At 54.0% G+C, this 69,415-nt stretch overlaps 2 protein-coding genes across 9 annotated transcripts in view; one reads left to right on the top strand and one right to left on the bottom strand.

The window, feature by feature from the left end:
* The window catches only part of LOC103289825 (carbonyl reductase [NADPH] 1), a 3,294-nt gene extending 2,603 nt beyond the window's left edge, over nucleotides 1-691 (bottom strand). The window contains exon 1 of the mRNA XM_008145721.3: nucleotides 307-691. Coding sequence (XP_008143943.2) covers nucleotides 307-595 — 289 coding nt within the window. The 5' untranslated portion in view covers nucleotides 596-691. The remainder of the gene's footprint in view (nucleotides 1-306) is intronic.
* Nucleotides 692-9,135: 8,444 nt separating this feature from the next.
* Nucleotides 9,136-36,007, top strand: SETD4 (SET domain containing 4). Of its 8 annotated transcripts, XM_054713525.1 has the most exons (13): nucleotides 9,136-9,368; nucleotides 10,754-10,921; nucleotides 11,725-11,834; nucleotides 12,027-12,122; nucleotides 17,055-17,092; nucleotides 20,147-20,235; nucleotides 22,129-22,558; nucleotides 24,493-24,667; nucleotides 26,504-26,585; nucleotides 27,378-27,458; nucleotides 28,493-28,616; nucleotides 30,641-30,891; nucleotides 35,306-36,007. In XM_054713525.1, the coding sequence occupies exons 5-12, from the start codon at nucleotides 17,072-17,074 to the stop codon at nucleotides 30,824-30,826; spliced, it is 1,188 nt and encodes a 395-aa protein (XP_054569500.1). In that variant the 5' UTR covers nucleotides 9,136-9,368; nucleotides 10,754-10,921; nucleotides 11,725-11,834; nucleotides 12,027-12,122; nucleotides 17,055-17,071; the 3' UTR covers nucleotides 30,827-30,891; nucleotides 35,306-36,007. The 8 variants fall into 8 exon arrangements, with proteins under 8 accessions (XP_054569500.1, XP_054569495.1, XP_054569494.1 ...); XM_054713520.1 differs by lacking the exon at nucleotides 11,725-11,834 and having other exon boundaries at nucleotides 30,641-30,842; XM_054713519.1 differs by lacking the exon at nucleotides 11,725-11,834.
* Nucleotides 36,008-69,415: the final 33,408 nt, after the last annotated feature.

The following is a 69,415-nucleotide window of genomic DNA, read 5'->3' as shown; positions in this document are numbered from 1 at the left end:
CCATTCCACATTCACCCCCTTGCCCTCAAGGCTAAGCCGGGAGAAACTGACAGCCTAGAAAAGACTCCCAGGCACCTGAGCCCAGAACACAAAGGTCCTTGGGCCACAAAGCGCTCCAGCTTCTCTTGCACTTTGATCTAGTGGCCCCCTGCCCCCTGCCCCCTGCCCCCTGCCTCCTACTTCCCTCTGGAGCCATCCTGCACCCCCTACACGCGAGGAGCCCCACTGTACAGATACCCCGACATACCAGCCACCCTGGCTGGAGGTGCTGGGCTGACCCCCCTCTGCGACCACCCAGCCGTTTACCCTTGAAGCCGATGGCCGCGTTGTTGACCAGCACGTCCAGGCCCCCGTACTCCTGGCGCAGGAAGTCGCGCAGGGCGCGGATGCTCTGCAGGTCCTGGATGTCCAGCTGGTGGAAGCGCGGGCTCAGGCCCTCGGCCTGCAGCTGCTGCACGGCCGCCCGGCCCCGCGCCGGGTCCCGCGCCGCGAGCACCACGTCCCCCGAGAACTGGCGGCACAGGGCGCGCGCGATGGCGAAGCCGATGCCCTTGTTGGCCCCGGTCACGAGCGCCACGCGGCTGCAGGACGACATGGCCGGGCAGGCGGCTCGTGAAGCACTTGCGTGGAGCGCGGAGCGGGCTGTGGGTGCCCAGCGGTGGCGACCGGGGCTCCCGCGAGGCTCCCAGCATCAGAGCACGTGCTGGACTGCGCGCCAAGGCGCCGGGTGCCCAGTGCGCAGGCGCAGGCGCAGTCCCCGCCCCTTTGGGCGTGGCCCCGGGTCCCTGTGCTTGTGACGTCACAACGGCCGCCTGCAGGTTGACAGGTGGGCGGGCCCCCGTCTGAGGCCACTGTCCGCTTGTCAGCAGAGACTCAGTTTGCTTGGTTGTGTGTCCGCTTTAAGCTGCACCCTTAGCCTTGGTTCTCCAAGGGTTTTTCCTGCGATTCCCCTAACCAAGCTTTCTCAGATGCGATTGAAGAAATGGAACATTTGTGCAGACTGCCCTCCATCCTGGCCCCCTAGGCTCTCCCCCTCCCCCCACTCCCCCCGTATTTTTTAAAATATATTTTTATTGCAATCAGAGAAGAAGGGAGAGCGAGGGATAGAAACATCCATGATGACTGGTTGCCTCATGCACGCTCCCCGCTAGGGATGGAGCCCACAACCCGGGCATGGTCCTTGACTGGGATCGAACCTGGGACCCTTCAGTTCGCAGGCTCTGCCCGCTGAGCCAAATCAGCTAGGGCTCCCCTCGCCGCCATATTTTAGAAAATATAACTTGAAAACCGAAGTCTTTGGAGCTGGAACTGTGGAATAAGCTGTGTGAACATGACAAGCGCTCGCGTGTGTGTTGATTTGTCCCCTAAGTGTGTGAAAGCACAGCTCCCGGCTTTTCCCTGGCTGGTTCTCATATGACAGTGGGCAACTAGTCATGTGACTCCTCCCAGGGTCACCACCCCCCTAGACCAGCGATTTTCAACCCGTGCGCCACGGTGCAAGACATTTTAAAGCACGCAATGCCTGTTTATTCCGGGGCACTGACCTCTTTTCCCTTAGGCTGTCAAGTTAAAAAAGACAACAGCCTACATACAAGCATGTCAAACTCAAAGGCTAACACGGGCCAAATAAAAGAGGTTTAAGTTTATGAGGGCCGCAAAAAAAAAAAAAGAAAAGCTTCAATTTTCATAGAAATGTAGGTTTATTTCAATAGAGACATACTGAACACAAAGGGCTGAAATAAATGAGTAATTGTTAATGAGTATTTGTTGTGTGCCGCATGTGGTAACATTCCATTGAATGACATAAAATGTGTCATGACATGCTTAGCCTACACAACAGGAGCTGACCCGTGTTGGTGAATCAAAATTATGCTATTTTTTTTGTCAGATCGGCAAAAAATACATATATTTTTGGTGTATCGCAGAATTTTAGTAAATTAGTTTGTGTCCATGAAATGAAAAACGTTGAAAATCGGTGCCCTAGCCCCAGCCAGTGTGGCGCAGTGGCTAGAGCATCAGACTGCAGACTGAAGGGTCCCGGGTTCTGTTCTGGTCAAAGGCACATGCCAGGGTTGTGGGCTCAGTCCCCGGTGGGGGGTGTGCAGGGTGCAGCCAATGGATTCTCTCTCATCATTGATGTTTCTATCCCTCTCTCCCTCTCCCTTCCTCTCTGAAATCAATAAAAATATATATTTACAAAAACGGTGCCTTAGTCACTTGCAAGGTCCTTTAGTTACCTGTATCCGGATGCTCCAGGGCAGAGGTACCAGGTAGCTTTGTAGCCCTTTCTCATACTCAATAACTCGTCAAGATGCATCCTCAGAAGGTGGATCCTCAGAAAGTTCATAAATCAGTTGTGATGGGAAATGAATTTTCTTCCTATTTAGTACTTACGCCAGAGGAACTAGGGGAGTATAAAGCTAAGGTTCATCTCTGTCCCTTATGGACGCTACGAAGCCACAGGTGGCCGTTTAAGTGTTATTTTAATCACAAGGATACGATTTAAATTCAGTCCTTCAGTTGCACTAGCCACAGTTGCAGTGCTCAGTAGGCACACGTGTTAGTGGCCGCTGGATGGGACAGTGCAGACATGATGGTACCAACACAGCAGCAAGTTCCGCGGGAAAGCAAGCTTTAGGCAGAATCCAATTATGCTGCAGTTTCAGAGTAGGTTTGGCAAAAACCAAAACTAATGATCAGGGAAAGACCTTTACTTTTTCTGAGTGAAACTTTCATGGTGATAATTGTAGGTTCACGTGCAGCCGTAACAAATAATACAGACATTCCTTACACTTCCCCCCGTTTTCCTCAGTCGTAACATTTAGGAAAACTGTAGTACAGCCTGGCCAGGTAGCTCAGTTGGTCAGAGCACCCTCCCCATACACCAAGTTGTGGGTTCGATCCTCCCTTAGGGCACATACAAGACTCAACCAGTAAGTGGAACAACAAATGGATCTCTTTCTCTCTCTCTCTCAAGTCAATAAATAAAAAAAAATTAAACAAACTTGCAGTACAATGTCACAATCAGAATATTGACACTCACGCAATCCACCCACCAATCATATTCAAAGGTCCTCAGTTTTACTTGCACTTGTGTTTGTGAATGTGTTTGGAGCTATACAACTTTATCACTTCTGTAGGTTTGTATATCCACTACTCTTGTTAAGAAAAAAACATTCCCATCAGCACAAACATCTCTCCTATTGCTCTTCTTTAACCAAACATACTATCTCTTGTCCATGACCTCCAACCCTATCTCTTGGGAACCACTAATCTCATCTCCATTTCCAAAATTTTGCTGTTTCAAAATGTTACATAGATGGAGTCATATGGTGTGTATTTAGGATTTTTATTTTCATTGAGGATAACTTAAGAGCTTTGTTTTGGATTTTCTCCCTTAACCAAATACTAGTGGCCTGGTGCATGGATTTGTGCACATTGAAAGGAAATTAATTAGAAGAAATATTTTAATATGAATGTCAATAAAAACAACCAAATTCAGGATTGACAATGACAGATCAAAACACACACGTGCGATTGGCACCAGTGAGAGCTTTATATGTATCGTGCATGTGCCAGTCAATGTCTATTTTTAAATTGCCAGTGTGCACCAGAGGTACCAGCTGATGGGTCGGTCGGATAGTTGTATGGACGTATGGTCAGTCACTTAGCCTTTTATATGTATATAGACTAGAGGCCCAGTGCATGCATTTGTGCACCAGTGGGGTCTGGCTGGCCCAGCCCCAATCATCGGATTGGGCCCCGGCCTGTTGGGAGGAGATGATGGGAGGTTGGCTGGCTGGCCCTCCCCAATTGGGGCTCGATCAGGGCCAGGCCAGCTGTGGGGAGGGGCTGTGAGTGATTGGCCAGCGAGTCCCGCCCCCAAATGGGGTAGGGGAGCCAATCAGGGGTAACTGGCTGGGGGAGGGGCTGTGGGAGGTTGGCCGGCCAGACCCATCCCCAATTGGTGTGTGGGGGGCTGATTGGGGGAGGAGCTGGCTGGGGGAGGGGTGTGGGCTGATAGGGGTGGTGGAGGACCATCAGGGGCGGGGCCGGCCAGGGGGGGAGGGGCCCCTGATCAGGGTGGGAGGGCTGATCTGGGGTGGAGCCAGACAGGGCGAGGGGTTGCAGAAGGTTGTCCAGCTGGCCCCACCCCCTATTGGGATGGGTGGTTGGCTGGCCACCCTCCCTTCATTAGGGTGGGAGAAGCTGATCAGGGGCAGGCCGGTCCACCCCACATTGGGCCAGTTTGCTGGCTGCAGTGGGCATCATAGCAACTGGTCATTCTGGTCATTATGGCGTTCTGGTTGCTGGCTTTTTATATAGATAGAGAGGCTTGGTCTGTCACTTGCTGGACTCTTTCTACACCACCCTTTACTTTCTTCTATGCTGGGGTCAGCCAGGGTTAGAAGGAAGGGGATGCGTTAAATTTACCCAGAGGGCCACTCAGTGATAGCACATGGTGTGTAGGGAACTTTGGTGAGGGGCCTGCTATTTCAAAAGGCATATTCTAAGAGGGCATGAATCATCATTTTCAGCCTGATTTGTTTATCATTTTGGTACTGGTAGCAACACAAGAACTGACAGGTCAGTAGGGCAGGATCCTCCAGAAAATACAATATATAAAACATCATGTAGTAACGAGAATTTAGCATATGATGTAAGTGGCATTAACAATTAATGGGGGAAAGGAAGAATTATTCCAAAAATGGTACTGGGGAAAGGGAATAATGATTGGTAAGAAAAAAAAAAAGAAGACATATAAACACCAATTAATTTTTTAAAGAGAAAGTGTTTTCTCACTTTTTAGATCATTGTTTTATTTATAACACCATAAAACAAGTATGAGAAAACTCAAGTAAAATGTATATTTTTCCATATGGGAAAAGAACTTTGTAAGCCTGGAGCAGGAAGAATCACAAAGGGGAGTACTGACCAATTGGACTATGGGAACCTTTTTGAAAATGTACTTTGAAAAGCATGCTAAGGTAAAGCCAGTGAATTAAGCTCTATTTGGATGATTTTGTATCATTTTTTTTTTCTCTGTCAAATTTGTGTCTTGATCCGGGTGGTGTATTTGAGCTCCTCCCACTCCCCATACATAGCACCTTTTCTGGGTTTGAACATCCTTGATTTCTGTTATTACTGCTGTTGGCCAATTGGTGATGCTTAAGTTGTGAGAGTCAAGTCTGAGATCATCCTGGCTGCTATATGGAAAAAGAATTTCATCACATCACATCTGTTAACTTGTGGAATAAACTCCCATCTTTACTACCCCACCTGTGCACGAATTTGTGCACTGGGCCTGTAGTTGTTATATAAGTTATTACGCTTTCCAGGTCTTCCCTTGCCCAGGCTTACTTACCCTCATAAAACTCAGCTTGACCCTGGCTTTGCTTCTTACCCTGCTTATTTAGGGTGGTCAGTCAGTCTTCCTACAGGGTACAGCATGGACTTTGAGTCGGGGAATCAACTTGTGGCTGAGCTGTTTAGTAGATAAGTAACTACAAACAATTGACTTGATTCTGTCAAAGATAAGGCTGGATGCTAAAGGGGTAAGGCAGATTTGAACCAGGAATAGACTATTGCAATAGGGAAGAGGGTCCAGCGTGAACTGAACTCAACGGGGCATTTTAAAGGGAGAGTGAGGGAGTGGGGTGGGGGACCAGAGGGGCTTGAGTCAGGGAAGTGAAACATTCCTATCAATGTAAACGCTGATTAGGGCAGCTGTGTGGCTACACAGACTGGGAGACAGAGGCTCTATCCTTTCCGATAATTACATTTAAAAGGAATGGCTTTTAGGGCCTTGAGAAAGACACTCCTGAGCTGTAGGAGATACATAATCTGACCCTCGCATTGAAGGAGGATTCTCACAGGGTAAGCCTTTTTAGTCAGTGCTCTGAGGAAGGGTGCTAAAAGGCCAGCCATCAAGTGTTACCCAGAACAAAGAGTAAACTCTCTGGCCGCCTTGAGCCCCTTAGGGGAGCAAGGTCATTCTGGGGAAGCAGCCTGGAGCCATTAGAAACAATGTTAGTGTTTGTTTAAGTCTTTAATGTGCGAGGGGTGGAGTCCATGGAATGACTTGTGCTGAGTCTGCAGATTGTGTACTTGAAGGTTAATGAAGCGTGGAGATGAAGGCTCAGAAGAGCTTGGCTAGAGTTTGGCCAAGGAAAATGGGAGGATACATTATCTTCCTTCCCCATGAAAAACAAAAACAAAAAACAAAAGACAAGCCGGAACCGGTTTGGCTCAGTGGATAGAGCGTCGGCCTGCGGACTGAAGGGTCCCGGGTTCGATTCCGGTCAGGGGCATGTACCTTGGTTTCGGGCACATCCCCAGTGGGGGGTGTGCAGGAGGCAGCTGATCGATGCTTCTCTCTCATCGATGTTTCTGACTCTCTCTCTCTCCCTTCCTCTCTGTAAAAAATAAATAAAATATATTAAAAAATAAAGCATAGCTATCTCAATTTAAAAACAAAACAACAAAACAAAACAAAATGTTTTGTTTGCTCCTTTTCTTCCTGTCTTGAATGTATTGTGTGAGAGTGTGATGACTGGAGCTTCAGCAACTATCTTGAGACCATGAGGAAGCAAACTAGAAGGTCAATAGCCGACTCCCTAAGAAGGGTATTGTGTGGAAAATTAGAAAAAGCGTTGATTTTTGATGACATCACTGACTCTTGGGTCTGAATCTGGGACCATCAATTTCCAGCCCCTCCCTCCTATCCTTTTCAGCAAACTTTAAATTTTAGAATAGATTTATTGAAAAGTTGGAAATGTAGTGTTATATTGTAAATCAGCGAGCTAAAACAGAAGACGCCTTAATAAGCCGTATTAATTCGGAGTCCTTTATTATGCTAGTGGGCTCAGGGGAATATTGCTTCTCAAATTCTGGGCCCCCACACGGAGGAAGTCTCCCCTTTTTAGACTTGTCCCAGTCCTTTGTCTCCCAAGTTTGGAATGAGACTTCCGGACCTTCTGAGAAAGAAGCCCTGTGTGCTGGGAAGGGGCCATGAGACCATATCTCAATGCCTGGCCTGGCGCCAGGACTGACAACTCTGTCTGGGGCATGGTTTATGGCCTCTCTGGAATAGGAGTACTCTTATTTTCCCTATTATTTAAGCAAGCAAGCGTTTACAGAAGCCAAAACAGCAGGGTTAAAATTGCGAACATCAGTTTTTACCAAGATGGAGGTTACTATGCTTTGGTAGTACAGAGAATGCTAATATATCCTTATCAAATTTCCCCAACTATTAACCATCTTACTATGATGACTCACTTGTCACAAGAAACTACCATTGGAAGAGTAGTAATAACTGAACTCCATGCTTTATTTGAATTTTACTAGTTCCCCCTAATGCCCTTTTTCTATTTCCGGATTCCCTACAGAGTATCACATTTTGCCCCCATTTGTTTTTGTCAACCCCAATAGAGTAAATTATCTGTCTTGTCACCTTAGTTTCCTCTGGTTTATGACAGATTCTCAGTTTACTGGTGTTTCGTGACCTTTGACACAGTTTAGGAGTACTGTTCAGGTGTTTTGGGGTTTGTCTGATGTTCTTCTCAAGGAAGAACTCAGTTATAGGATTTGGGGGAGGAAGGCCACAGGGGTGAAGTGCCCGCCCTATACCCTGGCATGCTATCACCATAATTCATCACTGACCATGTTAACCCTCAGCACCTGGCCAGGCACGGCTTGCCAGGTTTCTCCACTGCACACCTACTTTTCCCCACTTTCCATACTGCATTGTACACATAGAAGCAAGTCACTAAGCCTATCTCACAATCCAGGTGGCGATGGGGGGAGGGGGGACAGAAATTGAGCTCCATCTCCGCACAGGGAGGAGCATTTACTTAAAAGATATGGACTTCTGGAGGATCCAGGCGCAGAGATGAGGAAGGCCAGGCCAGTCCGGGAGGCCGTGGCAGCCAAGATGGCCCTGGAGACCACGAGGGCCCCGGGAGATGCGGTAGCCGGGAGGCCGATGCTGTTCCCAGGGAAGGGCCACAGGTCGCCCAGGCACTCGAGTCTCCGGTGAGGGACACAGTTGCCGAGCCAGCGTCCATGGCCAGGATTCCAAGCCCAGCACCGCTCCAGTTGTATCCTATTTGAGCATCCTCCAGGTGCTCTTCGGATCATCGTGGAGGCAGAGATCGCCTGCCATTGCTGACCCCCGGTGCCCAAACTCACCCTGCGGCAGGTCACCAGGGGTCATAGTGTCTGGAAGTCTTCTTGCTATCCGACTGACTGCTGAAGACGTGGACCAACTGCGACGTTCCCTCTCCTCCTGTCTCCAGGAGCTTTTGCTGGTGACTCGAACAATGCGGCACATTTTGCCCCCATTTGTTTTTGTCAACCCCAAGAGTAAATAGGGGCTAAGACTTAGAGTCCGCATCAGTGCATGCTTTCCGGAGGCATGGAACCCCACAGGAGCTGCCACAACAGCATCATGGGGCCCAATTGTTCATTGTGGTAGCCCTTTGGTACCCTCAATTCTATTGTTTCCCCGTAGCTACATGAGGGGGTTCTAAATTGTTTGTAACAGCAGAAAATAAAAGTGAACTGTTAGCCGAAACCGGTTTGGCTCAGTGGACAGAGCGTCGGCCTGCGGACTGAAAGGTCCTGGGTTCGATTCTGGTCAAGGGCATGTACCTTGGTTGCAGGCATATCCCCAGTGGGGGGTGTGTAGGAGGCAGCTGATCAATGTTTCTAACTTTCCCTCTCCCTTCCTCTGTAAAAAATCAATAAACAATATTAAAAAAAAAAAAAAGTGAACTGTTACTCTTAAAAAAAAAAAGATATGGATTTCTCCTAGGAGGCTGATCCTGGGAGAACTAGGCCAGGGAGGGTGAATTGGGGGGGGCACGCGGGGCGGGGCGGGGCTAGCCGAGCAAAGGGGCGGGGCACGCAGGGGCGGAGCGTGTCGGGGGAATCGGGGCCGGCGGGAAGCTCTGGCTGCCTGGGCTCGTTGTTCCGCGGCGGAGGCGGAGGCGGAGGCGGAGGCGGAGGCGGAGGCGGAGGCGGAGGCGGAGGCGGAGGCGGAGGCGGAGGCGGAGGCGGAGGCGGAGGCGGAGGCGGAGGCGGAGGCGGAGGCGGAGGCGGAGGCGGAGGCGGAGGCGGAGGCGGAGGCGGAGGCGGAGGCGGAGGCGGCTGGATGCCGGCCCTGAGGGTCAGGCCTGGGACGCGCGCAGGAAGTTCCTCCCCTCCGCTGGTCGGCACTTCAGAGCGCAGGCTCCGCGCCCGCGGGCCCCTGAGTTTTCTTGTTCGCGACTCCGGGTCGGGGGACGGACCAGGTCGGGTGCGGGCGTCCCCGGCGGAAGCCCGCGGCGGGGAGGGGGCGCCGCCTGGCGGCCCAGGACTTGGCTCCGGTTAGTGAGGACGCGGGGCGCGTCGGCCTCTCCCTCCGCGGAGGCCCGAGTCTGGTCTCACCTCGCGGTCCCGGTGCCGTTGGGGTCTCCCCGCCGCCTGGTGACCCGGAAGCACTTCCGGGCCGGGGCCTTCGGTTGCCCGGGTAACGGGAGCAGCTCGCGCTGGAGCGTGGCTAATATTTGAGTTTTTTGATGTAAAAAGAACTGAGTTCGTGTCGCCGACTCCGCTAGGCCCGGAAGTCGTTCCTCTGGCGAACGGCGGACCGCGAGGCGCTGGGCTGCGGGGCGGGAGCTGCGGGTGGGCCGGGGAGGAAGGTCCGCGCCCCGGGCGGCGGGCACGCGGGCCCCCCGTGCAGAGCTCGCACCCGCCTTTCCCCGCCCCCGGGGCCCGCGCAGCCGGCGGAGTCGGTGCGGGCGGAGCGCGGGGCACCGGCGGGCGGAGCAGTGCCGGAGCTCCTGTTACTCGGCCTCCCGGTGTCGGTGGGAGACGTTGACAGCGTGTGCGGTTCGAGTGCACACACAAGCCCAGCTCTCCGGGTACTGCCACCGGGCAGCGTGCACAGCGAAGTCACGGGAGGGGTGCAGGAAGGTAGCAAGAACGCCCCGCCCCGTGCACAGCTTTGGCTCCTGGTTTTACAAACACACGATGTGTTCCCAATCAGACCTAAAAGGGATCATGGATGTTCCTGCCTCTCTGTCCCTCTCCCTTCCTCTCTGAAATAGATAAAAAATATATTAAAAAAAAGGGGGGATCATTGAGTTTGTAATGTTCTGAAACTTTGTTTTCCCCCTTGGACATTTCTACACCTTAGCATATATTTCCCCCCTGTTGATGGCTACATAATATTCCAGTATCTGAATCTTGCTGTTTTTTTAATTCTCACCTGAGGATATTTTTATTTTATTTTAAATATTAAAAAAAATTGATTTCAGAGGTAGAGAGGAATTGAGAGAAACATTGATGAGAGAGAACACAGATCGGCTGCTTCTTGCACATTCCCTCCTGGGGATCAGCCTGCAATCCGGGTATGTGCCCTGACTGGGAATCAAAGCAACAGTCTCCTGGGTGCATTGGTCCACACTCAACCACTGAGCCACACCAGCTGGGATTTTTTTTTTTTTAAATTTTAGGAAGGGAGAGAGAAACATTGATGTGAAAAAGGAACATCTATCGGTTGCCTCCTGTACACACACACACACACACACACACACACACACATTTATTTTTTTTAAAAAGGAACAGTTTTAGAAGGACCAGTAAAATGTGCATTCCATTATTGCACAAGGGATCATGATTTAGCTCTGTGTAAAAGTTCTGTATATAAAAACACTTTAGAGAAGTGGTTTTCCAAATAATATATGTTTGTCGATTTAAATCTTCATAGGCACCAAGAACAGTGATTATCTTACATTGGGAGAAGGGGAAAAGAAGTGCTTTTTATTTTCGATTGGGCACCTAAACAGAAACTGCAGTTGTAGTATGAAGAAGGGAAGAGGTCGAACAAGCCGGATCAGAAGACGAAAACTCTGCAGAAGTTCTCAGTCAAGAGGAGGTACAGTTTTTATGTTTTTTGGTGCCAGTGATATAAAAAAGGATCTTTTGTTGCTTGATAGTAACAGATACATATAGCTTTTCTCAAAGGCACATGGGCAATGTTCACAGAGAATATTTCTTAAATAATTCTCTTTGTAATTGTGCCATTGTATTCTTTTTAACCCTTGTGGGAATATAAACATATTTCTCCTTCCTGGGCAATGTTCACAGAGAATATGAACATTGGGAATATGCTAATTGACCATCACACCCTCACAAAGATGGTGGTGCCTGCAGCCAATAAGGAGGGAATATGCTAATTAACTGCCACACCCTCAAAGATGGCTGCGCCCACAGTCACAAGATGGCAGCGCTCAGTCCCCTCAGCCCCACCAGCCGCCCAGGGCTGGCCCGAGGTGCAGGCAAGCCTTGGATGTCGGCTGCCCAGCAGCCCAGGGCCGCCCAAGGCTCAGGTAACCAGGGGCGGCCGAGGGTTGCACTGCCGGCAGTGGCAGCAGCAGAGGTGTGATGGGGCATCGCCTTCCCCTGATCACCAGGTTGCCTCCTGTCCCTGAGGGCTCCCGGACTGTGAGAGGGGCAGGCTGGGCTGAGGGACCCCCCCCCAACTCCAGTGCATGAATTTTCATGTACCAGGCCTCTAGTTTCTTAAATAATTCTCTTTGTAATTGTGCCATTCTATTCTTTTTAACTCTTGTGGGAATATAGACATGTTTCTCCTTCCTTCAACTGTGTCTTTTCTGGGGACTCCCAGGTTTCTGTTTCTAATCCTGCCCTCTCTCCTGTCCTCTAATTACCTGCAAGGTATCAATGTTTGGATATAAACTCATCATTTTGAGTTCCCTGTAACCCAGTTTGAAGACATACTGTATGTGAAAGTGCCTGGCCAACTGGGAGGTACTACACTGATAACGGTCAGTTTTACCAGTTGCTTCTGCCTCTTTGAGACGATCACATGTTTTTTCTTTTTAGTTTACATTATTTGTACATTTTCAAATTCATTTCTTTTTATGATAACACTGAGACAATTCATCAGAGATTTTCTTTTTAAATAGTAATCTGATTTTATAGTGATCTTAATCACCATTTTTTCTTCCATTGATTAGTGAATGAGAGCTACAAGCCTGAATTTATAGCGCTTAAGAAGTGGTTGAAAGCTAGGAAGTTTGAAGATACAAATTTAATACCTGCTTCTTTTCCAGGTGAGTCTGGCTGTCAGTTCTCATGACCTTTGTCACAAGAGACGTGGGCACAGGTGACAGGAAAGCAGGAGTGAGCCTTGCAGGTGGCTGTATTATCTTGGGGAGCGTATCTCGTATTGTGTCAGGCTTCCTGCCTTGTAGCTGTAATTTTCTTTTCATATATATATATATATATATATATATATATATCACACACACACACACATATTTATTGATTTTTTACAGAGAGGAGAGGAGAGGGATAGAGAGTCAGAAACATCGATGAGAGAGAAACATCAGTCAGCTGCCTCCTGCACACTCCCTACCGGGGATGTGCCCGCAACCAAGGTACATGCCCTTGACCGGAATCGAACCTGGGACCCTTCAGTCTGCAGGCTGACGCTCTATCCACTGAGCCAAACCAGTTCGGGCTGTAATTTTCTTTTAAAAAATATATTTTTATTTATTTCAGAGAGGAAGGGAGAAGGAGATAGAAACATCAGCGATGAGAGAAAATCATTGATTGGCTGCCTCCTTCACACTCCATAATGGAGTTTGAGCCCACAACCCAGGCATGTGCCCTGACCGGGAATCAAACCCTGATCTCCTGGTGTATAGGTCGACTCCCAACCACTGAGCCATGCTGGCCAGGCTGTAGCTATAATGTTTGAGAAGGTGGATTAACATGCTTTACCTTGTTCTAAAAGTAAATTGAAGTGGCTTGTGGGAAGACATTCCAAAATGGTGAAATAAAATTCAAAATTACAAAAGGGGGATGGGAATAGGAAAATAAGGCAAAGGCAGGAGTAAGGATAATTCATAGAAGTCGTGATTATAAGACCTTGTGCCCTCTCAGAGATGAGCCACCAATTTGATGCTCCTTTCCAGCAGTGTGGACAAGGGATACGGCCAGTGACCCGAGTCTCAGTGCTATTGTCCATCAGCAGAAGCGCAGACATTCCCGGAACTTAGTCTGTAATAAGCTTTACTTTTACAAGGTCCTCGTGCCACTTCCCGCCTCGCCTTAGTAAGTGTGGGTGGCCGTGCTCTGTTTTCTGAACTTTGTCCAGTCTCTCCCTGCACCCCCACAACCCCTTCCCCCGAGAATTGTCAGTCCACTCCCTTTCTATGCCCCTGGTTCTATTATATTCACCAGTTTATTCTGTTCATCAGATTTTTTATTCACTTGATTTTTAGATTCACTTGTTGATAGATACGTATTTGTTGTCACTTTGTTGTTCATAATTTTTATCTTTACCTTTTTCTTCTTCTTCCTCTTCTTAAAGAATACCCTTCAGCGTTTCATATAATACTGGTTTGGCAGTGATGAACTCCTTTAGCTTTTTGTTATCTGTGAAGCTCTTTATCTGACCTTCAATTCTGAATGATAGCTTTGCTGGGTAGGGTAATCTTGGTTGTAGGTTCTTGCTATTCTTCACTTTGTATATTTCTTGCCACTCCCTTCTGGCCTGCATAGTTTCTGTTGAGAAATCAGCTGACAGTCGTATGGGTACTCCCTTGTAGGTAACTAACTGTTTTTCTCTTGCTGCTTTCAAGATTCTCTCTTTGTCTTTTGCCCTTGGCATTTTAATTGTGATGTGTCTTGGTGTGGTCCTCTTTGGATTCCTTTTGTTTGGGGTTCTGTGCGCTTCCTGGACTTGTAAGTCTATTTCTTTCACCAGTTTGGGGAAGTTTTCTGTCATTATTTCTTCAAATAGGTTTTCGATATCTTGCTCTCTCTTTTCTTCTGGTACCCTTATAATTCGTATGTTGGTACGCTTGAAGTTGTCCCAGAGGCTCCTTAATCTATCTTCATATTTTTGGATTCTTTTTTCTTCTTGCTTTTCCGGTTGGGTGTTTTTGCTTCTTCATATTTAAAATCTTTGATTTGATTCTTGGGATCCTCTAGTCTGCTGTTGGATCTCTGTATATTATTCTTTATTTCAGTAGTGTATGCTTAATTTCTAATTGGTTCCTTTTCATATCCTTGAGGGTCTCACTATATTTCTTAGAGGTTTCTAGAAGATTCTTGAGTAACTTTATAACTGTGGTTTTGAACTCTATATCCTGTAGTTTGCTTTCCTCCATTTCTTTCATTTGTGACATGTTTCTTTGTCTCCGCATTTTGGCTGCTTCCCTGAGTTGATAGAGTGGCTTTGTGTGCTAGGTGTCCTATAGGGCCCATTGGCTCAGCCTCCCCAGTCACCTGAGGTGGACGCTCTTGGTGCACCCCTTTGTGGGTTGTGTGCACAGTCTTGTTGTAGTTAAGCCTTGATTGCTGTTGGTATCACTGGGAGGAATTGACCTCCAGACCAATTGGTTGTGAGGACCAGTTGTGTCTACAATGGGAGAACTGCTGTGTTGGAGACACCCTTATGGGGCAGGACTTGCTTCAGTGGGGCTTTGTTGCTCACTGAGTCTGCCCCCTGAGTGTGTCTCTTACGGATCTGAAGAGTTGTAATCTGGTATGGTCTCACTTTGACCACTGGCTCTTGGATCTCCAAGGAGGTGCTAAGTCAACCCCTGCCTGAGGCCACCCAGCCGGAGCTACAGAGAGATCTGAAGATTTCTCCTCTTAGTTTGGGGCTTGGAGATGTCCAGATGAGGCGCAGCTGTGAAGCAATGCAAGCTGCTGATGTGCCTTAGGCCGTCTTTTGGAAGATCTGGGGTTCTTTGACCCAGCAGCAGATTGTAAGGTTAGGTTGCAAAAGGCCAGGCCATTCATATGCAAACGCCTCTGTGCACAGCTTGGGTGGGGTTGCAAATTGGGTTGGGAGTGGTCTCAGGGAATCACTGGGCCAAGCAAACCGCATGGCTGCCAGTGCCAGTCTGCTCTGCCCCAGATAGGTCTCTGTGTCCCGCGACCCCGTGCAGGAACAATGAACGCTGCGACCACGTCTGAGAGAAAGCCGCCCTCGTGTTCTGGCCCGATGCCAGACAGTCCAGTTTCTCCCCGTGTGAGTCTGGGTCCCCAGAGTCTCGCCCAGAACTGGAGTTCAGAGCAGCCGGGGGTTTGTATCTCCCTCCCGATTGAGAAAGACCACAGCGTACCCAGTCGCCAGCCCGTTTCCGCGCGCGCCTCCGTACCTCCTACCAGTCTAGATGCGCTTTTCTCTTTCCTTCTTGTTGTAAAGCTTCCACTCAGCCAGCCTTCCTGTGGTTCTGGGTGATGTCCGTTTTTTCTTTTAGTCGTAGTTTTGATGTGGTTGTGTGAGACAGCAAGTTCAGGTGTTTACCTGTGCCACCATCTTGGTTCCTCTCCTATTTTATTTTTGTCTAAAGTTTTACATATGTCTCCTTTTTGTCCAATTCCCCCCCCTCCCCCAGCCATTCCCACCCCGGGCAAGCCCCCACTGCCCCAGTGTCTGTGTCCATTGGTTATGCTAATACGCATGCATACAAGTCCTTTGGTTGCTCTCTAACCCCCCTCCCCTCCATTTGTCTCTAGATCAATCTATTCTTGTTCATCAAATTATGTTGATCATTATATCCCACATATGAGTGAGATCATGTAATATTTCTCTTTCTCCGACTGGCTTATTTCGCTTAGCATAATGCTCTCCAGTTCCATCTATGTTGTTGCAAATGGTAAAAGTTCCTTTTTTTTAAAAAAATATATTTTATTGATTTTTTACAGAGAGGAAGGGAGAGAGATAGGGAGTTAGAAACATCAATCAGCTGCCTCCTGAACGCCCCCTACTGGGGATGTGCCTGCAACCAAGGTACATGCCCTTGACCAGAATTGAACCTGGGACCTTTCAGTCCGCAGGCCGACGCTCTATTCACTGAGCCAAACCAGCCAGGGCTAAAAGTTCCTTTTTTATAGCAGCATAGCATTCCATTGTGTAGATGTACCACAGTTTTTTAATCCACTCATCTGCTGATGGGCACTTAGGCTGTTTCCAAATCTTAGCTATTGTAAATTGTGCTGCTATGAACATAGGGGTGCATATATCTTTTCTGATTGGTATTTCTGGTTTCTTGGGATATAGTTCTAGGAGTGGGATTAATGGGTCAAATGGGAGTTCCATTTTTAACTTTCTGAGGAAACTCCGTACTGTCTTCCACAGTGGCTGCACCAGTCTGCATTCCCACCAGCAGTGCAGGAGGGTTCCTTTTTCTCCACATCCTCACCAGCACTTGTTGTTTGTTGATGATAGCCATTCTGACAGGTGTGAGATGGTATCTCATTGTTGTTTTGATTTGCATCTCTCGGGTGATTAGTGACTTTGAGCAGGTTTTCATATGTCTCTCGTCCTTCTGTATGTCCTCTTTTGAAAAGTATCTATTTACATCCTTTGACCATTTTTTGATTGGATCGTTTATCTTCCTTTTTTTAAGTTGTAGGAGTTCTCTGTAAATTTTGGAGATTAAGCCCTTATCGGAAATATCATTGGAAAATATGTTCTCCCTTGAACACTATGTTGTAGAAATATTGGTAAAGCATCTTCCAGGTTTATCCCATATGCCAAGTTCTGTTCATATGCAGAGGTGGACGGAAGTCAGTTAACAGTTATGAGTACTCAAAACACACAGTTTATTCTTGTATTATAATGCATTAATCATTGTATTATTTATTTGTATTTCAACTGTAAACCTACTTTTGCCCACCACAATATATGGTTGGAGATAAATTTCCACTTAAATTAGCATACAAGTCTAAAGGAAGACCCCTCGGAGGAGGTCAGCCTAAGGGTCCCTAAGAGACCCAGAAGCCGCTTTGTGGAAGGTGCATGGTCTTTAGGTCTCGATTCTGCAGTCACTTTGCCCTTCGAGGATCGCAAACCCAAGAGGAGGCCAGCACATGTCCGTTTTCCAGAGCAGCGTCTTGACCCTCTGGGACTCAAAGGATACGAGACGCCGGCTGTGACGGTCATGCACATCTGTTCAGAGAGTGCCTCTGAGACCGGAAGCTGCAGTAGCATTCACCCTGTCCTGTCTTTGCCTTTCTAGATACCGGAAGAGGGCTGATGAGCAAAACGTCCCTGCAGGTGAGAATCTCTCTTGTCCTTGAAACCCAGTGTAGATGTTGCTGCTTGGCTTTGTGGGTTAAACCAAGTGGATACAGGCATTTTAACTGACTAGATACGTTTCAGTACCACTCTGCCAGTTAGAGTTGCTTGCCGCAGACTGGAGACAAGCCCAAGTAGCAGGGCTTGCACAGAGCAGTTTATTTTGCCGTCACGTGAACACGCCCGGGTAGGCGACCTGGCTGGTGGCGTCCGTGGCCGTCAGAGGCCCAGGACTTAGCAGCTCTGTCCCACGTCCTTGGAGGGAGCCGCCCCCTCAGGCCCAGCGTGCAGCTCCGGAGCCTGAGCAGCAGGACCAAGCCGGGCAGCTTCCCCCGGCAAGGAAATGGGACCCGCGCACCAGCCTCCTCAGCTGCCAGCGGCTGGAGGGGACACCTGTGGGCAGTGCCCTTCGGGGGGCTGGGTGGTGAGGAGGAGAGAGGCCTGTTGGGTAGGCAGCCAGCAGTCTGCCACAGCAGATTTTATAAACCAGGTCACGTGTTAACCGTGCCAGGGGAGGGAGCCGCTCTCATCTGAGACTGCGTAGCAGAGGAGGCAGAACCGAGCAGGCAGAGGGAGGAGGCTCGGTGCTGCCCCAGGGGCCAGCCTGCTGTGGCCCCGGAGGGACACGGCTCCGGACTGTGGGCTTCCCTGTCCTCACCTGGAAAACGGAGGCGAAGGGCATGGTGATCTGATCTCCGAGGTCCATTTATGCCATTTAAAGCACATCTCATACAGTTTTCTGTAAAGCTACTAATCAATTCCTTAATTTATTTTTATTTAAAGTTATTTTAATTTCTCAATTTAATTTATATAAACCCCAGCCTTGTACATATGTTTAGTGTAAAGAATGGTAACTCTTAGTGTTGTAATTCTATTATGCTATTTTAATTTTTAAATTACTTTATAATTTTTAATTGGGCAAAATACATGCTAGTATAAAATAAAACTTACCATCTTAACCACTTTAAGTGTGCAGCTTACTGGCATTAAGCACATGTACATTGTTGGGTAATATTGTTCTTTTTTGAACAGAGGTGTAATTGACCTCAGATGCAGCAGAGTTTGGAGAGGAGACATATACCTCTCATGTATAGAGCAGTGAGTATAGGTTATTTTTTTAAATATATTTTATTGATTTTTAGACAGAGAGGAAGGGAGAGGGACAGAGAGTTAGAAACATCAATGAAAGAGAAACATTGATCAGCTGCCTCCTGCACACCCCCTACTGGGGATGTGCCTGCAACCAAGGTACACGCCCTTGACCGGAATTGAACCTGGGACCCTTTAGTCCGCAGGCTGATGCTCTATCCACTGAGCCAAACCAGCTAGGGCTAGGTTATTTTTTAAAATAGGTTTTTATTGCCCTAACTGGTTTGGCTCAGTGGGTAGAGGGTCGGCCTGCGGACTCAGGGGTCCCAGGTTCGATTCCGGTCAGGGGCATGTACCTTGGTTGTGGGCACATCCCCAGTGGGGGGTGTGCAGGAGGCAGCTGATCGATGTTTCTCTCCCATTGATGTTTCTAACTCTCTATCCCTCTCCTTCCTCTCTGTAAAAAAATCCAATAAAATATATATTAAAAAAAAAGGTTTTTATTTATTTTAGAGAGGAAGGGAGAGGAGAAAGTTAGAAACATGGATGAGAGAGAAGCATGGATTGGCTGTCTCCTGCACACCCCCTACTGGAGTTTGAACCTGCAACCTGGGCATGTGCCCCGACCAGGAATCAGACGTTGACCTCCTAGTTCATAGGTCGATGCTCAACCATGGAGCCATGCTGGCCGGGCTGCACAGCTTTTAAGTGTTCAGTTTGATGATGAAGAGATTTACATCCCAAGGAACATATAGACCATTTTATCAAGTGGCTTTAAAAAAAATCCTCACCTGAGGATATGTTTTTATTGATTTGAGAGAGAGAGACAGAGAGATCCACATGTGAGAGAAACACTGATAGGTTGTCTCCCTTACCCGCCCTGAGTGGAGATGAAACCTGAAACCTAGGTATGTGCCCTGACCGGGAATCGAGCCGAAACCTTTTGTTGTACAGGACGGTTCTCTAACCATTGGGCCACCGGGTGGATTTTTTTTTACAGAGAGGAAGGGAGAGTGATAGAGTTAGAAACATCGATGGGAGAGAAACATCGATCAGCTGCCTCCTGCACACCCCCTACTGGGGATGTGCCCGCAACCAAGGTACATGACCTTGACTGGAATCGAACCTGGGACCCTTCAGTCCGCAGGCTGACGCTCTATCCACTGAGCCAAACCGGTTAGGGCTCCCGGGGTGGATTTTTAAAAATCATGAAGTCACGGATGTCAGGGCAGGAAGAGGTGGTAGTGATGATCTAGTTTGATCTCGATTTACAGATGAGGCAACTGGAAATGGCACCCAGCTGATTGTCGGCTGAGATTCGTAACTGAGACGCCAGTTACAATGCCAGCAGGACCTTACACCGGCGTCCTGCGCCTTCCTTGTTCCTGGTGTCCGTGACTTGCATCTTAATTCCCGTTCTCTGTTCGCATCTCCGTGGGAAGAGCTGTACTTCGGCAGGTGTTAGACCAGCCCCTTGTGCTGGGTGCGCTGCCCTCGCTTTCGCTAGTGGACACAGGCTGGAGGGAGGGTAGCCATTTCTAGGACAGCCACTGGTACGTGGGGTTGCACCAGATGGACTTGTGTGTGTGTGTGTGTGTGTGTGTGTGTGTGTGTGTGTTCTGTCTGTTTCCTGCAGGTGCACAACTTCCGGCCTAAGAAAGTGAAGGGACAATTTGATTTGAGTTGTCAGTGTTTCCACATTCCTTCCTGGTGGAAGGTTGACAGTGACCTAACTGACCTTTAACTCCTGTGGGGTCGTCGTACCTGCGTTGGAGCGGCCTTGCCTACATCCGCTGACGCAGGGGCTTGGGAGTTAGTCGCTGGTGGTCTCTGTGGCCGGGTTATTCTGGGTTCTTAGCAGATGAAACCGAGGCGTGAAGAGACGCGCACTCACAGGCCCTTCCCAGAGCATGGCGTTCTAAACTTTGTTTCTTTTTCGGGAAGGAGGGACAGGTGATTATTTCGTTGCCTGAGAGTTGCCTGCTCACCACGGACACAGTGATTAGGAGCTACTTAGGGGCGTACATTGCTAAGTAAGTGACCGCTCACATGCTACGTGGGCACAGCTTCTCCTTTATGCCTGTACCATCGCAGATATGTCACCTAAGGCCGAGTTCAGGAGGACCCAGCCCCTTGCATAGCTGATACCTGCAATGGTGCAAAGGGCTACTCTGGGCTGTGAAGTTTGCTTTTAACTCATCGCAAACTGGGAGGTGGGTTTGAGTCCTGATCTGTCCCAGCAACGGAAGATGAGATGGGATAATCAAGGAAATCATGGCTGAGCGCCTTGCTCATAGTAGCTTGTTCTCCATCGTAGTAGAGCTTGACAAATGTTAATTGCTCTCATTGTCCTTGCTTGAATTTTCTTTCAGCTCTGAAGAGCTGTTGACATTATGGAAGAGTTAGTTTTATTTAGCTTAGACGAGAGGGAGCCAGCCTTGGCGCGGAGAACTAATTTCCAGCTCATGTTATCCTGGGCCTCTGTTCGGGGCACTATCTGAGGACAGAGTGCGTGAGATCCTCAGCAGAAGGGTTTCTAAATTAGGAGGTTTGAAAGATTGAATTGTTTCTTAACCCAGGGTAAATTCTGAGTGTGTCCTCCCTCCACCCCCTGCTAGCTTTTTAAAAAGTTAATATATTTTTATTGATTTCAGAGAGGAAGGGAGAGGGAGAGGTAGACACATCAATGATGAGTCATCGATCCACTGCCTCCAGCACGCCCCCTACTGGGGATCGAGCCTGCAACCGGGGTATGTGTCCTGACTGGAATTGAACTATGACCTATGTCTTGGTTCATAGATCGACACTCAACCACTGAGCCACACTGGCTGGGCCCCACTTGCTTTTGTAAGAGGACTGATACATCTTTTAAAAAAAAAAATTTTTTTTTTATTGATTTCACAGAGGAATGGAGAGAGAGAGAGGGATAGAAACATCAGTGATGAGAGAATCATCGATCAGCTGCCTCCTGCACGCCCCCAACTGGGGATCGAGCCCGCAACCCAGGCATGTGCTTTTGACCTGAATCGAACCCGGGACCCTTCAGTCCGCAGGCCGATGCTCTATCAACTGAGCCAAACCGGCCAGGGCAGGACTGGTATATCTATTGGTGTGAGTAGAGGCGAGGATGCTCTTAGTATTAATATTTTCCATGTCATTCTGAAATTTTGAGTAGAATGTATGGTAATACAGGAATCTAGGCGTTGAAGGATTAATGTAAACTTTGTTAAATACATTCATGCAGCGTGAGATTTTTACTGTGAACAGATAAAAACCCTGCAGTGTGTAATTTGCAATAGAGGTGGTAAGCTTAGGATTAAAATAGGAATACCTACATGTACCAGTGGATGTACTGGGTTCTTTCCATCGGTTTCCCCACCCAGTGCTCTGTCGTTATCCCAGTGAAACCAGTGGCCTCCCAGCAAAAGCTGAAAGCTGGAGAACCACGTTGGAAGCAAAGGGGGTTTTGCAGAAAGGAATCTTGCAAACGAAGCTGGGACTCGGGTTAGTGAGTCCGTTCTGGGGTGGACGTGACCTGCTCGGAGCACTTGTTCTGGGTGCTCTCTGGAGAGCAAAGCTTTGAGGAGGGAAGACCCTCCCACAGGCGCATGAAATAAACTGGGCGAGTGCTGACCGGCCCGTCCCTCTGGGAGCAGAACTAACCACTAGAGCAGGGGTCCTCAAACTTTTTAAACAGGGGGCCAGTTCACTGTCCCTCAGACCGTTGGAGGGCCGGACTATAGTTTAAAAAGAAACTATGAACAAATTCCTATGCACACTGCACATATCTTATTTTGAAGTAAAAAAACAAAACTGCAAAAACCCCCGCATGTGGCCCGCGGGCCGTAGTTTGAGGACGCCTGCTCAAGAGTGTCTGTGTCTTCCAGTAACAGTGACTTCTTTACTTTGGCTTTTACTTGGAAAAGGTGGCAGCCTCCCCCGTCTCCTCTGCTGGCTCTGTGCACCTTTCTAGTCGCAGAAAGGCATGCTGGGGATCGGTCTCCCTGGAAGCCCTACCTGGAGGTTTTGCCGAAGGCCTACACCTGCCCTGTTTGTCTGGAGCCGGAAGTGGTGACTCTTCTTCCCAGACCGTTGGCAGCGGAGGCCAGAGAGCAGAGGACGCGCGTGCGCGAGCTGTTCACTTCCGCCCGAGGCTTCTTCTCCTCCCTGCAGCCTCTGCTGTCCGAGGCCGCGGAGAGCGTCTTCAGCTACGGCGCCTTCCTGTGGGCCTGGTGCACGGTCAACACCAGAGCCGTGTACATGACGCCAGGCCGGAGGCAGGGCCTGTCCGCGGAGCCAGACACCTGCGCGCTCGCCCCGTTCCTGGATCTGCTGAACCACAGCCCAGCCGTCCAGGTGAGGGGCTGCCGAGGGCACACGTCCCGTTTCCGCAGGAAGGACACGACCTCAGGACCTGTGACCTAGGGCCGTGCGTGGGCCCACGGGGAGGGTGTAGCTGGCTCTGGTAACTGCCTGCCGCCCGCCAGGCGTGCTCCTGTCTCCTCCCACCCCGCCTCCCTCCGGGCCGCAGAGCCCAGGGTACTATCCCACCCGCCCAGGTCTTCACCCGCAGCCTGCCCTCCCTTGCCCCCCTGTGGTGCAGGTCTTCCTCCTTCCAGAACCGGCCCTGGCTGTCTGCCTTGTGTTCCTGACCCTTTTCTACTTGGGGCCTTGCTTCCGCTTCTCTCTGCTGTGATCTCTGGTTCACGGACTGCCTCCTCTCTGAGCCCTGCAGTCTTAGAGGACCGGCACTTCGCTTTGTTCCTCTGTAGTCCCAGTGCTCAGCGCAGGGCCTGGCACGTAGTAGGCCTTCCATAAACCTTTATTAAAAAAACACAAACCTTTATTGAATGGGGAAAGGAGTCGAAATCATTAGAGAATCCTGCGTTGGGAGAGTCGGATCCCTTGCTCTCTGCCCCCTCCCCTGTGGCACAGGATGAGCCAGCCCTCTCAGGGTCCACGGGGCGGCACTCTGGCTGGGACCCATGCTCACCGCCCTCTTCCCACCGTGCCACCTGGTTAGCCCGCTGCCGTTGGGAGGGAGCGTGGGGAGGCCCTGCCGTGCTGTCCAAGGCCAGGACACTCCTCGCCCGTCTGCTTGTCACTTCCTAGGAAGATGCGTTGCTGACAGCGCTGAGTGCAGGAGGCCGAGCCGGAAGGGTGTGTGGTTGCTGTCGATGAGATGAGCCGGGCGTAGTACATAGGATGCTGGACACGGACTCTGCCCCATTGGCGGACTTGCTTTTTATTGGGCTGTTAATGCACTTACGCCCCCAGGACCAGTGATTTTACAGTTGAGTGTGGGTCCCGCCTCCCGCAGCCGGGGGCACGTGGCTCAGGGCCCTGGAGGGCCTGCCCTCTTCCCTCTTCCCTCTGTGCCCTCTATGGAAGAAGATTGCCGCGAGGGGCGGGTCTAAGGTGCGTGCAGCTGGCTTTTGGCATGAGCCTCCAAACCACGGCCTTAATCTGTTGTTGATGCTGCCAGGTGGGAATGTCAGCCTGCTCCTCCTCCTCCTCCTCCTCCTCGCCTCGTGGGGCTTGCTGGGCTTTGCTGCTAAGGAAGGAGGCCTCGTGCCTGCACCCACGCCTTTCTGTGGGGAGCAGGTAGGTCTGTTCTTTTCCTCTCTACCCATCAGCTCACCAAACAGTCACAAACCCACACGACAGAGCCAGCCAGTGTCGGCTCCAAGGCCTTATTGTCAGACAGATTCCGCGTGTGCCTCGACCCCGCTGGGCTCACGGCCCCAGAGGCCTGGCGGGCAGCTCCTCTTCTCGCCGGGCCGTCCGACCTGGTGCGGAAGGCTTCCCACGCTGGTTGCTCTGTCAGCCAGACTGGCCCCCCACCTGGTCCTCAGCCTAACAGGTTCACCTCCCTGCCAGCCCTGGGAGTTAGCCAGACAAGTAGATCACATCGCCCCGGGGAGCCAGGGACCTCGTTACCACACAGCCTGCTTCCCGTGGCCCCGGCTGGTGATGCCGAGTGCAGCCTGTGGGGCTGGGAGGCCTGTCCGCCCGCCCCTCCCCCCCATCCCCGGGCGTCTGTGTGACAGCCATTGTCAGGTGTTACCCATTGTCAGTGTTCGTCATCCCCAGGACCCAGGGGGGGACTCCCTCACCAGTGGGGCGAATGGGGGCGAACGGGGGCGAACTAGGGGCTGCCGTGGGAACCCCATTGTCCTCACGTGCGGTTACATTCAGCGATGAGTGTTTCAAAGGGTCAAATAAACATGATAACTTAGTCTTTTTAGTTTTGGGTTTTGCTTTAAAAAAGGAACGATTTCCCTCTCCAGGTGGAAGCGGCGTTTAACGAGGAAAGCCGCCGTTACGAAATCAGGACGCGCTCGGGCTGCCGACGGCACGAGGAGGTGCTCATCTGCTACGGCGCCCACGACAGCCGGCGGCTGCTGCTGGAGTACGGCTTTGTGCCCCGCGGGAACCCCCACGCGTGCGTGCCCGTCTCACAAGGTCGGCGTGAACTTCGGTTCCTGTCACTAAGCTGGTGTACACTTCCCCCATCTGGGGGTGAGGTTCTTTTAAGTTTTAGTAAAAATGGCAATCCTTTGTTTTCCTTTTAAATGTTTTTATTGATGTCAGAGAGGAAGGGAGAGGGAGAGAGAGAGAAACATCAGTGATGAGAGAATCACTGATCGGCTGCCTCCTGCACGCCCCCCAGTGGGGATTGAGCCCACAACACAGGCATGTGCCCTGACGGGGAATCGAACTGTGATCTCTTGGTTCATAAGTTGAGACTCAACCACTGAGCCACACCGGCCGGGCAGCAATCCTTAAAATGAATATTGTGTATTTTCTCCGAGGTAGGGCTAGCCTTACTCTGGCTGACCATGTCATTGCAACAATGAAGTAAAAACAACGAAGCTTTGCTCAACATTGAGGATGGGAAGAACATTGTGTCCGGTCGGACAGGATGGCGGCACAGGAAGAGTGCTAAGGAGATGCCTGCGTAACAGATGGAGGAAGGGAATCTCTGGGCGGAGACGTGTCCCCGTCACCGGAGGGAGAGCAGGGCTAGGAAGCAGCACGTGGCCGTGAAGACCTGCCGTGTGGGAAGCGCTGCGCTCCCACAGAGGCGCAGGCCTTGCTCCAGGGCTTTGCTGCCATGGAGGCCTGGGTTCCGCTCTTCTGTGCCCGTGACGTAGCCATCACCTTGGTGTTACTCCTTCTAAGATCAGGGTTTAGCTGCAAAATTTATGCCGTGGCCCAGCTGGCGTGGCTCCGTGTTGAGCGTCGACCGACCTATGAACCAGGAGGTCACAGTTCATTCCTGGTCAGGGCACTGCCTGCCTGCCCACTGCGCCAGAGCCCGGGCTGTGGGCTCCATCCCCGGTAGGGGGCGTGCAGGAGGCAGCCGATCAGTGAGTTCTCTCATCATGGATATTTCTGTCTCTCTCTGTATCTCCCTTCCTCTCCGAAATCAATAAAAACGTATTTTAAAAAACTTACGCTGTGAAAATTCCCCACAAAGTGGGAAACAGCACCTGGGAGCCTGGCCCTTCTCCGGAGGCGGCGAGACGTCTCCAGGCGTGAGGCGCCCACGGTCACCGAGTGTGATCGAGGCGGTTTTAGTACCAGTTCCAGCGGAAACAGGAGCCCGTCGAGGTGATGCTACTCCATCCCACGGGCAGAAGCATGCTGTTCTTTATGAAATAAAATAGACACGCAAAAGCGGGCCTTGCTGGGCGTCTCAGAAAAGGGGCTTTGAGACCAGCCTCGTGTTATCAGAAAAACTAACACTGGTGACCCTGAAATGCTGACTTGTGATCAACATTTATGCGTTAGTAATCATTGCATTTAAAAATAAACACAGACATGAAGAGAAACTTAAAAAGACAGAAGTCCCTCTGACGGCTGCCCGTGGCTCAGCTGCGGTTTGCACCTTCACCTGCAGTTGCTCAGGCTGCAGTCACAGTTGCGCAGACAGTTGTGAACCTGCTTTTAGAAACTCCGAGTTTCGTGTTGGTGCAGAGCCCGCCCTCGGAGGGTGGACGTCCGAGCAGGCGGCGGAGGGCGGTCGTCGGGACCTGGGTCTGTTGGCCGTGTGCCAAGTGGGAGCGTGAGCTGGGCTGTGGGGGTTTGGTCCCTGCCTCGTGGATTCTTGTGGCTTTTCCAGAGCGGATGACGGTCTCATTGCGTGGGCCTAGAATAGACCTCTTTTTTGTATGAATGAGAAAAACTGTTTCCATGTGTCTGGATTGCAATGGGAAGGAAAGGAAGCTGAGACGGGAAGGTTTCTACTGTTGTCTGAATTACACCCTAAATCTCAGTCTGATTTTTTTTATGTAGATATGCTTGTTAAGTATCTTCCATCAACAGATAAGCAGATGAACAAAAAGATTTCCATTTTAAAGGATCATGACTTTATAGAGTAAGTGTTGATCTCTCTCAAAATTGTTCCATCGGGAAATGGTGATGCAACAGTGGAGGGTTAGGGTTCTGTAGGGAGGAGACACTTCTGACTCACCGGCTGGCAGGCAGGTGTGACCGAGCGCTTACTCTGTGCGGTGTCGTGGGCACACAGGAGTGTAAGATTCTCTTCAAGAAAGCTTTTCGGGGCCGTAGAGGCCAGCTTGGACAGGAATCCTGGTGCCAGAGCAGAGCCCGGATGTGTTGGTTGGTGGCCCAGGTTGCGTTGGTCTCTGAATGTGGTACAGGGGGGTGGCATCGGCTGGTGGAGGCCAGGCTGGCCCTCACCTAACACGGCGTGGGCTCTGGGCCTGGGGGTGGCTGGTGACTTCACACCCAGAGGGATAAGGGGGTCAAGGCTCTCCCTTCTGTGGCTGAAGTGCAGTTGTGAGGGAGCCGGCTCCGTCCCAGGCCTGTCGCGCTGGGTGGTGCTGCTGGTTGAATCCCCAGACAACCCAGCGGCGTCGGCCTGTCTCCCTGGGCCTGGCGCGTGCCTGCCGCTGGGACTCGTCCAGCTTCAGCTTCTGACCCAAGGACACTGGGAAATAGCTGCTTGCATCTTTTTTTTTTTTTTTTAACAGAGACTTCCCTGTTACTCAGGCTTTATCGTTAGGTATCTGAAGACTTAGTTTCCTTTTGTCTTTCTGACCAAGACCGCAGGCTCCGTACCGCTTAGTGGCCGCTTTAGAAAAACTGCTTGTGCCCTGGCCCCGAAGTCCTAGTGACGCTTGTCCTGTCCCGTCCTCCCTCGCAGAAACCTGACGTTCGGATGGGACGGGCCGTCCTGGCGGCTGCTCACGGCCCTGCGGCTGCTGTGCCTGGAGGCTGGGGAATTGTGAGTGCACGCGGGTTGGGTCGGGTCGGTCCGGTGTCGCCCTGGGATGCCACTGGGGACGGGGAGGGCGCTCTTCATGCCACTCCCCGTGGGCGGGCGTTCTCTTCTGAGTGTTCCCGTGTCCGGGTTCTGGGGGAGCATCGCGGTCAGAGTGCGTGGTTGGGAGAACTTCGAGTCGCCCTCAGAGCCCCCCTGGGGACCCGCAGCTCCTTGTTCAGCGCGTGGGCACTGGCACTGCCCAGAGGGGAGTCTGAGTGGGTGGGTTTTCCCGGAGCCAACAGAGCTCCTCCCCCCCCCCCGAGGCTAGCACTACCTCGCATTTCTAAGCGCCTCTGTGCTTGCACTCGGACGTTGCCGCAGCCCAGTCACCATGCCTGTCGCCATCGGCCACTTCCTCCGGAGACGCTGTCCGTCCAGCATCTGTTCCTCCACCTCCCTCCCCATGGGTGCTTCTTCCAGCGGATGGAGGCACTGCCACCTTCGGCTCAGCTTCCTGCTGTGGCTCCCTCGTTAAAAAGAAATACGTTCTTACTGATCTCAGAGAGCGGAAGGGAGGGCAGAGAGCAGAAACGGTAACGATGAGAGAGACTCATCGACCTGCTGCCTCCTGGACTCCCGCACGCCCCACACTGGGGACGGAGCCCGTTACTCGGGCATGTGCCCTGGCTGGGAATCGAACCGTGACCTCCGTGGCTCATGGGTCGACGCTCAACCGCTGATCACGCCAGCCGGGCTGCTCTTGCTCCCTCTTGCTTACCCTCAAACATGTGTACCACCCGCCTGCCCGCTGGCCAGACCCAGGGCCGCTTCCTGTTCGCGCTGTGCCTTCCTGTGAACCTTGTCCGTTTCAGCACAGGAAGAGCACGTGGCGGGAGCGTGGGCATCCCTGTGGGCGGGTTTCTGAGGAATCCACTGTGGGGCGGGTTTTAGAAGCTTCTGGAAACGAGGGCTGTGTGTGTTGTGTTCAGGTGTAAAAGTCGTCTTCATTTTTTGAGGTCCTGCTGAAATGGTCTTATTAAACATTTTGGTTCTAGTCTATGCTGGAAAAAAGTTCTTCTCGGGGAGATAATTTCAGATGTAAATGAGAAGAAGAGTTTGGACATCGCCCAGAAAATATGCCATTACTTCACAGAGGAGGCTAGTGCTATGCTTCAAAAGGTATGTTTCTATAATTTTGCATCTTTTTCTTTCTTTTTTAAAAAAAAATATATTTTATTGATTTTTTACAGAGAGAAAGGGAGAGGGATAGAGAGCTAGAAACATCGATGAGAGAGAAACATTGATCAGCTGCCTCCTGCACACCCCCCACCGGGGATGTGCCCGCAACCAAGGTACATGCCCTTGACCGGAATCGAACCTGGGACCTTTCAGTCCGCAGGCCGACGCTCTAGCCACTGAGCCAAACCGGTTTCGGCTCTTTCTTTTTTTAATGTATTTTTTTTTTTTTTATTGATTTCAGAGAGGAAGGGAGAGGAAGAGAGAGGTAGAAACATCAATGATGAGAGGGAATCATTGATCGGCTGCCTCCTGCATGTTGGACTGAGCCCGCAACCCAGGCATGTGCCTTTGACAGGAATCGAACCTGGGACCCTTCTGTCTGCAGGCCAACACTCTTATCTGCTGAGCCAAACCGGCTGGGGCTTGCATCTTTTTAAAAAAAAAATATATTTTATTGTTTTTTTTACAGAGAGGAAGGGAGAGGGATAGAGAGCTAGAAACATCGATGAGAGAGAAACATCGATCAGCTGCCTCCCGCACACCCCCCAATGGGGACGTGCCCTCAACCAAGGTACATGCCCTTGACCGGAATCGAACCTGGGACCTTTCAGTCCGCAGGCTGACGCTCCATCCACCGAGCCAAACCGGTTTCGGCTTCTTAAAGAAGTGTTTTGATTAAGAAGTTACTTGTTTTGGGCATGTTGGCTAGGGATGGTATACCTTCTTTGAGTGTTGTTTAATGCCTTAAATACTTGAACATGGATGTTATCTGTTTTTTGACTATTAACATTGTGCCTGCACCTTTTAATAGGTCAAATTATCGCGTGAATTCTTGATAATAGATTTTTAAGTACTCTTTTCCTTTTGTTTTTATTTAGTAACTATTTTAATTAAATGAGAAAAGAGCTGCCCAAGCCGTTTTTGCTCAGTGGATAGTGTTGGCCTGTGAACTCGAGGGTCCTGGGTTTGATTCCGGTCAAGGGTACATGCCCAGGTGCGGGCTTGACACCCAGTAGGGGGCGTGCAGGAGGCAGTCAATGATTCTCTCTCATCATCGATGTTTCTATCTCTCTCCCCCTCCTCCCTTCCTCTCTGAAATCAATAAAAAAATAAAAATAAATAAAAGAACAGCTCATTTGAATAAAAGCATTACTGGGATTTAAACTATTTTAATGAACTTTGAAGGCAACATTGTGCTAAGTGGAATAAATCAGAATGCAGGAAACAGACTGCTCGGGTCCACTCCTGGGAGGACCTGGGACAGGCAGGTGCTCGGCTCCACCTCTGGGAGGACCTGGGACAGGCAGGTGCTCGGCTCCACCTCTGGGAGGACCTGGGACAGGCAGGTGCTCGGCTCCCCCTCTGGGAGGACCTGGGACAGGCAGGTGCTCGGCTCCACCTCTGGGAGGACCTGGGACAGGCAGGTGCTCGGCTCCCCCTCTGGGAGGACCTGGGACAGGCAGGTGCTCGGCTCCCCCTCTGGGAGGACCTGGGACAGGCAGGTGCTCGGCTCCCCCTCTGGGAGGACCTGGGACAGGCAGGTGCTCGGCTCCCCCTCTGGGAGGACCTGGGACAGGCAGGTGCTCGGCTCCCCCTCTGGGAGGACCTGGGACAGGCAGGTGCTCGGCTCCCCCTCTGGGGGGACCTGGGACAGGCAGGTGCTCGGCTCCCCCTCTGGGAGGACCTGGGACAGGCAGGTGCTCGGCTCCCCCTCTGGGAGGACCTGGGACAGGCAGGTGCTCGGCTCCCCCTCTGGGAGGACCTGGGACAGGCAGGTGCATAGAGCCGGACGGTGGAGGATGCCAGGGCTGGGGAGGGTGTGTTTAACGGGGATAGAGTTTCTGGTGATGATTACATAACATTGTGGACATTCTAAATACCCCTGCACTGTACATTTAAAAGCGCTCAAAATGGTAAACTTTATGTATGTTTGATTACAATAAAAAGTTTAAAAATAATTCCAGGTTTCTCACATGAAAGATAAAGAAATGGCGTTGACACACCAGCTCACTTTGGTTGAAACGTTGTGGACGGAAGAGCTGAAGATCCTCCGGGCGTCTGCCGAGACCCTGAGCCGTTTGCAGACGGCTGTCCGTGACTCCCCCAGGGGCCTCCGACCATGCCGCCCCCGTGCGGGGTGTGACGCCTGAAACCCTGTGCACTGAGGTTCGCTTTACCCAGAGTCTGTGCACTGACGGAGGCTCTCCATTAAATGGTGTGCGTGATCCTGTGCCTGTCCCTTCCCTGGCGGGCGGGGCGGGGGCTGCTCCTAGGACCTTGGAGGACATCCGCGGGGCCGGGTTCTGGGGTGGCGGAGCTGCAGGTGAAGAAAGGCGTGCCATCCTAACGGCCCCTCTAACGCCCACTTAACAGCGCCTGGAGGAAGCTGAGCTGCACCGAGGGGGAGCCCCGAGGGGGCTGCAGTCAGCCCGGCTGCACCTCCACCCCCCACCCCCACCCCCACTGCCACCCCCACCACCACCGCCACCTCCACCCCCCATCCCCACCGCCACCTCCACCCCCACCCCCACCCCCACCCCCACCCCCACCCCCCATTCCCACCCCCACCCCCACCCCCACCCCCACCGCCACCGCCACCCCCACCGCCACCCCCATCCCCACCCCACCCCCACCCCCACCCCGGGTGTGGTCTTTCTTCCCTGGCGTGCTGCTTCGGCTGCTGCTCTGACTGGGCAGGAAGGGCCAGCAGTGGAGCTTCTGTTGCTCAGGGTCAGGGCGCCCTGCGGCGGTCGCTTTGGTGCAGGGAGGGCCGGGCAGTCCCAGCTGGAAGGAGATTGTTGGGCTGGAGTGGCCGTTCCCTGTGCTCCAGGCCCCCCCCCCCCCAGCAGAGGGGCGAGGAGCCGGCACCTGTGGCAGCAGAGGCCCAGGTGATGCCGCCCAACCCCTGCCTCAGAACCAGGCCAGCTGCTCGGAGGGGCATCCCGCGCGGACTGGGTTTGGGAACGGAAAGTTAGTGATGAAACACCGGAGTGCGGGCTGCCTCCACCGTGGGCTGGTTTCCGTGGGTCCTCGTCAGCGCGCCCCTGACCACTCTTCCTGTGGAGGCTGCTTGCCTCCTGTTCTGCGCGTGGCTGTCATTTTCCTGGTGCTGTCGGGGGGGCGGGGGGGTTAGGAGGGACATTCTTGTGCTCAGTGGGCCCTTTAGAGTTATGGGTCTTTGCCTTTCCTCTTATTTATTTATTTAAAAAAGTACATTTTCATTGATTTCGGAGAGGAAGGGAAACATCAATGATGAGAGAACTATTGATCGGCTGCCTCCTGCACGCCGCACACTGGGGATGGAGCCCGCAACCCGGGCCTGGGGAGGGTGTGTTTGTTTGGGGGGCGAACACAGGGGAGCGACCTCCTGGTTCAGAGGTCGACGTTCAGCCCCTGAGCCTGGCTGGCCGGGCTGTTCTTTTTTAAAATTACGGGAGCATTTTAGGTCTTGGCTTCCCTCTGAGTGTGGCTTTGATGTGAAGTTTGCTCTCAATAGTCCTTGTCAGATCCTGGCTCTGGATTTATACTTCCACAGCGTTTCCATGCCTGTTAATACCATTAGTCAGGACGGGGCGGGGTCAGAGCAGGTGTATCATGGCACAGAAGCCAGGAGCTGCTGCTTATGCACACTGGACATCATCGAAGCCCAAGACGAGGCGGTCTCCCTTCCGGAGCCGCTTTCACTGCTCCCAGCCGAACATCCGCTTCTCCAAGGGCCAGAGCGGCAGGCCACACAGGTGCTCAGCGCTCCGTGCTCTTCCGGCCTCCTGTGGGAACAAGCCCACTGCCCGGCCCAAGAGCTGGGCGGGTGTCTGAGAAGCGGAGCGGAGTCGGGCTCGGCGGTGAGCTGGAGACGCTTCCCTCTTCGTCCACTGGGTGGCGCGCGAGGACCGCCGAGCCGAGAAGGCCGTTTGTTCAGGTGGGAGTGGGGTCTGGACAAAACACAACAACTCGGTGCTCCTGGGACAACGCAGACGTCCCCGCTCTCCCGGGGGCCTTGCCTCCTGGGGTGAGAACAGGCAGCTGCACAGCAGTTCAGGGCGAAGGGGCCTGGCCAGGTGTGGGGGCTCAGAGGGGAGGGTGGGGGGCAGGGGATCAGACGCAGGAACTGCCTGCCTGCCTCGGACAGGCCATAAGGAAATGCCAGGATGTGGCACTTCCTGGAACAGAAGGGAATGGCTCATCGCAGGGGCAGGGTTAGCTGCCTGGGCTGTGAGAGCAGGTGGAGGGGTGCTGGCCAGGCAGACAGGAAGGCTCACTTTCAGGGGTGTAGCAGCACCCACACAGAAAGGGGTCTCCTGTGACGCGCTTCTGCCAGGCGTGTCGGGAGCGGGAAGGAGCCTTCCTCTGACGGGCTGCCCGTCCGTCCGTAAAGGCGTGCGTTAGACGTGAGGACAGAGCCTCAAGGTCGAGTGGCGTGTGCCCGGTGTCCTTGTCCTTGGACTCCTGCGTCCACGTTGACTGACAGGTGTGAGGTGGCCCCGCACATCACAGTGACGAGGCGGTGGCCTCGTTTGAAATGATCTCTTGGGTCTGCTGACTGTCCCAGGGCCCCATTGTCTGTCCTGAGGTCAAGGCTCGCGCACCTTGCCGGTCCTCGGACCCTCCGCGCCGCCTCTGCCGTTGGTGCCCATCCCGGCCTCGCCTCGAGCGGTGGCGTGTCCTGCGGAGCCCCTGCAGGCGCCCCTTACCCTGGACGAGCAGAGAGGCCCACGCGTGACCGTCGGTCTGATTGGCGTTGCCTTATGGTGACGGCTGTTTGTCCGGAAACCATCTTGCTGAGGAGGTCGGGGGGATCACGAGCTTTCTGATGTGGTTTAACGTGAGGCTGGGAGCCATGGCTCCCGTGGGCTCCACAGAAATAGTGACCGGAAGTATTCCGTCTCCATTCAGGAGCAGGAGCGGGGTCCTGGCGGCGGGCCACGGGAACCCCATCTTCTTCCCATATTGGTCCGTGTGGCAGGAGCCTGGCAGCTCACCCACAGCCCGCTCCCCACGGTGGTCTGCGGCCCGGAGCCCGCGCTTAGAAAGGAGACTCTCACCCCGGACCTGCCGCGCCCGGGTCTGTGTGCCCGAGTCCGAAAGGCTGCCGCAGGCACGCTCTCGGCCTTCCCCGGGACTGCGCCGTGGGGCCAGCTCGGTGCCAGCCGGTGCCAGGTGCACGGGGTCCCTCCTCGCCGGGCATGTCCTCTCCATAGGTGAGGACAGCCGGCCCGGGGTCCGAGGGCGCAGTCACTGCCGGCAGAGCACGGCCTGGCCGGCACCGGCGGGGCCGGGGCCTTTCGCGGAAGCGTGTGCTCAGACACCGCGGCAGCAGACGTTTCTGCGGCAGACGTTCCGGCCACGTAACCGGTGGGCTGGGCGGCGTGTCTGCGTGACAGAGAAATAGCTGGTTGGCAGGTTTGTGGTTGGGTTTTGTTCTCTGTTGACGAAGCATCAGGTGCCGTAAACAGATAAAAGAACTGGTGGCCATTTGCTTTGTTGGCTTTGCTTCATTTCTGCATGGGTGAGGCTCTCACACGCTCCGGTTTGGTTAGGTCATGTGTCACTCTCGGCCCTTAAACAGTGCCATTCCTCCCCGAGACCAGGACTGGCCCCAGAGGCGGGCTCTCCTTTTGAAAGAGGACGTGGGGAGCAGAAAGCGAGGTCCAGGCCTCCGAGGGCAGAGCCACGCCCGCGGCTCCCACAGAAAGTGCTTAGGCGCCTCCACAGAGCAGAGTCTGCTGTTGTGAGCTGTTGCCATGACTACAGTTTAAATGCAGTCACATAGTCTGCATCCACAGTAAACGTTTGAATTTTGTTTTTCATCTTTTCACGTTTCATTATGGCTTTCAGATGTCCCTCTTTTATACATCGTGACTTTACCTTTTTAATGGCAAAATTGCCTTTCAGCCGACTAGTTACGTGGCGAGGATGTTTGCTGCGAGGACGCTGTGGCCAGGGCAGGGGACCCAGAGCCCGTGGCGGGGACGGACTTCTCCGGCCCATTTCCGGCTGCCTGGGGTTCTGGGACAGGAAGGCCCAGAGGAGGCGGGAACGCGGGGGCTGGGGCGTGGGGAGGCCCGGCAGTGCCTCTGAGCGGGCTGTGCCTGTCCCGTCCTGTGCTTCGGTCCGGCAGCCGGTTCTGACTGCTCCAGGCCGCAGGTGGACGGAGCGGGCGGGGCTGCCCGGTCTGGGGGGCGGGTGAGCTCGGGCGTGGCTGGCGCCTGCAGCTCAGATTTGTGCAGAATGGCGGAGCAGCACGGGTGCCCTTCTTCCCGTTGCTGCGTGTTTTCCTCTGTGAGCGGAGTAAGGAGCCGACTGCCTTTTAAGGGACGTGAGCACCGGGTTTTGTCTTCCCGTCCCATTACTGTCAAACAAACGTCACCTGAGAACTCGGGTCACATGGCCGCTCCCGGAGGATGGCTTACGGCGGTCAGCAGACCGAGAAGAATGCCTTTTATCATGTTCGCTTCTACCTCCCCCTGTTTCACTTCACTCCCAGCCGCACTCAGGCCCAAATGGTATCTGTCAGGAGTAATTGGCGAGCGCCGGAGGCTGTGTTCAGTCTGCGTGAATGGAAAGTCTCAAAGCGGTTGTCCATGTTGAAAGAAAATACTACATTTGATCTTTCTTTATGATTTCTGCAGACATGGGGCGTGTCTGCATCTTTAGCCTCAGCCCCGGGACGTGTGGGGGGACGCCTGCAGGAAGTAGCACTTCGCAGCTCATCACCTTCTGCCGAGTCCCTGAGAAACGGTCATTGATCCCCATGGCGCTCAGAGCGCCGGCCCGCGGGCTGCCGGACACCGAGTCCGGACCGGGGCTTCGCGTTTCGTGTCCGTTCCTGCGAGGCTGTTTATTCTTCTGGATGGAACTGTCCTCTGGCGGGCGGCCATCCTCCGAGCCTGCGATGGCCTCTCGCTGCCCCTTTCCCGGCAGGACATCGGGAGCCGCAGCGGAGGCTCCTGATCAGAGCGGAAGGCGACACCGAGAGCGAGAGCGAGAGCGCGGCCGGGCCTGCAGACGGCCCCTCAGACGGCCCCCAGCACGTGTCCAGGACACAGTTTGGAGGCTTTTCAAGGGCACACGACCCAATCCAGTGCACCTTCCCCCATGCTCCCATGTGTATCCATGGACACCCTGAGGACGTGACCTCGCCGGTGACCCGTCGCAGAGCTCGGGGGACAAACTCACCACCTCTCGCCTAGAGCGCTGGGCTGTTATGTCATAAGTCACGAGTCACTGCTGTGCTGTAGAAAACTCTAGATTGGGCATCAGCAAACTGTAGCCACTTCCTATACTTATAAATAAAGTTTTTAAAAACTGGGTACTTTTTTATTGTGATAAAATATGCATAACATGAAATTTGCCATTTAAGCCATTTTAAATGTACAATTCAGTGGCATTGAGTAGCATGTTGTGTAACCATCACCAGTTCCAAAGCTCTTCCGTGGCCCCAAATGGAAATTCTTTACCCATTAAATGGTAACTGCCCATCCCCCTCGCCCCCAGCACCCGCTAACCTCTAATCTGTTTTGTCTCTGTAATTTGTTCTCAGTATTTCATATAAGTGGAACCATGTAACATTTGCCCTTTTGTGTCTGGTCTGTTTCACTCTGCACAGCTTCTGAGGTCCAGTCACGTAGCAGGTGCCAGGGCTCCCTTTTTGTGGCTGAGTAATGCTCCACTGTACGGAAGGGCCACATTGCTTTTTTCTTCCTTACGTATGTATTGTTATTGATTTCAGAGAGGAAGGGAGAGGGAGAGAGAGAACATCCATGATGAGAGGGAATCATGGACTGGCTGCCTCCTGCACACCCCCTCCTGGGGATTGAGCCCGCAACCTGGGCTTGTGCCCTTGACCGGAATCGAACCTGGGACCCTTCAGTCCACAGGCCGACACTATCCACTGAGCCGAACCAGCTAGGGCCACATTTCTTTTTATATTCCCTGTTAAGGGCTTGGACCTGGGTTGAGGTTCTATCCCCACCCCCAGTTGGGGAGCATGTGGGAGGGGGATATTTTCCTCTAGCCTCTTAGGTTCAGTGGCTGGGGCCTGTGAATTAAACCGACAAAAGATGGATCAACAGGAGTAAAGATTTATTTTGCATGTACATAGGGGCTACACAGAAAAGCAATGAAAACTCCAAGAAGTGGGCTTAAGAGCTTATGTGCCATTTTAGAAAAAGGCAGTAAGTTGTAGAGAAGTGACTGGACAAAGGAAAGGCGATTTGGGCGTCCCGGGGGAAGGTGAGTACCTGGGGAAGCTAATGGAAGATGAGGGCTATTTAGTAAGGTGGTTATGCGGACTCAGTTGGCAGGCCCCGTAACAGAGGAGTCTGGTGACTGAGTTGTCTCTTCCTGGCATGGGGGGGCGGGGGGATCTTCCCAAATGGGAACCTACGCTCGGATTTTTGGCAGAAGGAGGGCGGCGAGGTCCTCCTGCCCCTTCTGTTTCTTAGTCGCCTTCAGCGGAGGAGCCATGTGCCAATGTGGCCCGTTTTGGGGCCGCCTTTTCTGACCCCGTTCACACCCTTCGGGCCCCTGCAGCACATGACGGATGAGCGCACGCCCGAGCTGTAGAGATGTGTATCCGTCCGGCACAGGGACAGCCCGGAGTGGGCTCCGTTTCAGAAAATATAAAGAATGTTGTCGGGAAATAAGGCAGATGACACTGTGCTTCTTCGGGGAGACTTTTGTGAAACAGCCACGTGTTGGGTAAAGCAGCCATGAGCGCTCAGAAACCAGCCACTGTCGGCAAACACATAATGCTGCTGATGTAATGATTGAAGCTTGCTTTTTAAGTGTATTTTAAGGAATAGGTTATATTTAAAAGGGGTGTTGATTTTGTTCTGTATCCCAAGGATAATGAAGCAAGCAGGTATTACAATAAGTACATTTAAATAAGATTTTTGCTAAAAGTCACAACAAAGGGAATTAACTGACTTTCGAATGTTCCGGTGAAAGGTGAGGCCCTGACGCACAGGTGCTGGCTCAGCTGCCGGGGCCACAGCAGATCCAAGCGACCGATTTCCTGGGATGCGTGCCGAGCGCTAACTGGGAAACGGAAGTGAGCGCGCTGACTGCCCGGAGGAGGACGTGGCGGCGTTCTCACCCACGTGAACGCACGCGCAGCTCGCAGCGCCCTTTGCGCATCCTTGGTGACTGTCTGCCTAAAAATGTGTCCCCAGCCCCGGCCGGCGTGGTTCAGTGGTTAGAGTGTCGGCCTGCACAGCGGAGGGTCGCAGGTTAGATTCCCCGTCAAGGGCTCGGACCTGGGTTGCAGGTTCCATCCCCACCCCCATTTGGGGAGCATGTGGGAGGCACTCAGTCATGTGTCTCTCTCGCATCAATGTTTCTCTCTCTGCCCCCTCCCCCCTCCCCCCTCCCTCCCACTCTCTCTCAAAATCAATGGAGAAAATACCCTCACTCTTTGGGTGAGGATTAAAAAAAAAGAGAGAATGTATCCCGAGTGAAATTCAAAGAAAGCCACAGAAACTGCAAAGCGGCGCCCCACAGCAGCACAGTTGCATCCAGGGCTCTGGGTGGTGTGTGGTAGGACCTTCTTCCTCCTAGCCCCAAGTGCATCAGAAATGACATTACTCCAGGGAGGACGTCGGTGGGAGAGGAGCTAAACTCTGTCAGAGCTGTTCCGTTTTTATCAGTAACTGTTTGTGCACCCGGTGCGCCCGGGACAGTGTGAAGGTTGGTCAACGTGACTTCCGCCGGCAGCGCAGGCGGCGGGCGGGGAGGGGGGGGCGGGGGGGGGCACAGCTGCGCTTTCTGGAAAGAGACGCCGAGGGACAGAGGGCGCTTCATGTGCGAGCTCTCGGTCCCCAGGCTGCCCGGACACAACGTCCTCAAGGGGTCACTGTGTTTGCTTCTCGCATGAGACGTGGGTAAAACCAGGGTGCACCTCGCTCACAGGTTGATGTCAGCCCGGCCAGGCTGTCTGGGCTCAGTCTCCCATAGGAAGACCACGGACTGGGCGGCTCCAGCAGCCAGCGGTGATGTCTCGGTGCCCAAGGTCCCGGGAGGCCAGGCTCGGGGTGCTGGCAGGTTCCCTGTCGGTGAGGGTCTCTTCCCCGTGTTCAGGGGGCCACCACCTTGCTGGGCCCTCACGTGGTGGGGACAGAGAGAAAGCTCTCGTTTCTTTTTTTCCAAGGCACTAATCCCATCTGGGGGGCCCACCCTCATGACCTCTAACCCTGATTACTCCCAAAGGTCCCACCTCCCAGAAGACCCATCACGTTGACGATTAGGATTTTGGGGTGACTGACACAAACATTCAGTTCATAGCAGAAACCCCGATCAAGGAACTCGGTTAAAACGCGCAGGACTCCTGGTTCATAGAAACTGTGAAACTGACGTTTGTGCTGCTCAAAACCACTACGTTTGTGGTAATTTATGCAGCAACAGAAAATTAATGGAGGTAACGTTTCAAAGACCACTCCTTTATATTGGGAAAAAGCATGTCAATGACCAACATAGAGTAAATTGTGAAAAGTAATGCCTGACAGCTCAGGACATTGCACAGATTAAATGCCCCCCAGAAATGGCTTTTTCTTTTTCTATTCATTAAACATGGCCACTCCTGATGGGACCCATGGCCACGGGGCTGGGCTGGGGAGAGGGTGCTCCTATGTCTCTCCCGAGAACTAGCCAGGTGCGGGCAGCCCGGGGGGCCGTGCACCTTGTCCTGGCCCCGGGACGACCTCGGCCAGCGGAAGCCACCGTGCGTCCTGGCTGGTACCTGTTCTGGGGTTTCTGCCTTTGAGAGGAAGTCTCCAGGCAAGGGCGTCCGACTGACAGAGAGCGATGGCGTTGGGAAAGTCTGCTTAGAATACATGGACCGAGTCTGGTTGAGTTCCTTTTCTCTATAGCACGGGAGAGAATTATTTTTTTGAAACCTTGATACTTAGTAAAAATGGTTTGGGCGAATCCTGCTCGCCACCTGTCCTCCCCCTTCTCGGGACGCCAGTAGAGATGGGTCCTGTCCCAACTCTATGTTTACAAAGTGATTAAAGATTTCCTTTTTTGTTGATTTCAGAGAGGAAGGGAGAGGGAGAGAGAGGAGAGAGAAACATCAATGATGAGAGAGAATCATTGGTCAGCTGCCTCCTGCGTGCCTCACACTGGGGATGGAGCCTGCAGGCATGTGCCCTGACCGGGAAGCTAACCGTGACCTCTGGGTTCATAGGCCAACACTCACCCACTGAGCCACGCCAGCAAGGCAAAGTGTTTTCTAAAAGAAAAGTGGTGATCAAATCTGGTGACCTTTTATCAGCCTTACTTTGGGAGAGTTCTGGATTTTTAAACTCGTTACAGCATTTTCTTTGGCTTTGATGAGGTCAGCGCTGCATGCTTTTCTAGTTTGTGGGGCGACAGAAAAGCAGGCTGAGAAGTACCTTAATTGTTGTTGTTGTTGGATTCACGATGAAAATGAGAAATCAGGTGGAGGGTTGTGTGTTTTTTTTTCAAATTAAAAAAAATGTCCAGTCATTTGTACAAATGGTTTAAAAGCCTTGCGATTTTAGGAATGTGTATTTGCAATTATTCTCCTTTAATAATTAATTACTAATATGTTTTAATCACTGAGAACATTGTTTTGATCATTAAGAATTTACAATGTAAAGATTATTTCAAGGTCAAATTTCAAATGTTAATCACTGTAATCTAATGCATGTAAATCTCTGCTGAATTCAGTTTAAAAATAAAAAGTAAATGACTAATTCGAGCTAGCACACTTACTGGAAATCGCCTTTATTATTCTCTGCTGTGGTTCAAGGTCGTTTCTTTAATCAAACCTCAGCGCCTGATGCCGAGTCCTGAGGAGGGAAATCAGGCTTCTCCCTCTTCCCTAAGTTACGGCTCCCTCAGGGCCGCCCCAACCTGCCTTTCTCTTAGTTGTTCTCAGCTCATCTTTAATGATTGCTGCTGCTATTATGCTTCTTTCTTCCTTCCTCTCTCTGTCTCTCTCTCTCTCTCTCGTCCTCTCTTCCTCTCTCTCTCTCTCTCTCTCCCCCCCCCCCCCCCCACCATGTGAGGATTCAACAAGAAAAGATGGATGTGCCCTGGCCAGGTGGCTCAGTTGCTTGGAGCATCATCCATGTACCAGAAGGTTGGAGGTTTGATTCCTGTTCAGGGCACAGGTTGCGGGTTCCGTCCCCAGTTGGGGCAAGAACCAGAGGCAACCGATGGATGGTTCTCTCTCAGCTTGATGTTTCTCTCTCTCCCTAAAATCAAGAACATCTCTCCTCAGGTGAGGAATGAAAAGAGAAGGTGGATGTCTGCAAACCAGGAGGAGAGTCCTCAGCAGAACCTGGCCACGCGGGCGTCCTGGCCATGGGCTTCCTGGATTCCGCTGCTTTCTCCGTGCATGCCGTAAGTAGCCTCCGTGTTACAAGTAAAAAGTTGGGCCTGCTGGTGTGGCTCAGTGGTTGAGCATCGACCTATGGACCAGAAAGTCACAGTTTGATTCCCGGTCAGGGCACAGGCCCAGGTTGTGGGCTCTATCCCCAGGGTGGGGCGTGCAGGAGGCAACTGATCCATGATTCTCTCTCATCACTGATGTTTCTATCTCTCTCTCCCTCTCCCTTCCTCTCTGAAATCAGTAAAAATATATTAAAAAAAAATAAAAACCGTAAGGTGATACTTTTTTTGTTGTCGTCAATCCTCATCTGAGGATATTTTTTTCCATTGGTTTTTAGAGAGAGTAGAAGGGAGGGAGAGAGAGAGAGAGAAACATTGATATGAGAGAGAGACACTGATTGGTTGCCTCTGACAATGCGCCCGACCTGGGCTGGGGATTGAACCTGCAACCCAGGTACATGCCCTTGACTGGCAATCAAACCCGAGACCCTTTGGTGCTCGGGCCAACGCCCCAGCCATTGAGCCACACTGGCCAGGGCAAAGTGATATTTTTAAAAAATACTTTAAAAAATAATTTTTTATAAATTCTTACTGTTGAAAGTTTTACATGTGTCTCCTCCCCGCCCCCCGTTGACCTCTCCCCGCCCACTCCTGCCCCCCAGCACATGCCACCCCCTTACTGTCTATGTCCAAGGTGAGGCTCATGTGCATGCATACAAGTCCTTTGGTTGATCTCTTCCCCCCGCTCCTGCCCTCCCTGCCTTCCCTCTGAGGTTTGACGGTCTGTTCGATGCTTCTAAAGAAGAAAAGAAACGATAAGTTATTACGCAAACATCTTACTTAGTTTATTTAGAAACATGAGCGTGTCCGTGGCAGCTGTGCGGGGAGCCGCCCAGGTCAGTTTCCAGGGCACGGACTGTTTATGGAGACGTCTGGCAGAGTGCCCCCCCCCCGCCCCCTCCTGCCGCGCCTCTCAGCGGCCTCAGGGCACCTAGCAACTAGCCTGCAGCCCTGCCCCACGTGAGGGGCACCTCTGCCCCACCTTCCTCCTGCCCGCCCTGTGAGGAGCCCTCAGGCTGCGCCAGGACGGGGTGGTGTGCGGGGAGCATGTCTTCCCGAGGTGCCCACCGGCTCCTGCACACCCCACCGTCGGCCCGTCCACCCGCGGCTCCTCGGGCCTGGGCCTGGGCCCAGAACAACGTCCCCTGATGCTTAAGCAACGCGTGGATTTCTCAGTTCCTTTCACTCGCCGTTTTGAGGCCTTTTCCTCGCCACATCTCCCTGGGCTAGAGCCTGGTCTTAGTCAAAACATGCTTTTCAGGGGCGCCCGGCTGGGGCAGGCTGCTCTTCCAGGGTTCCGCGCGGCGGGGCTTTGAAGGGCAACCTGAGCCGGGCCGGGGGGAGGGAGGCTGGGCTGAGAGCGGCTCGGGACGCAGGGGTTTGGCTTCAGATCCAAACAGGCTGTGCTCTTCTTGGCGTGATGCTGACAGCTAAGCAAGGGTTCTGGCATTTCTTTCCGGGGGGGGGGGGGGGGGGATTAATAATGTTGACCTGGTGCCGTCACGGGCGCGGGGGAGCTGTGCGGGGCCGCGGGCCTCTGGGTCGGGGACGTGGGGCCAGGGCAGGGCTGGGCGGTGTGCAGCGGGCACGGGCCTGGTATATAGAGGACACGGCAGCCGTGGCCGTGGCTCGGGGGGCTGACGCCTTGGCCCTGTTCCTCTCATCAGAGCGAAGCTCAGCCCAGCCGGTCGCGTGGCTCAGGGGTTGAGCGTCGACCCAGGAACCAGGCGGTCACAGGTTCGGTTCCGGTCAGGTCTCAGGCCTGGGTTGCAGCTCGATCCCCAGTCAGGGGCGTGTAGGAGGCAGCCGATTGGTGATGTTCCTCTCTCATCGGTGTTTCTCTCTCTATCCCTTTCCCTTCCTCTCTCTCTAAAAATCAATAAAAACATATTACAGAACAGAGAAGTGAAGCCCACTCCTCGCCGTGGTAAAATGGTTTCTAGGCAGGGCTGTGGGGTGGGTTCGGGCCAGTCCTTGCTCCTGCGCCCAGCGTGGGGAGGCGGTAAGCCCTTACTCCTTTACCAGCCGAGAGACAGGGCTTCGCCGAGTCCCGCGCTCTGGCTTGCTCAGTGGGCCACGGAGGGCGTTCGTGGGCAGCGTGGACTGGGAGGAGAGTGCGGATCGCTGGGAAAGCCAGGAACACGGGTGGGTCGTGAGGCCCCAGAAGACAGCGGGCGGCCTCCAGTATAACCCACTGCATCCTCACCCGAGATCCCGCCCCAGTGAAAGGCCTGGGTGCCGTTGTGGGCGCTCACCCTAACCTACCGCTCAACCAGCAGCAGCACCCTCACCGCAGTCTCGTGTGGGATTAGCCAAATGTACGTTTTATTTTTCCTTATTTATTTATTTACTAGTGGCCCGGTGCATGAAAATCATGCACATTAACCTTTTGCACTCGGATGTCGAGTGTGACTCGACACGGTTAGCATTAGAATAAAGGAATTGAGAAAAAAGCAATCGAGTGCAAAGGGTTAAAAGGGAATTAATTAGAGGAAGTATTTTAATATTGCTATTTGCCCTTTCTCTATAATAGAAGTGTCAGAGATGAAAGGAAATTAGTAAAATGTATGTGAAAATCTCCCTCCTGTCAGAGTCTGCGGTACGCCGCTGGACCCAGAGTCAAGTCCCTGCCCACCCGTGTGTGCCTCAAAATTGCATGAGACCCAGACCCAGCCGGCCCCACCCCCATCAAGCCCTGCAGGGCGGGGGACGCAGCCTCAGGTCCCCCGCCCTGGCCAGGCACCACGCAGCCTCAGGTCCCTGCTGATCAGTTGTTACGGCGTCATCGTGTGACGACCATTTGCATATTAGCCTTTTATTATTATGATTTATTTATTTTTTTTTACTATTTTTAGTGTTTTTTTTGGTAGTCTTTTGGATTTTCTGCATCATTTTCAACTGGACTAAAGAAAGTTTGACTCCTTCTGTCCCAGTCTTTATCAGTTTAGTTTTGGTTCTTGTCCTACTTGATTATCTGGAACTGCACTATCTAACTCGGAGCCACGGGCCACGTGGGGCAGCTGAGCCCTGAAGAGAGGCTCGTCTGCATGCAGAAGGCTAGAAGTACAGCGTGCTCAAATAATGTCAGACTTCCTGCAGAAACTTAAATGTCAAAGACTAACTTCTAAATAGATTGTATGTTGAAATGATGGTAATGTTGATAGATTGATTTGAACAAAATATATTTTTTAAAAAATTGGTGTTACCTGTTTCTATTTATTTATTTATTTATTTATTATATATTTTATTGATTTTTTTAGAGAGGAAGGGAGAGGGATAGAGAGTTAGAAACATGGATGAGAAAGAAACATTGATCAGCTGCCTCCTGCACACTCCCTTACTGGGGATGTGCCTGCAACCAAGGTACATGCCCTTGACCGGAATCGAACCTGGGACCCTTCAGTCCACAGGCCGACGCTCTATCCACTGGGCCAAACTGGTTAGGGCTCTTTTTATTTTTTACTAGAGGCCTGATGCATGAAATTCGTGCAAGGGGCTCAGCCCCTGCCGCCGTGGCGGCTGCCTCTGCCTCAGTCCCCACGCGCTGCAACTTTGTCCGGAAGGTCGTCCGGAAGACGTCTGGTCTAATTAGCATATTGCCCTTTTATTAGTATAGGTTATTATTATTTTTTAACGATTCTTTATTGTTGAAAGTATTACATATACCCCCTCAGACCTACCTTTTCAGTCCCTGGCTGATACTCTCCCGGCCCCTGGAACGCTCACGCCCCCCTGCTCACGCGGGATGGTTATAATGACCTAGCCGCGGAAGATGCGGGGTTGCTGAGTGCAGGAGGTTTTAGTTCCTGACGTGAAATGGTCACGGCAAGGCAGCGTGTGGTGGGGCTAACGGAGGAGCCACGCTGCGAGCAGGAGGGACACAGGATCAGGAGGCAGGAGCGCGAACCCCCGGTGTTTCTGCTGTGCCACCTGGTGGGGGGGCAGCGAGGAGGGGGCTGCCTCTGCGGGGGGGGGGGGCAAAGATACCCGCTTCTCCCTCTCTGGGGCGGCGGCCCTGGCGGCTGCAGGCGGCACCTGGGACGGGCTGAGCGGCAGCAACGCCGTGGGAGCCACCTCCCCGCCGCTCACTCTGCCAGGATTTCCACCTGGGACACGTGGCTGGCACCCAGAGTTGGCGTGGTCCTGGGGCAAACGCTTGTGCAGAAAATTCCTGAAACACGAAGTACTTAGCTCGTGATGGACAGTTACAGAACGAGGACCAATAAAGCCATGTGCTGTGTCAGGACGTGGGATGTGTCCTCTTCCTTCACGAAGCTCTAACATCATTTCACCAGAAATCGGGACAACGGGTTGTCAAAAGGAGCGTGGGACCCCCCCCCCCCCCCGCCCCCCGTTCTTGAAAGGCCTGCTCTTGGCTTGTGTGAAAAGCTTCCCGGACCCAACGACAAGAATAATTACCCGTGAACACGGACTGCGCCGGCCTGCACTCCCCGCGACTCTCAGCAAGTCATCTGCGTGTTTGAGGGCCACTCAGGAGCTTCGAGAGAGGGACAGGAGGCGCTCAGCGTTCTGAATCAGACAGACAAACCCCGTATTGTGTTTTGTTAACTTTTTTATTGTTGGCCCTATTGCAGCCCCTCATTCCCCCAGTTTGCCCACCACCGCCCAGCGCCCCCGCCCGCCATTGGCCCTTACCACACTGTTGTCTGTGCCCATGGGCTGTGCATGTATGCTCTTTTTCTTTCTTCTTAACATATTTTTATTGATTTCAGAGAGGGAGGGAGAGGGAGAGAGAGAGAGAAACATCAATGATGAGAGAGAATCATGGGTCAGCTGCCTCCTGCACGGCCCCGCACCGGGGATCAAGCCCACAACCCGGACCGGAATCGAGCCTGGCACCTTTCAGTCCGCAGGCGTACGCTCTATCCACTGAGCCACACCGGCCAGGGCATGTATGTTCTCTAGCTAGTCCCTTCCCCTTCCTTTCTCCAGTCCCCGACCGCTCCTCTCTGGCAGGAGCGGGTGAGGGAACCAGCAGACCCGGGGGCTTCCTTGGCTCACCCCGGACCCTGACTCAGGGTTGCTATGCCTTCCTTTTCTTCTGCGCTGCTGTGGAGGGAGCGGGTGCCCGGCATGGGGAGCGGGCGCTCGGCGTGGGGAGCGGGTGCTCGGCGTGGGGAGCGGGTGTGGGGAGCGGGTGCCTGGCGTGGGGAGTGGGTGCCTGGTGTGGGGAGCGGGTGCTCGGCGTGGGGAGCGGGTGCCTGGCGTGGGGAGTGGGTGCCTGGTGTGGGGAGCGGGTGCTCGGCGTGGGGAGCGGGTGCCCGGCGTGGGGAGCGGGTGCCTGGCGTGGGGAGCGGGTGCCCGGCGTGGGGAGCGGGTGCCCGGCGTGGGGAGCGGGTGCCCGGCGTGTGGTGGTTCCTGCAGCTGCCCCAGGATTTAAATTAACTGAGCGGCCCTTCCCACACGAGGTGACTGATGGCTGTGTTCCTGGGGCGGGGGAGGGGCGCCCCGTCCCCCTGGCTCCCGGGAGGATGGCCTCCAGTCTTCCTGTCTCAAGTTCAAGGTGCTGGATCCAGCGCTGGGGGGTCTGGAGACACAACTAAATGCACTGGCTCACCTCCACCGGCCGCCCGGGTCACGTCACGGTGAGCCGCTGCCTTTCAAGTCCTTTGATGTGGGGCTTGAGCAGCTGTCCCCGCCGAGGCCGACCGACCATTCAAGTGACAGCTGGGCCCTTTGTTTGTGATTCTCTCATCTCACGTTTCCGGGTGGATTTCTTTCCGGAGACGATGTTTTATGAATCACCTTGAAATGAGGGTGTATCAGCTCAGGGCCTGTCCTCTCTGAATTCAGAGGAAGAAGAAACGCCCGCTCTGAAGTTCTGTGCCCACGTCCTGGGCCCGGCGCAAGGATGGAGGTGAAGGCTCCCCCCCCCCCCCGCCGCCCCCCCCGCCCGCCCCGGGGTGAAGCTTTATTGCCTCCCCCAGAGAACAGCACGACAGTTCCCACCTGCCTCTTCTCTCTCGGCTGCGCCCCCGCGGTCCCGCTGTCCTGCTGGCCTACATCGCCCTGAGTCTCAGTTTCCGCATCTGCAAAATGGGTGCAGTAGCTCCGGCTGTGAGAGTTCGGGTGTGTGTATACAGAAGCCCTTATTGACCCTCAAGTGCTGTACCAGTGGACGGGGCTTTCCGGCTACAGCACCCGAGAGAGGATGGGCCCTGCCCGCTCTGGACGCCCCGCCTGGCATTCCATGTGTTGAATGTGCTGCCGCATGAAACTCTGACAGTGAAGACCCTGTCTCCCTCCTCCGGCCTCTTCCCTCTGCCCACCTCGGCCAGGAAGTACTGACCCCGCTTTCACTTCTCTCCTCTCTCCCGCTGCGGCGCCCTGTGGGGAGGGCTGGCAGGGCGTTCCCTGGGAGTTCTGCCCTCCCGGCTGCTTTAGCCTGGGTGGCGTGAAGGTGGGGCTGGGAGCCTGTGGGTGCTGGGCAGCTGGACCCACGGAGGCTGGTGCGGGTGCTGAGGTGGGAACAGGCCTGGGAGGACAAAGAGCCCCAGAGAGTGGGCTCAGCCCAGAGCTGGTCGGGAGGTGGGTGAACTCTCCCTCCATGAACGCCCGACTGTCCTGGTCCTGACCCCCCTGTGCCCCTCCTGACCCCGCTGTGCCCCTCCTGACCCCGCTGTGCCCGTCCTGACCCCGCTGTGCCCATCCTGACCCCGCTGTGTCCGTCCTGACCCCTCTGTGCCCATCCTGACCCTGCTGTGCCCGGTCCTGACCCCGCTGTGCCCGTCCTGACCCCGCTGTGCCCGTCCTGACCCCGCTGTGCCCCTCCTGACCCCGCTGTGCCCGTCCTGACCCCGCTGTGCCCCTCCTGACCCCCTGTGCCCGTCCTGACCCCGCTGTGCCCGTCCTGACCCCTCTGTGCCCGTCCTGACCCCGCTGTGCCCCTCCTGACCCCGCTGTGCCCGTCCTGACCCCGCTGTGCCCCTCCTGACCCCGCTGTGCCCGTCCTGACCCCGCTGTGCCCCTCCTGACGCTCCCTGCTCGTTCAGCAAGGCTACGTGTTCCCGGGCCCACAGGGAGGTGACTTCAGCCGGTCAGGGAGGTTGAACATGTGACTGTGATTCAGCCCGGAGTGTCAGACGTCCCCAGGGGCTTTGCGGGGAGCTGGGAGCGGGGAGGGGGCAGCCCTTCTGTGGGTTTCACTGCACTTGGTTCAGTTTTCCGAGCTCTGGCAGCTGGCGGGGGCCAGGTCCCTGTAACGCGAGGCGGCCACAGCTGTGGCCGAACAACACAGATGTGCGGGGGGCCTGGCCGGGAGCCCGGACACACGTGCTCTGGGTTTGATCTCCGGGGACTGCCGGGCTCGCCACACGACATCTCTCCCTGACGCTGGATTTCCCGCTAGGGTTTGACAGTGATCACGTGACAGCGTCCGGTGGCCTCTGTGAAGAGCAGGCGGAGGGTGAGTCCTGTGGAAGTTGCTGTATAACGTGACCTGCTCTGTCGGGGGTCGGGGGTCGGGGGTCGGGGGAAACGGGTGAGCTCCTGGCGGTTATGAGGTTGACCAGGATGCCCGGCTATTGGGAGCAGAGCTGGCGGCGCCCGGAAAACACGGTGAAATCCGGAGGCCAGACCGCGCTTGTGGGGGTGAGAGGACCCCAGGGAAGCCCCTGTGTAGGTGGCATCTGAGACTTTGCGTAATCATAGGCTCACAGGAGGCTGCGAACAAGTGCACGGGGCGGCCCCAGTCCCTCCAGCCTGTGACAGCTCGCGTGACGGTGCGTGATCACAGAGCCGGGACCGGGCGGGCAGGAACGGCGACAGCGATGACGGAGTCTCAGCGCGTTGCAGGGACGGCAGCGGCACTGAGCCCCTGCTCTGTGCCCGTCGATGTCCTGGCGTCAGGGAGGCCCACGGGTCAGCCTGGTCCCCCTGCGGGAGCCGCGGAATCAGCAGGAGGCCGACGCGACGGGAGACGGCGCAGGGCCACTCACGCCGAGGTGACGAGGGCGACGGCGTGGACATCTCCCAAGAGCAAAAGCCGGCTTCCTGAAAGCACCCCCAGATCCCCACGACGCTGTCCCCGTACTTAAGGTTTTCCGGTTCCACAGCCGCCGCGGAATGGTTACTCCTGGTGTTGCGGGCGCCGGCCTTTCGGAGCGCGTTACCGGAAACGGCCTGGTGTCTTTGGCCGTGGAGGCCGCGTGCGTCCGGAACGGATGGGCCTCGGACGGTGCCCACATCGGGAGCTGAGGAGGGTCTTGACCGGATTTGGCTGCAGAAAGGGAATTGCTCCTGTGTCACCAGCAATTAGGGGTGGTGACCCCAAGACAGACACCTGCCGAGGGGAGGGTTCCCAGCTGCTAGCCGCATTCCAGGAGATCCCAAACTTCTTTTTTTAAAAATATTTTTATATGTTTTTGTTGATTTCAGAGAGGCAGGGAGAGGGAGAGAGAGAAACATCAATGATGACAGAGAGTCATTGATCGGCTGCCTCCTGCACGCCCCCCACTGGGGATCGAGCCTGTAACCTGGGCCTGTGCCCTTGACCAGGAATTGAACCCTGACCTCCTGGTTCATAGGTCGATGCCTAACCACTGAGCTGTATCAGCTGGGCTCTTCTTTTTTAATCCTCAACCCAGGATCTGCTTTTATTGATTTTTAGAGAGAGAGGAGGAGGGAGAGAGAGAAAGAGAGTGAGAGAGAGAGAGACATTGATGTGAGAGAGAAACATCTATGGGTTGCCTCGTCTACACACCCCAACCTGAAATCAAACCCACAACCTTTTGGTGTACAGGAAGATGCCCCAACCCACTGAGCCACCCGTCCAGGGCCCAAACGGCTTTGTGACTGTGGATCCCGCTGCCTCTGGTGCCAGCGGGCAGCGTTGGCAAGCCACGCAGCGTCCAGATGCACAAGCTCATGCTCATGGCTCAACCCGCGATCTGATTAGGAGCCTCTGGTCTGAGTGGCCAGAGGAACAATGAGACTTACGTTCTCTGTTGAGCACAAGGAGTGGTATCCGGGCGGCTGAAGCTGAACTCACACAAGAGAGGGTCCCTCCACACCTGCTTGGTAAACCTGGCGAAGGTAAACTCCTCTGGTCACGTGGGACTTCTTCCTTGTACCAGCATTTGCCGTAGGAGGTCCTCGTGTCTCCTGGCTTCTGCCAAGCAAACAGTGCTTTGGAGAGAAACAAAGGTTTGCCGGGAACGGGGCGAGGCGCGGCCCGGGCGGCGCTGTGGGCAGCGGGCGCCCCTCCGTCCGACGGCAGCTCCGTTTTTGTTAGATGCCGGCTCGAATCCGGATACCGGTCCCAGGGCACCTGACATTGAGAAGTGCTGACTGCCCGGCCGGCGGGGCTCCGTGGTTGAGTGTCGACCTGTGAACCAGGATCTCTCGGTTTGAATCCCCGTCAGGGCACAGGCCTGGGTTGCCGGCTCGATCCCCAGTGTGGGGCGTGCAGGAGGCAGCCGATCAGTGACTCTCTCATCGTTGATGTTTCTCTCTCTCTCTCCCTCTCCCTTCCTCTCTGAAGTCCATACAAATATATTAAAAAATAAAATAAAGTATTTCTGAGAATGAAGGGTGTGGACAGTGTTACTTCGCAGGGAAACTGTTAAATAAAGTCAGAATAGTGTTCTGCCTCCTGAGTTGCTCAAGCTGCCTGGTTCCGCAGGGAATCAGTGCTTTTTCCAAAATCGGCCTCACCCAGCCGTCGGTCTGGGGCATGAGCAGGTGCCTGACTCAGTGGGGGCCCGTGGGCTCTCTTCAGAGCACCCCCTGCAGAGCCGCCCGGCGTTTTGGGGACCACCTAACTCGCCGCCGGAGGGAGAAGGCACCCCGTGCAGGCTCAGCCAGGTGTGGCTTGTTAAGACAGGTCTGGCGCTCCTCCTGCACCGAGCGGCTGGCATCGTTCTGGATGCAGAAGAGAGCAGCTCAGAAGCTGGCGTGCGAGCGTTTCATGGGGTACAGTGCATGTTACCACACATTCCGGCGCTTCCCGGCTCCCTGCAATGTCTACAGGGTGTTGTATTTCTTAACGTTTAAGAGGCCGGTATTGACATGTGAGTTTGATTTTTGTTTTCTTAAGGTAAATTTTGGTTTCTCATCTCTTTAAAAAATATTTTTATTGATTTCAGAGAGGAAGGGAGAAGGAGAGAGAGAGAGACATCAACGATGAGAGAGAATCATGGATCGGCTGCCTCCTGCACGCCCCACACTGAGGATCGAGCCCGCAGCCCGGTCATGTGCCCTGACCGAGCTGTGACCTCCTGGTTCCTGGGTCGACGCTCAGCCACTGAGCCACGCCCGAAAATTCACGGGAGGCAGCCAGGAGTGGGAGCCGGAGAGATGGGTGATGATGGGGGAGGCAGGGCCTGATGTCTCCGTCTTTACAGGAATCCACAGTCCAGATGCCTTGCTGTTGAAGCCAAAGGGAGCCTTGTACACAAATAAACCGCTGCGACCACGCAGGCTCGGGGAGGGGAGGTATGCCTCCATGGCACGCGTGGAAACGAAAACTCGTTAGAGAACACGGCCAGCGAGTGACGAGAAGCGTGGCGCATCCTCCCCAGGGCCTCGGGCCGCAGTGCTGGTCAGGCACCCCCAGACGAGGACGGCGTTCCTGGCTGCCTGCAGGTCCGCGTTCTTCCGGTCACCACTGGAGTCATTCAGGCTGAAGCCAATCACCACATATTTGCCTTCGCAAATGACACAGGGGCTCCTAGCCCAGCGGTCGGCAAACTCATTAGTCAACAGAGCCAAGTATCAACAGTACAACGATTGAAATTTCTTTGGAGAGACACATTTTTTAAACTTAAACTTCTTCTAATGCCACTTCTTCCAAACAGACTCGCCCAGGCCGTGGTATTTTGTGGAAGAGCCACACTCAAGGGGCCAAAGAGCCACATGTGGCTCGCGAGTCGTGGTTTGCCGACCACTGTCCTAACCCGTCATCTGTTGGTTGTGCCTGCTTATGTCTTTCTTTCTCCTGGTCATTTGCAAATGCAGGCTGAACCCTGAGTTGAGACTTTCTCTTTCTCTCCCTCCCTCCCTCCCTCCCTCCCTCCCTCCCTCCCTCCCTCCCTCCCTCCCTCCCTCCCTCTCTCTCTGTCTCTCTTCCTCTCTCTCTCTCTCTCTCTCTCTCTCTCTCTCTCTCTCTCCTCTTTCTCTTTCTCTCTCTCCCTCCCTCCCTCCCTCCCTCCCTCTCTCTCTCTCTCTCTCTCTCTTAGCTGAGGTTGGGAGGTAGAATGCCAAGTAGACAGAAATTCATTCTGGCCTCGGGGCTCTGTACGAAGGTACTCTGACCTCCAGCCACACACAGCATGTTGGTGATATGACCTGGATTTGCTCTCACACGAGCTGTCACGTGATGCGCCTGAGAGCCGGGAGGGCGTCAGGGCAGAGGCTGTCTTTCTAGTCGGCAGACGGAAGCGGAGTCAGTAACAGGCAGTTACCCAAACCATCCGTGCTCGTGACAACAACCCACGCGTCCCTTTAATGTTTGAGCACAGCTGGGTATGTTGAGTGTCTGTGGGCACACAGTTCGTCATGACTTTCGAATTTGGGTATAAAGTATCACCGGACGGGCTAACATTATTTGGATGCAAAAGGGATCAGATATTCCTATACTTTTCAGGTATGTGTGTTATGAAGAAATGGTTAGGATAAAATAGAACATCTTTCTCTGATTAAAAAGTAATGCAAACTTGCTGGCCGGCATGGCTCAGGGGTTGAGCGTCGACCTATGAACCAGGAGATCATGGTTCGATTCCCGGTCAGGGCACATCCCCAGGATGTGGGCTCGATCTCCAGTGCGGGGCGTGCAGGAGGCAGCCGACCAATGATTCTTTTTGATCAGTTGCCTCCTGCATGCCCCCTACCATGACCTCCTGGTTCATAGGTCGACGCTCAACCACTGAGCCTCACTGGCCGGGCAGTGACACCAATTTTTAAATGGAACACTTTGGAAATACTCATCTTTTTAATCTAAAGGGTTGAGGTTTTCCAAGGAAGGCCACCCTGTGTTCAGGGCACTCTCACATTCCCTCTGCCTCTTCTGGCTCCCCAGCCCATCGCTGCTGCTTTCCTGATTGCACAGAACGGGTCACTGACGCTTCCCTTCCCTTCCTGCATTCATGGAATAATCTAATGTCTCTAGTCTTTGCTTTCAAAATAAACAGCATAGCCTGCATTTCTTACTCACCGGAACCCTCAATAAGATAAACGCGAAGCCCGGTGGGTCTTACGGGACCTGGTGGTTTGAATGTCCCGGGTCCTCCCGGGAGGAAGGTGCCGCCCTCCCTCACACGACGGCCCGCGGGCTGCTCCAGGCTCCGTGCACAGACACATCCGAGTGTTTTCCTTTCATTGTCACGGAGAAGATGCGCGTGGCGGTGGGGTTTGCAATGTGCCATTTCCCAGGTGCAATGCGTTAGGATCCAGATACAAATAAAATATGGCCCACAGCCTCCACTTACTGATATTTCTTAGTGGAGGCAGCTAGTCAAGTACCACACACACACACACACACACACACACACACACACACATACACACACACATACACACACACACATACACACACACATACACACACACACACACATACACACACATACACACATACACACACACACACACATACACACACACATACATACACACACACACACACACACGCGCGCGCGCGCGCACACCCTCCCATGCACAAGTTTTTGATAGTGTAACGAAGACACGAATTCAGAATTTTGTGGTTTTAGATTTGCTTTTGTGAGCTTGTGAGTCTGATGTGTGAACTGATTTTTGCAAAGAATGTTATGAAAAGGATATTTAAAATTCTGTATTAGGACAAAAGTCATTGGAACTCACTTGAAAAGCGCTCTTTCTATACGCTCTGCCCGCCCTGGGGTCAGAGAGGGAGTCTGGGGAAATTGTTACCACAATCAAAGGAAGCAGGCAGTCTGTTGCAAGTATTGTGAACTTGGATTACTGACAGGCATTATTTTATTCCCGCAGCTTTTGGAAAGTCATCTTACAATAGGAAAGCAATAATTTGGCTTACCATCGAGGGACTTCCTGTTGTAAACGTGGGATTTTATTTTGTCTTTTATAAATAAAGACAACAGAAGAAAGACATTTTCCAATGAGATACTTACAAATTGTGTAAAGCTCTGATACAAATATGACACAAATTATGGGAAATTCTTCCTTTTCTTCTTATTCCTTGGTGCCCGGGACACATGAGGTGTTCAGTAATTATTCCTCAAACAAGTACAGTTGTGGCCCGGCCGTTGTGGCTCAGTGGTTGAGCGCCGACCTATACACCAGGAGGTCACGGTTCAATTCCCAATCAGGGAACATGCCTGGGTGGCAGGCTCGATCCCCAGTGTGGGTTGTGCAGGAGGCAGCCAGTCGATGACTCTCTCTCTCTCTCTCTCTCTCTCTGAGATCAATAAAAACATACATATTAAAAAGGACAGTTGTAGGTGGATGACAAGCGCCCCCATGTAGTCTGCACGTTCCCTGTTTTTCACTCAGCTGGCCACTAGGGGTCGCTCTGTGACCACGCCAACGCCGCCAACACGCGTGCAGAGCCTGCCTGCACACGGGTGGGCAGCGCGGCTGGAACAGCTGGCCTCTGTCCCTGGGCACCAGCTTCAAGTACCTGGACCCCTGTGTGCACGGAGGCAGGCACGGGACAAAGCCGGCGATGTTCCCGGCGAGGCGTTGGCAGGAGACACAGAGGGGCTGTTCTCCTTCGTCCAGGACCGGAGCTGTGTTCCTCCCCGTCCGTCCGTCCGGGAAATGCTGGGCGCATTCGTACTCAGCGCATGTTTGCGTTAGGCCGGCAGACTTCAGTTATTTGTGTGATACTCTCCCTCCTTCCGTCCCCTCCCTTTTCCCCCCTCCCCCTCCCCCTTCCCACACCTTCCCCCTCCCCCACTTCCTCCCCTCCCCTCCCCCACTCCTATTCTCTTCTCACTCCCTCCCCCTCCCCCCTCCTCTCCTGCCCACCTGTCCTTCGGAGCCAGCCCTCCCCCAGGGCCCTGGTGCCACCTGGGAGCTAGCACGGAGCTGCCTGGGCGGGTGGTGCATTGTGGGCCCGCTTCTCTGTGCTGGGGGGGCAGCAGCGTCTGTCAGAACCAGGCTGCTCATGCTGGCCCGGGTCACACTCTGCAGCGTCTGTGTGACGGAGCGGTTATGGTCGGCGGTTCTCAGTGTTTCCCGGGTGTGGACACAGCCTTCAGGGGTGGCCGTGGGGCCTGGATGGAAAGTGTGAGGGTGGCGGCCACTGCGCCTTCCCCGGGTCCGTCCCTCTGAGAAGCCGGCTCTCCTTTGGGGCGGATTCATTCCTTTGAATAATCGGATTTCTCCTCTGATTTTGGAAGGGACACATTCCCATTGTAGAAAATTTGGAAAATACAGAAACGTATCATGAAAATAGTAATCCTTACCATTTTGCAGAGACAATGGACAGTTTCCTATCCTCATGGTTACATTCCATTATATCGTGAGCACATCATTAAACACGCTTCTCGACATGGAAGCCACGCGCCACCTTCCTCAGGAAGAATCCTCCGCCCTTCGCCCTGAGCTGGGAGCTGGCCGGGGGCTCTGAAACCAGGAGGCCTCTGAGTTTTGGGGAGTATTTCACCCCAAACAGCTTCGTTAGATTGAGTCAACATTTACATTTTTGAAAAGATTGAGAGGAATGACACCCTTTCCTCTCGGGGCCGGGGGCCTGTGGCTTCTCCCGCAGGGAGTGAGGCGGACGCTGCTGCTGAGTCTCAGCAGGTTCTGTGTGTGGCTTTTAGACTCTCACCGCACAGAAGTGTTGCTCTAGTTAAGGACACGGAAGGAGGACACGGACTCACGGGGGCCAAGGCCACTCCCTTCTCCTCCCACGGCTCTCCTCTTTGGAAGACGTGCGTTTTCCGTGCCTTTAGGACGACTTCGGGCCTTTTCCTTCACGTTGCAGATCCCCAGGCCTGCACGTCGGAACCCGGGCCGCGTGTTGCTCCTTCCGGGCCTCACCCCCTTCCTGCCCAGGCCGCTCTGGCTTCCTTCCCTGAGGTGCCTGGGGGACATTCAGGCTCCTTGTCTCGGGGCCTCTGAGACCAGGGGACGGCCCACCTGCCCCCGGCCCCTCTGCCAGCCAGGCCCTGACCTAGGCTCTCCATCAGCCGCTTTCCCTCCTCCCCTTCTTCACGGCTGCAGCCTCCCTCTCCCACACGCTTTGGCTGACGTGTGTGTGTGTGTGTGTGTGTGTGTGTGTGTGTGTATGTGTGTGTGTGTGGCTGGTGGCTGCACTGAGCTGGGTCAGCCCCATGGGTGGGGGTGGGGGTGGGGGTGGGGTGGGAAGGCAGGGTCCCCCCCTCGGGGACAGAGTGGCTGGGACTCAGGGTAACGGCTGGGTCGATGTTGGTGCTTTTGCTTCCCTTCCTGTTCCGTTCAGAATGAATCACATTCGAAACGATTTCCGGGCTTTTCGTGTCTACACCGACCACACACACTTTTCATGGCTGCTCGCTGTCATCGGCCGTGAGCTGGCTCTTCATTTTACTTTAAGAATTAGTACAGTTGTTTCCATGCTCTGGCGTCACACCAGTCCCCGCACTTGGTTTACGAAGCGGGGCCGCTGCCCGCGGTGAGAACGCCTTTCCTGACGCCCGAGCGTCCGCGGTCCCTCGGATAGTGAAGCTGCGGCGGGAAGTTGGGGGGCTCAGAGGTGGCTGGGAGCTATTTTTAGGTGACCTCCTCCTCCCTCCTCTCCCCAGCCCTGCTGCTTACCGGGCGTCTCCGACGCTGAGTTCTTAATTCCTGTTTTAGAACGTTTCCCTGACTCGGGACGATGACTCAGTGGCTGCAGCACAGCGTTCCGTAATCACAGGAGACGTTAGCCACCGACCGTCCCCCCGACAGTCCCCGTCTGCCCTCTGATGGCAGAGAGAGCCGTCCCCAGCGGCGGGGGTTCACGCCCCACATCCACCGCTGCTTCCAGGGTGGGGCCACCTGCTACTCAGCAGCCTTTGAGGGGAACTGGCCCCCCTTCCCTTGGAGCAGAGCCGCCGCTCTCACCCGGTCACGGTTCTCACCGCCAGCCCGTCCTCCCTGCGCACCGCCCGCCTCCGAGACCTCGGCCTCTCCCTGAGGCATCAGGCTGGGCCTCCCGAAATCCAGACCTGTTTTCCCCACCGACGCCAGGTGTCCCGGGGCCGCTGGTTCCGATCCCCCACCCCCCGCCCGCACATCCCGTCCGTCTGGATCACCCTCCCCTGCGGTGTGCAGGCCGCGCGGGCGTGACGCTATCCGGACCCGGGCACGGAGGAGGTCACGTCGCGAGGGTTCGTGCTGAGGATCGGAAGCAGATGGCTGGCTCTGAGGACATTTCAAGGTCCCTGCCAGCTCTTACCTCCCCCGATTGTTCGGAAACCACCAGGGAAGCGAGGGCCCGGGAGGAGGCAGGCCCACGGGTCTAGTGGCTCAGAGCCACGTGAGGATTCGTGGCTCTGTGGTCGTGTGCTCTGACCAGACGGCTGTTGCTTTCCAAAGAGCGGGTTCTACATTGGAGAGCCGTTTTGGTGCACACAGACTGGAGCAGAAGATTCGGAGATTTCCCATGCCCCCCCTGGCCCCTCCCAGGCACAGCCTCCCCCGCCATCGACACCCCGCCAGAGCGGTGCCTTTGTTACCGCCGATAAACCGGCCTCGGCATCTTCACCACAAAGCGGAGCTAGGCCACACGGGCCAATAGCTGGCGGCATGGCTGCCCTGTATTTCAGACGGCAGAGCAACACGACGGGCAGACCCTGGGACTTCGATGCTGTGGCACGCCATACTAGCCTTCCTACATGTATGATCGGCCCTCCTGTGAAAGAAACACACGTCTGTCCGTGGGAGGCTCTGTTGCTTGGGCCTTGGTTATCAGGGCTCACGCTGGGGAGTATGCAGTCCATGGGGTTTGGACAAATGTGTAAAGACCTGGACCCACCGTATGGTACCCCTCAGAGCAGCGTCCTGTGTGCTGTTGGTTTTTACATGTGTGTTGCCTGCATGTAGGTTGAGTTTTTAACGGTCCTCCTGGAGAAGATGAATGTTGAATTCTGTTTTTCTGCTAAGATTTTAGCCGGAGAGTATTTTTCATGAATGTCCCATGAATCGTTAGTGTATGTTCTCTGACAAAAGGGCCCCATGACCATGTTTGATGGTGTGGAACGCCATACTAGCCTTCCTACATGTATGACCAGGCCCTTCTGTGAAAGAAACACACGCCGGTCCGTGTGAGGCTCTGTTCCTTTGGCCTTGGCTATGGCAGCCACGCCGGGAACCTGACGGGCCGAGGGCCCAGGCTCTGTTGTCAGGGCGGGTAGGGGAGACACGGAGGAACTCTTGACGTGAAATTGTATAGAGCTACCGTCGCGGGTTCTGTAAGTGGCCTGAATGCAGTAAGGGAACATGTGGTGGCTTAAACGTCCCATTCACACATGCTGAGGAAAGAAGACCCCAAACTGAAGTTCCTTGAGGGGACAGTGGGTCGAAGGCACAGATTCTGCTCCCGATTTTAGCCACGTGGGTAGAGCAGCAGGGACGGCCGTCAGTGTGACCGCCGAGTCCTCTGAGCCAGCGCAGGGCCGGCACTGGACAGGGACCCAGAGGCTTTACAATAATCAGCACCCATTTCCCCAGCTCCTCCTACGTATCTTTGTAAAACAAACCCTGGCCTTGTACACGCCCCTTCCCCAGCACGCGCCCTCTCTCCACACGGTGGGCACAGGTAAACACACAAGGGTATATTTAGATGCGAGTTAGGCATAAAGTAGCTTTTTCTTCCTAAACGAGGGAGGGAAAAGCCTCGACTCATGGCCACACAGGAAGCTTTAGATCCGAGCAGACAGAAAGAACCGTGCAGAAATGTGCTAAGCTGCCACCTAGTTAACAAGATGTCACTTGGTGAGGGAATTTTCATAATTAATGAACCCGTTCAATTTGTGCTGCCACTTGGCTGTGATTAATATGTTGTGGAGTGTGGCGTGTGCCCCGGGGACTCGCTCCAGCTGGTTTGGGAAGCTCCGTGTCCGCAGCCTGTGCGGTGTGGGGGTCACAGCGCTGGCGTTCAGGGAACAGCCGTGCCGACTCAGCGACGATGGCCCAGCCCTGCACCAGCCACTGCACGACCCCAGGGGCTGACCCGAACCCATCGGACGTGAAGTCCACAGCGGAGCTGTTTGGGGAAGAGATGGCGCCGCTCACTGTATGTTTTATAGAGGCTCAGAAGGAGACTTCACAGAATGAAACTTCCGTTCCCGATTCTGCCATGGGCTTGGCAGTTGGAATGAAAGGACTTTATCACCGTCTTCAAACCACCTGAGGAAATGTGCTTCCTTGCAGATACGGTTTATGGGTAAATTATTTGAATGACAAGTGGTATCTGTGTCCAATGGGTGCATTTTTCTGTTTAATCACCGTGTGATAAAATATATAAAACACTTACCTGCCAAAAGAAAGTAAAAGGTGTTAAGTATTGTGTCTCTTCATTCTCTCTCCTTGTCTCCCTCTCCTCTTCTCTCCCTCATTTTTCCTCCCTCCCTCCCTCCCTCCCTCCCTCCTCTCTTGTTCCATTGATCCCTTTCTCCTCTCCCTCACTCTCCCTTCCCCTCCCCCTTTTCTTTGGATATGGGGATGGGGAGCCTCCATGAACAAGTGGATGGTCTAATAAGTGAGAATTTATTTAAAGTAAGTTAGCTAGCGAGCCCAGCAGGTGTGGCCCAATGGTTGAGAATTGACCTATGAACCAGGAGGTCACATGCCCGGGTTGCGAGCTTGATCCCCAGTGTGGGGGCAGCAGGAGGCAGCCAATCAGTGATTCTCTCTGATCATTGATGTTTCTTTCTCTCTCTTTCTCTCCCCTCCCTTCCACTCTGAAATCAATAAAAATATATTTAAAAACATCTTTTAAAAGATCCCATTGCCTTGGGGGCTTCCGGTGTCCAAGCATCAAGAAAACGGAGACCTGAGGAACCGGACAGGAGCCCTTTGCCCATTGGCGGCCAGCAGTGCTTCCTGGGGCAGCCCTGGCTGAAGGGAAGGGAAGCGTGTGGGTCTGTCTGAGGCGCTGTGATGAAGAGGCTGGATGATGTTCTCTCCTGGATCCACTCTTATCTCTTCCTGGGAGTCTGAGCAGTGTGTCTGGAGGGCATTTTCCTCCCTGCTGGGAGGTGACTTAACAGAATGGCAATTACTGTCACTCACAAGCCCAGTCGCATCGGGCTGCGCCCTCCTGAGCGAGCAGAGCAGCGTGGGACAAGGGGGAGCAGCGAGACCACACGGAGGCCAGGGAACTGCAGACCTGATCCGCCGGGGAAGAGGCCCTTTGATCTTCGCCCCAGACAGCACCGTCAGCAGGAGGGCGGCGGTGGTTTTATTGCCGTGGGATGGGCCGCCAAGAGGAAGCAGGGATGAGCTTCGGCTCACCTGCATGTTAAGCCACCAGTGACACAGGGCCGCACTTTGGTGAAATAGAAACGGTCTGAGTGTTTAACAAAGGCAGGCATCTGTCTTTAAGGTTTTTGACGAGGCCCGTTTCAGCTCATGTAAGACGGATGCCTGCCCGGCCGCCTGCGCCTGGTCCTGGCTGTTTGCTTTGGGGCTCTTGGGGTGAGCGGCGAGCACGCGACCCTTTTTGTTAACCTCAGACAGTGCTCACCCTCAGGTTGCCCCCGAAGCGCCCGCCGTCCCCTCCAGGGGGAGAGCAGCTGTGCGTCCCCCGGAAGGGCCTCCGGCTGGTCGTGGCGGCAACTGGAACACCAGGCGGCTGTTCCACAGGGAGTGGTCCAAGGAAGCAAGCGGGCATCACTCACGTCCTCGGCCAAGCCTCCCAGCACGGCCATCCTGACTCGGTCGGGCTCTGTCTGTCCGTCTGCTCCGTGAGGCACCCCACTCAGCTTCTCAGGACTTACTGGGTCCAGCCCAGCTGGGGTGGCTCAGGGGTTGAGCTTTGATCCATGAACCAGGTGGTCACGGCTCGATTCCTGGCCAGGGCACATGCCCGGGTGGCGGGCTCCATCCCCAGGGTGGGGCGTGCGGAAGGCAGCTGGTCAATGGGAATTGGCTGGTTTCGGAGTCATGGTTCGTTCTTGAACTAATGCGTTACGCTCCCTCAAACTGGACAGGATACAGGGGGTTAAGACAGCCCTGCTATTGGGGCGTTCAGCGTGTACCAGTGGGCTCTCCATAAGTGAACACGGAGTGAGTGAAGGAGCTGACCTCTCTGCTTGGGGCAGACACCCCCTTGCCTGGGGCCCGCAGGAGCCGTCTTCCTCGCGGTTGTGTCTTCCAGGCTCACCGGCTCGGCGTGGGCCGGGGCCACAGGAGGGGCTGGGCTCCGAACACAGCCCACGTGACCTGCCAGGCAGATCAAAGCCGGGCTTGCGGGCTCACTGCAGGGGAAGTGGGTGGTGATTAACAAAAGGATGTGGAATGGGCCATGGTGACTGAAGGAGCCCAGAGCCTTGGCGAGAGGCTCGCGGAGGCTGCCAGGCTGGGAAGGGCGGCTGCGCTGAGCTGCGCTGAGCTGGGCAGGAGGGGGCCCCCGGGCCGGGGCCTGGGGGAGGGGGAGGGCCGGCTCAGGCGCACCCAGGCCCCCGCGCCCGGTGCAGCAGCCTCTCCAGCCCAGCCGTGGCTCCGGGCTGTCGGTACATGGAGCCTGCGGGGCCACGGGGCCACGGAAGCTTGGGAGGGAGGTGTAACTCCCAGAGCCGAGCTGGCTTCTCACCCCGTGGCTCCATGTCAACACGCTGTGCTGCTCCATCTCAGGCCAAAGGAAGCTTCCCCTGCACTGGGCCACGTTTCCTCCCCTGCGTGCGGCATGGAGCCCGGGAGGTGCCGGTCCGCCGCGTCTCCGCCGTGGCTGGGCCACTGCGCACCTTTCGGGGAGCTTGGCGGGAGGAGTGGAGTGTGAGGGGCTGGGGACAGACCATGGGTGCTGGGAAAGAGAAGGTGAGGGGGGAGACCTGTCTCAGCAAGGGGCCGGTGCGTGCCCCTCGGTAAGTCTCCGCCGCCAGGACTGAGAGCACGGAAGGCCTGCACGTAGCTGTGTGTGTGTGTGTGCGCGTGTGTGTGTGCGCGCGCGCGCGCGCGTGTGTGTGTGTGTGTGTGTGCGCGCGTGTGTGTGTGTGTGTGTCTATTCTTGGGAGTTAGCACACACATCATGGAACCTCCAAAGAAAATTTCCACTGATTGGTTGGGAGACCTGTGAGCTTATAAATGGCCTCACTGAGGCTTTTTTTTTTTTTTTTTTCAATCCTCACCCAAGGATATTTTTTCATTGATTTTTAGAGAGAGTGGAAGAGAGGGGGAGAGACAGAAATATTGATGTGAGAGAGACACATTGACTGGTTGCCTCCTGCACGTGCCCTGACCAGGGCCCGGGCCGGGCCGGGCCGGGGAGGAGCCTGCATCTGATGTACGTGCCCTTGCCCTTGACCGGAATTGAACCTGGGACCCTCTGGTCCACAGCCTGATGCTCTATCCACTGAGCAGCACTGGCCAGGGCGGGCCTCACTGAGATTTTAAGCCATTTTCCCAGGGGGGTGACGACGTGTGGTCCTCTGCAATCCTCATAAATACCCGGGACGGGACGTGCCCGGCAGGAGGAGGTTCTGTGGGTCGGAACCGGGGACACAGTTTGTTTCTCTGAGGATTTCGCCCTTGTTCTTTGCCCCCTTCAGTCCTCGCCCAGCTCCTGCCGACCTCCTTCACGAAGACCAGCGCCGTGGACGCCAGGACGACCCGAGCGGGCGGAGGAGGGGGCGGGGCGTGGACATGGACGTCGCTGGCTCATCTTGGGTGGTTCAGAGCGCCGTCCCAGCTCGGAGAGACTCCCTCTTCATGGGTAATCGTGCACAGTGAGAATGGGCTGCAGTAAATATGTCAGGTGTTGAGATAATAAGCAATTATGGGCACTGGGACATGGTGTTGGCTAATGTCCCTGTACTTTCAGAACACACAATGCCAGTGGAGGGACGGGACGTGTGATGTGGAGAACAGTGAGAAACGACAAAGGCCAGTGTAGGCGGGTGATTTGAGGTCTTCATGAGAAACAGCCACATCCGTGTATCAGTTTCTGTGCCGCCGCATCATGCCACATAGTAGCTCCCCAGTCTCAGTGGCTGAAAACCACACTGAATGGCGATTGCTCCTCTGTCTGTGGGCGTGGCGGGTGCCCAGGGCGGTCCTGCTTCAGGAACGCCCCCCCCCCCCCCCGGGGATTGGAGGTCCCATGAGGCCAGCTGAGCATGTTCTCCTGGCGATGGGTGGCAGGGGTGCAAGGGGGAATGGAGGCAATCGCTGTGGCTGAGGCGGGGAAGGCGCACACTTTCCTTCCACCACACACCACGGCCACGGCCACGGCCACGGCGAGTCACATGGCTGAGCCCAAGCCCCTTGGGCAAGAAAACACAGTCTGGTCACCACGAGGCTGGGCAAGGGTGTGGATACAGAAAGGGGCTAAGATTTGGCCAACCTTCACATCCTAGAGACTACATTCTGCATGTAAGACCCTGTCTATAAATTAGTTTGTAATAATGTAATGTGTTTTATTCTATTATGTACTATGTATGCTACATGACATAATACATATGATGCCATGTATATGGCTCTATAGCACCTGCATATATGTGACCCCCGTGAGGATGAGCAGACCTGGGGTTCTCAGAGTTCTTGGTGGCTCTCTGATATGGTTGGGTCTTTGTAGCTGCTCTGTTCTGTGATGATCTCCCTTGGAAAAGAAATAATACCCCAAACCTTAAAAAATATATTTCTGTTCATTTCAGAGAGGCAGGGAGAGGGGAGAGAGAGAGACAGAAACATCAAAGATGAGAGAGAGTCATGGATCAGCTGTCTCCTGCACGCCCCACACTGGGGATGGAGCCTGCAACCCAGGCCTGTGCCCTGACCGGGAATCGAACTGTGACCCCCTGGTTCATAGGTCGATGCTCAACCACTGAGCCACGCCGACGCCGGCCGGTGATAATATCCCAAACTTTCCATCTGTGGTTTGTTTCTGAGTCGCTGGCCGCGGGCTGGGAGCTCGGCGGTGTTCAGGGGCAGTCCTGCGTGCTGGGCGGAGGAGCCAGCCTGCATGTGAGCCGGAGATGAGAGCCTTCCCGGGAGACGTCCAGAAGGAAGAACACTTGGTGTCCAGGGAGGAAACAGCACTCCATCTGGGCCAGCGCCTCCGTCCCTCCCTGAGGCCGCCCCGGGAGAGGGGTGTGTGCACCTCCTTCCTTAGACGCCGCGCTACCAGCGGCCACAGGACGCCACGGGCGCCCCGCGAAACCGCTGTGGCAGCCAACACAGCCCGCTTCCTCGGCATCAGGGGGCAGCGTCCTGGTCACGTGGGCAAACGCCCCGCTTGACAGCAGCTTGTGGGCTCGGAGTAACACGGGAACGAAGAGGCACTTACGAGCCGGGGAGACTGGCACCACCACCCGCGGAGGCCGGAGGCGGCGATGGCCGGACGGGCTGAAGGCTGGGCGGTTTCAGAAGGCGAGGGGGCCCTTCCAGGGAGATGCCCCTTGCGTGGAGCTCATGCGACCGGGAGCAATGGGTCACGCACAGACCTGGGAGGAGGTCCCAGGGAGGGAGAGGCGGGTGTAAAGGTCCAGGGGCAGCCACCCACCCAGAGCCCCGCCTCCTCCCGACGCCCCTGTGCTCTCTGTGTCTCCAATGAAGCCTCCTTTCCGAGTTCTCCCGGAGCCGTGAGCGGGCCGGAGGGCTACTTCCAACGGGATTGGTTATTTATTTATTTTAAAAACAGACTTTGCTTTTTAGAGCCGTTTTGGTCACAGAAAAATCGAGCAGAAGGTACAGAGATTTCCCCCACGCCCTGCCCGACATGAGCAGCTCCCCCCCGTCCCCCCCGCCCCCCCGCCATCAACATCCCCACCGGAGCCACGCACGTGTCTCAGCGGATGATCTGCCATCACCCCCGAGCCCGCACTGTACATTGGGGTTCCCTCTTGGTGTGTATCGTCCACAGATGTGGACACATCCAGTGGACACACGGAGTTCTAGGGCCCTACAACCCCCCCGACGGTCATCTCCACGGACAAGGAACCCTCAGCAATGGCACGTACACGGCAAAGAGAACCCAGAACAGCCGGCAGCTCGCTGACTTCTCCTTCTCTAAGACCGGAGGGTCTCCGGCACGTGGAAGGCGGCTTTTACTCCCCGGGCGTGTGTGTCATAAACACAATTCCCAGACGGGCAGGAAAGTCCCAGCGCTCTGAGTCACGGTGTCTGAATAGATGTTTTGTAAGGCCCGGCGTTCGCTTGGACAAACAGAGCATTGATGAACTAAACAGGTGCTTCAGATGAAGAGGGGACGTTTTACAAAGTGCCCGTGGCCTTGAGGAGACAGCGCTGTGGTTTATAACAGCCACCCCCTCCCCCCCCCTTTAATCTGCAGTCACATTACAAGAAAATCTCTCTGTTTGGCCACACGTACCCATCCATGTCCCGTATCTGCAAAGAACAGCACAATTAAATACAGTTTCAGCCCTAGCCGGCTTGGCTCAGTGGATAGAGGGTCGGTCTGCCGACCAAGAGGTCCCGGGTTCGATTCCGGTCAAGGGCATGCACTTTGGTTGCGGGTTCCCTGGCCCTGGTCGGGGCGCATGCAGGAGGCAACCAATCGAAGTGTTTCTCTCACATCGATGTTTCTCTCTGTCTTTCCTTCTCTCTTTCACTCTCCCTAAAAATCAGTGGAAAAATATCCTGGGCGAGGATCAACTAACTAACTAACAACTAACTAGCTAGCTAACTGACTGACTGACTACAGTCCCACGTGGAAGAAGACATGTGTCAGATACATGCTAGTTATCGGCTCTTGGTGTGTGGGCCCCAGGGCGCAGCGCTGTCCTCTCAGGACGGGAAGCACAGGAAGCGGAAGGATTCTGTGGCTGAAATGCCATTTTGTCAGGGAAATGCCATTTTGTCAGGCGTCAGATGGGGTGGCGCCTGTGGACTCGGGGCTGCTGGTAACACATCCGTGCACTCCAGTCGTAGGAAGGCGTAGAAGTAGAACCGGGGAGCGCTCAGAGAGGGGCAGGGTCAGGTCCGTGGGGCGCCAGGCTCTGACCGATGTTCACAGGAACTAACCGCCTCCCGAGGGCGCGGCCTGGCCGGCTGCGGGGATGGGAAGCACCAGCCATCCCCACGTAGCGGGCCAAGGGGAGGGGGCTCAACACAGAGAGAATAATGTCGCTTGAGGTGCGAGCTGGCGTTGGGTTGGGAACTCGATGGGCAGAAGTTTGGGGACAGGCGAGCCTCCTTGTGGAAATAAGGTCACAGCTTTTGAGGTGGAAACGCCCACCTCGCTGCCCCCGCGGAGGCTCAGGGGCCACGCGGGAGGTGGGCGTGTGAGCTTGTAAGAGCCAGGTCAGAGGGCAGGAGGGGCAGACAGAGCCGACTCCATCTGACGAGCGAATCCTCCCTCTTGGTTGAACCTGGACCCGTTGCCCGATAGTCCCCAAGATTGAGGAATGACCAAGAGAAAGGGGGGACTGTAACCACGCAGAAACCTGATTTTCTCTAATCTGGTCTTTTCTTGTGATTTGTCCCCTTTGACTCAAACTGGCCTCACCCAGCGCCCTGACCCACCCCCTCCCTCTCCCTCGTTAGTCATCAGCCTTCGGGACAAGGCGGCTCCTTCTGGTCATGCAGTGCGTGCTCTTAGAAACAAGCTCCGGGGTCTGTTGACTCCTGGGGCAGAGTTTTCACTCAAACTCAACATAGCATCTTAGCCTCGGTTGTGTTTTAGCTCCAGGAAAGCGGGACGATCCCACAGAACAAACCCTTGCAAAACTGGACAGAACAACTCCATGGCTGACATTGGGTCTAGATGCAATGACCTCCCTTAGCCCGCCCCCCCCCCCCCCGGCCCCCTGCGCCCCCAAGCACTAGCCAATCGGTAGAGGCCAGGGCCCTGACTCTATTAATCACCATGATTAATGACCACCCCCCTTCCCCCCATATAATCCATCCCCTGGAAGACATGGGACCAGGGTTTTGAGCATGAGCTACTGTGACTCCGGGCATGGCATCGTGTCCTTAATAAATCCTTACTTTCTTGGCTCCAGAAAAACAAAAACAAACAAACAAAAAAACCCCAACAAAAAACACACCAGAATATCCAGGTCATGGACTTAAATACCTTTACCCTGCACTCTCTACCCTAAATTTCCAATTTTCTTTTTTAAAAAAATATATTTTTTATTGATTTTAGAGAGGAAGGGATAGGGAGAGAGATAGAAACATCAACGATGAGAGAGAATCATGGATTGGCTGCTTCCTGCACACCCCACACCGGGGATGGAGCCCCGAAACCTGGGCATGTGCCCTTGACCAGGAATTGAACTGTGACCTCCTGGTTCACAGGTCAATGCTCAACCACTGAGCCACACCGGCCGGGCAACTTTTCATTTTCTTCACCCTTCCAAACAGATTCTTCTCTGACTCAAACTGCGCATTGGGTAAGAAAGTCCACTATGAGAACCCATGTCGTCAGAGTTGGGGATCTGGCTGTCTGTCCCGGGAGGCTGGGGAGAGACAGAACCGGGCCTCAGCCCGTGGGCACAGCTCCAGCAGCTGCCGGGGTCTCCATGTCCTCTTCTGCTGTTCGACGGCACCACCTCCCTCTCCACCTCGGGTCTGTAGCTCCTGGAGCGGGTCTTAAGGCTCCCCTGCTTCCTCGCCGGACGCAGGTCCTCTCTGGAACGCTGATCCTGACTGGCAGGCACCCCGGCTCTGGCTGGAACACTTCCGGTGACGAGTAAGCCAGTTCTTTGGAGTCAGCTCCTTCGTGGATAGTTCCGTCCATCTCCACGATCATGGCGGTACAGTGTCATCACCTGGTGCCTCTGACGAAACCGTTATTTCCTGGGACCCGCCCTCGGTGCCTATGAATTGTTCCGGGGAAGGTGCTGGCATCAGTACTAGGTAAACCCTTCACGTGATGGGCAGCCATCACGCTCATTCCGGCCTCCGGAGCAAATCCATTTCCTCTCCCACGCGACAGGCGTTCAGACACGTGACGTTGACCACCTGTTCCATCCTTCCCCCCAGGCTTTGTCTTCTCCAGGCAGAGCCACCCTTTTCTCCACAGGTACTCCTGGGATGTGGTCCCCGCCCCCACCCTGACCCTGGGCTGTGGTCAGGATGCCGCTGACAGCGTGTCTCTCCACGCTTTTGTTTCACTCTGAGCTGGCTGTCAGCGGAATCCCCTCCGTCTTCTCCCGCAGGGAGCTTACGGCTTAGTCTCGGAGACAAGCTCGCCAGCCAACCAAAGCCTCTCCATCCTGTAATTAGGAAATTGATTCTTAACGTCTACACGCGGGACCTTCTTTACCCTTTTTACATTTTACCTTGCCGGGTTGACCTGTTTAATTCTGTCCTCCACAAGTACTATTCGGTGCGGCATCTTTATCTCTTTATCCATGTTATTAATAACAGTAACAATAACACCTTTCAGCTCGCTTCCCAGGAGGGGCACATGCCCAGGTTTCCGGCTCAATCCCCTGTGGGGTCACGTGGGGGGGCATGTGAGGGGTGTTTGATTGATGTTCCTCTCTTACATCGGTATCTCTCTTTCTCTCAAAAATCAATAAAAAATATATAAAAAGGGGCTTGAGCTTTGCCTACATTTTATAAGCATATTAATCTACTTATCTATTCATAGTTTCTACCTCTTCTTGGATCAATTTTGATTAATTCATAATATTTATAGAAAACCATGGCCTTGTTGAGATTGTCAGATTTCTTAATACATTATTATTTGCTTTTACTGAATAAAATCTCATATCTAGAGTTAAGTCCCTTTTCTCATGGCTAGGTTAATTAATATTTGGACTATTGATTACCAATCAATTACTTGGAATTAATCTATTTCTCTTTCGAAACCTAAACAAAACTAGGCCCTTAGCATGTTTTCACTCCCACCTCTTCACTCCCCAAATCTGCTACCGCCCATGTTTAGATCTTCTGGGGTTTTAGCTGCAGATTATTGTTAACATTTTAAAATATATCTCCAAACGATGTTCTATTGGTTTCTCTGGTTACTGTTAATCCTTGGATCCCACATCTTCCCCTTTTTGAATTAGTTTTTCTTTTCTTGCTGATGAAATCTATTAGAAAAGGCCTGTGTGTGACTCTTTGAATGTCTGTGAAAATGCCGTTATTTCGTTTTTCCTCTGAAGTGCTGATTTGGATGGGAATTAGATTCTGGGTCGGAAGTGGCTCCATCGCCTTCAGCGTTAAGTATTGTTCAGGAGAATGTGGATGCTGCTCAGAAGCTCATT

The sequence above is a fragment of the Eptesicus fuscus genome, chromosome 3 (genome assembly GCF_027574615.1).
Source record: "Eptesicus fuscus isolate TK198812 chromosome 3, DD_ASM_mEF_20220401, whole genome shotgun sequence".
Classification (NCBI taxonomy): Eukaryota; Metazoa; Chordata; class Mammalia; order Chiroptera; family Vespertilionidae; genus Eptesicus; species Eptesicus fuscus.
This window is presented reverse-complemented; position numbering and strand designations above follow the sequence as displayed.

Bases quoted from the DNA above. Each gene is read 5' to 3' on its own strand.
- SETD4 (XM_054713520.1), top strand. From the start codon at position 9,155: ATGCCGGCCCTGAGGGTCAGGCCTGGGACGCGCGCAGGAAGTTCCTCC. The intron at 10,922-12,026 runs GTACAGTTTTTA...TCCATTGATTAG, and splicing joins AAGTTCTCAGTCAAGAGGAG to TGAATGAGAGCTACAAGCCT. The intron at 20,236-22,128 runs GTAAGTGACCGC...TACTTGGAAAAG, and splicing joins TTAGGGGCGTACATTGCTAA to GTGGCAGCCTCCCCCGTCTC.